This window comes from Calypte anna, chromosome Z (genome assembly GCF_003957555.1).
Source record: "Calypte anna isolate BGI_N300 chromosome Z, bCalAnn1_v1.p, whole genome shotgun sequence".
Lineage (NCBI taxonomy): Eukaryota > Metazoa > Chordata > Aves > Apodiformes > Trochilidae > Calypte > Calypte anna.
Genome location: NC_044274.1, coordinates 62243654 through 62315742, shown reverse-complemented (window position 1 = coordinate 62315742; position 72089 = coordinate 62243654). Strand labels below are relative to the sequence as shown.

Genomic DNA, 72089 nt, shown 5'->3' with positions numbered 1-72089 from the left:
GAGCAGGTCCAGGGAAGAGCAAGGAGGCTGTGAAGGGGCACAAGTCCTGTGAGGAAGGGCTGAGGGAGCTGGGGGTGTTCAGTCTGGAGAAGAGTAGGCTCAGGGGAGACCTCATCACTCTCTACAACTCCCTGAAAGGAGGTTGGAGCCAGGGGGGGGTCAGTCTCTTCTCCCAAGGAGCAACCAGGAAGACAAGAGGGCATGGACTTAAGCTCTGTCAGGGGAGGTTTAGGTTGGATATTAGGAAGAAATTCTTTACAGAGAGGGTGATCAGGCATTGGAATGGGCTGCCCAAGGTTGTGGTGGATTCTCTGTCCCCGCATGTTTTTAAGAAGAGACTGATGTGGCACTCAGTGCCATGGTCTGGGAACCACAGTGGTGGTGGATTAAGGGTTGGACTTGATGATCTCAGAGGTCCTTTCCAACCTGGATGAGTCTGTGATTGTCATTCTGTTATTCCTATTCAGTGTGTGTTACTAATGTTGGATTGATTAATTTCAAGAGTCATTGTGTTTCAGCTATTCCTTTTTAACTTGAGGAATAATGTGAAGCTGTTGTGAGGCTTTGATTGTATCTCCTGGTGCTCAGTTCTAACACAGTTAGTATTTGCCTCCAAACATTTCAGTTAAAATTTTAATTACACATCATTATTGTATCAGAGCATAAATTTTATTCTGTCCTGCCATGAAATTTCAAGTTACAGACTATCACAAGTATAGTTTTGTAAATATAATTTCACACATAGCAGCATCTGAGTTAGAGAACTTGTCATTGTCAATGAGAGTATTTAGCTGTGGTGTCCTTTAACTCTTCATATGAAGGAACACTGCTGGCACCTGATGAACTAGAGACTGATAAATCAGCTACAGATTTTATGACAGGTAAAGGTACTGGAGGTGTAGTTTCCCAAGTATTCCTCTGGCTGTTGTCTGGAGCTCTGGAAACTGGATCAGAGTACAATGGAAAAGCTTCTTTCTGTTGTGTATCCAGGTGCTCAAATGAAGAAAAATCCCTAAAACACAGAACAAAAAAGTCATTATGTTATTCTAACCAGAGGAATCCAGTAGAAACTTAAGAGATACTGATGAAGAGGGGTAAAAAGCTACTGAAGTTTCTTTTTTTTTTCCTAAGATTTGAAGAGGAGCATCTCAACTTATAAAGAAATGTTTAATACATAAAGTCTTGGTAATAATATATTTTTCTATTTTTTTAGTAATATCTGCTATCACTTTTTGTTTGCAGGGCCAAAAGAAGCAGATTAACTGTATGTGTGTACAACCTTTCAGAGCTTTAATTGCATTTTTGAATAGTCTTTAAGCCTGTGTTTGGAGTATCACCCTACTTTGCTGTCCAGATAATAAAGAAAAGCACAGCCCATGACTGGAAATCTTACCTGTTGTCCAGTCTGTACTTGATGAAAGATGCACAACAGCATACCATGAACAGTATGGAGCAGGAGAGAGTTACACATGATATAATAAGCATTACATTTACTTCAGCATTTTCTTGGCTCTCTTCTTCATCTGTGTTCCTTTGAAGCAAATCAGCTCTGCCTGACACTGTGACAAAAAAGCATACCACACCACTAGTGCATGCACAGGTGATGTCTTGGACAAATCAGTATAGATAAAAATTGGTTATATCTTTGTGATATGCAAATTAAGCTAAGCACTTAAAAAGACAAGTTTTGTGAAAGCCTACATCTATTTAGCTGTCAATAAGTTGGCCTAAAGCGTATCTTCCAGTCTCTCTAGGAGGCTTTATGTCAATCCTAAAAAGTAATTCAAACAGAGGTATAGGTGGTCATGGGGACTGCAGAGATGCTACTACTCTGAGTTTATTTGAACCTGTTTTTTTCACCTGTGATGAGATGAGATGGTCTAAAGCATCTGTTAAACCTTTGCAAAACCCATCAACACTGCTATCCTATATTTTTTGCATTTCTTAGAAAAGCACATGGCTTGGATGTTGTCTTATTTCATGGAGATCAGGAACTTGATCATGTGCTCTTGCTTAATGATAAAATCTTCTTTGGTGCAATTACAGAAATCTATCTCTTTTCTGTGTTTCCATCTGTTATTTAAATATATAGCTAATTATTTTGCTTCAAGAAAAACAAGTAGGATTATAATAATAATTTGCAAGCATTTGGCTGTTCTATAAGCATTTAAAATTATTTCTGTGTGACTACTAACACTTGGTTACTTCTCTTGCCTGTGAAGAGGGATGAAAGTTAGACACTATCTAGTAATATTTTACATTTATTAATTGCTTTTTATAGCTAGCTATATATCCTAGTCTTGCTGTGGTTTGTATAGATCTAAAACCTCAGTTTCTCCTGGTCTTGTTAAATTTCCTGAGGCAAATTGGTTGCAATAAAAAGTACCAGTCACATCTTTTGCATCATATAGTTCTTAAGTAGTGTCTAATTTAGTGTCAAAAAAGGGTTCCAAACCAGTCATAAACCTTCCATGATCTATCATGTTGAAATTCACTGTATATGCTCTTACTTTCACGGACATCCTAATAAATATTCATAAATTTGCCTCTTGGATCTGAAAAAATGTAAGGTATATAATACCCCATTATTACTCAGGAGAAACCTTACATTAGAATTGTAGAATGGTTTGGGTTGGAAGGGAGTTTAAAGCTCATCTAGTTCCAACTCCCCTTGCATGGGAAGGAATAGCTCCCACTAGATCAGGTTGCCCAAAGACCCATCAAGCCTGGCTTTGAACACCTCCAGGGATGGGGCATCCACAGCCTCCATGTGCCACCTCTGCCAGTGTCTCACCACTGTCACAGTAAGCAGCAATTTCTTCTAGTCTTGAACTTATATTTAACCTTTTACTGAGTTCTCTGTTATACCAGCCAAAGGTGGTTCTTCATCCTGGCTGTTTATGAGAGTGGTAAGGTAATGTGGTCCAAATTTGGAATCTGGAAATAAAAATACATAATAATAATAATAAAAAAGAACAGCTGAGTAGCTGTGAAGCTTATTCCTAAGTAAAGCAGAGGAAAGAAAAGTAAGAAAATTCAACGACTGACATCAAAGGGAAACGGAAGACTCATGCCTAGGAAATCTGCTGCATTATAAAAAAAGTTCTAAAAGCTAGAAAAATGGAAGGAACTTATTTCTTTAGGAAAAAAAAATAAAGGTATGTTTTAAGCTCTAATACTTTGCAATTCTGCAGTGATTAAAAATTGACAACTTAATAGCTGTATGTTATGACCTTATAAATAGGGGAAGAATACCTGGTCTTGAGCTCAGTGAAACTGGGAAAATTGTGTCAGATCAGCACATCAAAACAGTTTTAGTGTAATGGTACAACACTAGGAACTCCAATGAAAGTGCTAATTAGCTGTTACCTATGGTCTGCTCTTCCTCAAAACTCTCTTCTTTCACTCCTCTGGTGAAGGCAAAATTTGCTGCAAGCAGTAATAATAAAGAAGCTGAAGTCAGGATAAATTTCTTAGGAATAGAAACTAACTACTTTAAAAAAAATCCCAATCTATATAAAAATTTTAAGGCAGAGCTGTTCTTCCAGAAGCATTATCTAGATTCATATCTGATTTTTTGATGGCCAAGTATGGAAACCAATGTGTAATTTGCCTGTAATGTTCTGGATGGGTTAACAGTTTGTACATGAGAACACCTTATATGCTTCTTAGCAGATGTGGTGAGTATGACAGCCACCACCAGTATGGCACTTCTTCTATGTAGGTAATCACTCATTGAAAAAATATATTACTATTATAGATTAAAATGTTAAACCTAAATTATAACAGAAGTATCTTAAGGAATTCAGGCAGAACTGGAAAGGGATTGTTGACAGACAGTCAGGTTTTACCTATTCTCTGTGGTTAATTGATATGTGGTGGGCTCATATTAAACATGAATTATAAACCATGCAGCTTATCACAAAGGTCACCAGAAGGCAGTGGATAGCCTAAGTTTTCTGAAACATACTGAAATGAAGCCAAAATCGGTGGGATCTGGTTACTCAGAAGTCGAATTACATCTATGAACATACTTTGTTAAAAAGTGGGTGGGCAGCAGGATGTTAATTTTTCTTTCTCAAGTCATTCTTTAATTTTGTTTAGTGGTTTGGGACTGGTTGAGGATTTCTTTACTTAACCTCTCATTAAGTTGTCTTGTTCTCAGAACAGCTGTATTGGTAACAGAGGAAGGCAACACAAGATACCATGTGAGATGCATAGCTGCCTGATACATGTGCCAGGCTCTTCCTTCTGGACCTTACTATTGCTTAAGCAACTGGCATCTATTTATAGTTTGACAGAACTGAAGTGGTATATTCTGCTATTTAAGATTATCCTGCAAGTTCTGCGTACTCATCTTGAACAGATCCTCTTTGTCATCAAGTTGGAACACAGGTGTTCTTGTAAAAACCTATAAATAAATGCATGCTAAGTTAAACTCCTATCCTTGCCATTTAAGTCTGGTATTTTCCAAATATCACAACGGGAATATTCACAAAAACAGCCACAACCAAGTAAGATAGATGGTTTTCAGACTACCTAGTTTTGCTTCAACTGATTTGTTCCTCACTAAATAGTCATTTTTACAAAGAAAGCAACCATTCTCTTCTTTGAAAAACTGAAATGCACTATTCTGCACCTGTGTAAAGTGCAACTAAAAATTGAGAGCCTTCTGCCGGCTACATACAACGTGTTTTTTCATTTTTTTTCTTCCTTTTTTTCTTTTTCTTTTCTTTTTCCTCTTTTTTTTCTTTTTTATTGATCTTTGTCTTTTTTTCTCATTTTTTCTCCTTTTTTTCCTCCTTTTTTTTTTTCTCTTTTTCTTTCTCTTTTTTTTTCTCACTTTTTTCTCTTTTATCTTTTTTTTCTTTTTTTTTTTCCTTTTTTCTTGGTGTTTGCTTGTTTGGTTGGTTTGTGGGGTTTTTTGTGTGGGGTTTTTTTTTTTTGGTTGGTTTGGGTTTTTTCATCATTATTTTTGTTTACAATATGTGTATAAATGAATAGTACAAGTTTTGAATAAGTTTAGTTCAAGGAATGAATAGTACAGCACAGTTCCTCTCTCTCTTTCATCTTCTTCTTCCATTAGAAGAAGAAGAAACATTAAGCTAAAATCCTTTCCTTACAGTGGTATTCTATAATTCCATTCCTTAACATTCTAATACTTTGAAATTTATGCCTTTCAGAGCTACCAAGAAAAAAGAAAAGTTGACTTCATCCTTGGAGTGTTCTCTAGTCTGCTCTTTCCTCTGTCCCACTTCAGATGGGCCTTTCATTTATTTCCCATTTGTGAGCTCCAGGCATGCCACTCCATGACGAAAGAACAGGGTTATGTTTCAAGGACACAGCCAACAGGATCCTAGATACATTTAAATAGTGTTACTACAACCTCCTCACTGAATTTGTGTTAAGCTATAAACCATCCAGATGGTTTGTTCAATTGACAGCAACTCTGTGAAAAAATATGAGCAGGGACTGCAAACACTACGTTCACATCATAGAAAAGGGAGAATCCACATAAAATTTGGAGCACCTGATCCTGAAGTGACAGAATGTCTGCTCTGCAACTTAATTTCATTTCACTTGTTTCTGTAATAATCTTACCAGGAGTTCCTTCAACATCAGTGTCATTGTCAGCATCATCGTCACTGTCTTCTTTCTCTTCTGAATAGTCTCCAGGTAGTACAACTTTGTAGTAATCCAGAAAATCCAGAAAAGACTTAGTAAGTAACTGCTTAATCAAGTATGTGGAGATTTTTAAAGCTGTATTAGCCGATGATTTGACAGGCTGCAAAACACATTTGCTGCAACAAGTGACTAAAATCAGTTTAATAAATTATAAAACAATACGGTTCACCTTTTAAAAATGCCATTATTAAAGCAGGATCTCAATAGCCATCTGAACCTGTGTTTCTAACACTGCCTGTTTCCAACAGGTATGTATGTATGTATGTACATACACTGGCATGCAAGAACTGTCCCCTGTGTTAGGCTCCCTGATGGCTCTAATCTGCAGCCTACACAGTACAGCATGGCAACCAGAGTATTTCTCAGTTAGGACAAAAATAATACATGCTTAAGAAACAATATGCCAGTCTGGAGTACAAAGTAACAGCTGCAATGGTCAGGAAACCATCAATCCTTTTTTTCACCATATGAAACTTCCCCCTTCCCACCTCCCTTTGTGGAAGGGTGAACCTGAGCCAGATCCATCCCGAGAAGCAGCCAGGAGTGTTTTGGTGTCACTGCTTCTGGTGACTGAGCTGTCCTCTTTCTGCAGGACTGGCCAAAGGTTGGGCAGTGTCCAGTTCAGCTCGTTGCTTGGTTCACAGAATTGTGAGCAGATGTTCTTCTCTCTGGTGTTACCAGCTCTAATAGTTATGTTCTGAATGGATGCTGTGTGGTTCCTGGAGATGCTGGGCAAGCTCTCTGTGTGTTTGCACCCGCACACGAGCAGAACAAGTCAAACTGAACAATTGGTTTTCAAAGCAACAGTGATGCCACATTAGAGGGGAATGGCAGGCTCTCTGAGGAAAATACCTCGTTTATCTAAATAATAATGAGAGGAAGAAGTGCCGTCTCTCTTTTTTAGTATCTAGCAGACTGTAAGCTCTGTAGCCATTTTTACCAGAACAGTGTTGATCAGAACATACCCGGAGGTGAAATAAATTTCCTGGTAGCCTCTGCAGAAGTTATGAGGGATAGAAAGACAAGCAAAGCGACTTCCATAGCAGAAACGGAGCTTCTGCTCCAGAGATTCCCCGGGTGGCAGCGGCTGAGAGGTGGGATTCGCCTGCAGAGGTGGGGCGCTGATGACGTCATCACCGCGCTGGGAACGTCATAAGGCAGAGAGGGGGAGGTAACCCTGCCCGGCTGGGGAAACCGCGGGAGTTGCGCCGAGGGTACTTAAATGAAGATCACACGATTATTCTTTAGCCTTAAAAAGGGAGCTCCAGGGGGCCCCGTGGGCGCAGGAGTGAAGGGTTCCTCTCCCCTGCAACTCAGCACTGTTAAACTGTGCTGGGGGTGGGGAGGTGCTCAGGGGAGGGGCTCCGTTTGGCACCGTCACTTCTAACAGCTCCTATTTTTATTTTTTTTTTTTTTAAATACCTCTTCTGCTGACGTTTTGTTGGCAGCATACATCCTGCAACCCCAGACTACAAGCGTAAGATTCACACGTTCAGTTCTCGCCTGTTGTTTTTGTTTGGCTGTAAACTGCAGCTGTTTCAAGTGGATGCTTCAGGTTACAAATTCCATGTCTAAACGCCGAAGACTTCATCGCTTCGAAATACAATGTTTTTTGTTTGGGTTTTGTTTGGTTTTTATTTTTTTATTTTTTTTTTTTTAGATAAAGCATAAAATAGAATTTTGGTAATGTCTAGAATTGTTAATTTTAAGTGGAAAACGCAGATAAAAGAATCCTATTCCTGACCTGTAGCAGTTTGTCAAACTACCCATGTGACTGCCTCTGTACAAGAGCCTTTTAAAGAAATGTTGAAGCATGAGAATCATTCTGTCTCATGTAAATTAATAAAAGGGAAAAAAAAAAGATGAAAAGCACAAATCGCTGAAATCTCACATAAGTAAATGACATAGCACACCCTGCTGACTACAGGAAGAAAAGTCGGGTTTTTAAAAGGTAAATGAAAAATATGCTCTGAGGAAAGAGTGTTTCAGAACAAAAAAGAAAGCCTAAAGGCTGAGAACAAAATAATTATACTAGGAGAATAAAGGGCCATGGCTGGTAAATACTGATTTAATCAGCACTGATAAGCTGTTTTACTGTTGACCCTTGATACTCACATAACCAAGAATTTTAAATTGATATAGTAATTCAAAGATGAGAAGGAAGAGTATTGATGAGGTGGTGCACACAGATCCAGCCTGCAGGTTTTTGGCAGTTCAGTAAAATGGCTCTTGGCTCCATAAAAACAATTGCAGTCTTACAGCCATCACCTTTCCTAGAGGCATTCAGTTTTGGTTGTAACATTCATTATGTTTTCGAACTTCCATTCAGACATTATCACTCTGACCCTTTCTAATGTAAAACCTGACATGTCTTTTTGAACATTAGAGACAAGGGCAGCTTTCTCTGGAGATAAAAGTTCAACCTTTGTACTCAAGTGGTAAGAGCCTTACTAGCAGGTGAAAGGGACAATACAGAGGCAATCCCCAGATCTGTGAAACTGAATGGGAGGCCCATGATTAAGCAGAGCATGGTGGCATTAAGCAGTGGAGTTCATATTCAAAGCAGCCTACAAGTGCAAAACAAAACAAAACAACTAAACCAAACCAAGCCAAACAAAACAAAACAAAACAAAACAAAACAAAACAAAAAAACCCCCCAAAACAACACCCCCCACCCACCCACACACACACATTTAAACCAACATTTTGGAAGATATTGGAGGGAGGTGACTGAAGTAAAGATGTGACAAGGAACTCTGGATTGTCATCAATTGGCTTTTACCCCCGGGTCTAAGGATGTTTTAGCAACAAACTAAAGGAGTACTCCTTATCCTCTTTGTATTGCTGCTATGTGGAGGATTAAACATGAAGGAAAAAGAAAAAAAAAAAAAGGTGATGATGAACATAGTAGAAGAGAGAAGTAATAAGAAAAAAGAACCAGAATTCCCTATGTTTAAACCAAAGCCACTATTTTAAATTGTTCTTAACTTTCACAATGCAAGTTGCCTTTGGAATTTAAAATGAAAGAGGGTAGTTTTAGATTAGCTATAAGGAATAAATTCTTAGTGAGAGGGTGGTGAGACGGTGTCACTTCTCCAGAGGAGCTGTGCGTGGCCTCTCCTGAAGGTGTTCAAAGCCAGGTTGGATGGAACTCTGAGCATCCTGGCCTAGTGGGAGACGACTGCTACCATGCAGGGTGGGTGGAATTAGATGACAAGAGTCTCGACTCTTCTGCTCCTAGGTGCAGTCTACACAGAGCAGTAAGCCATTCTTAACTCCTGCTCCTGCTCTCCCCAAGCTGCCTGACTCGTATCCAGTATACAGTAGCTTTATCTATAAAACTGTACACATATATGTGGTTAACTATGTTTTAGGAACCAGCCCAAAGAACAAAGAGAAAAGCCCAATGAGCTGCTCCTGGAGACAGTTTCTTACCAAGGCACTTTAGGTTTTTTTTAGGAAATAAAATTTTGCCTTTAAGTGGCTTGGTGCTACTTACATGTTCCTCCTGTTTTGGAGCATTCTCATCAGGAACCAGCTGAAGAACATGATGAAACCCATGAGTTACCAAGGCTGAACAACTCACAAGCAAGAACTAGCAGGCCAGCTTGCCTAAAGAAAAGCTACTTGCATGGCTAGTCCCATCCCAGTGGTGTTGGTGAGGGACTGGACAATTTCCATTAGCATGAAAATTAGAATTTGGATTATTTTTTTCTGGTGTAACATCAGCAGGAAGGCTGTGAGGAAGCTGGTGCACTGGCATAAATGGCTTTCACCACCAAGTCCTGGGAACCTGCTAGGAAATTCTGTCCTGTGGTATGGAAACCACATAGATTTCCTTGCTGAAGAGTTAGAGTTAGAGCCCAGACACTTCACAACACTTACAGAAGGTTATGTTTCTTTTATTCATATTTATTTCATTATTTCATCCAGGAAGATCAGTTTGAAAACCAATCTTTTCTTTAATGACTACAATAGTCAAGTGTTGGTCTTTCTTCCCATACAAGTGAACCACCATTTAATAACTCACAAAATTAAAGAGCCTAAGACTCATCAGACATCACTAAAAAAAATTACCATGCCAAAGAGACATCACTAAAAAAAATGACCATACCAAACAGAGGAGAAAAAGCAATCAACCACTTATTTCTTAAAAAGATGTATCCCCCTTGAAAATTAAAAAAAAATTTATTCTGTGAGGAAGAGCAGCAAGTGTACGTATGCACACAGTGACACTTCCAGATCTGTATCCCCATCTAAATATACACACACCCAGACACACATAAGTGAACACACATACATGAACACACGTGTATTACACTGGACAACTAATTTATTTTTTCCCTGGGAGAATATTACTATAATCTTTATTATATAATATATTTCTTTAAAACAGGAAAACTTATTAAAGCAGAAGAGAAACAACTACTTAAATAGCTCAAACTTATTTGGCTAAATCTTGAAAAACACCGCCTATTTATTAAGCATGGAATATAGGATAAATCAAGTTTAATGATCTAAGATTTAAATGTATATTACTATCGAGTTCTAATTAATGATTTGGCTTGTTTGCTCTTGGAATAGTCTCAAAAATTATTAAAAATGTACTTATATTTATTCTAATATATATATATAAAAAGTCTGAACACTGACCACTTGTCTATCTTGGGTCCCCCAGAGTTATCCCCTTTCTTGAGCCCTTAAAGCATGTTATAAAATAGCAAGCTGATTTCTGTTTTATACATAGTGCATCCATTTCTGCAGCGCTTGCAGGTACCTCCTGCTCCCTCCTTTTGAAGGGATAACAGAAAACCAGCTCTTGGTGATCTCTCTTTGGAGGGTATAGGTGAGAGGTATCCTTTTTGGAGGCACAGGGTGAGTCGAGAAAGCCACTTTTTATAAAAACATTGTCCTTCGGGAAGCAAAGAACTGATTTAAGAGTCAGAAGGTCAGCTCTGAGACCTCCCCTGTGGAGAATATAAGAAACCTGAAGAATATGAAGAAAAGGGAAAAAGCAAAACGAAGGAACGGCTTTTTGTGAGAGGGCTTCACAATTTGTAGTTTATATAACCTGAAATACAAAAGTGTTTAATGACCCTTTTAGTCTACTGTTAATTATGACTTGGTCATAGTGGCTCCCCAGTTACAAAGGATGCCACCAGTCTCTGTGTCCTTTCCATAGAGCCCAGGAATTTTCTTTCCCATGACCACTGTCATGTTTACCCTTGAAGCCCCTTCCAACCTAACAGCCTATAATTCCGTGATTTTTGCATGTCTTGAGGAGCTGTTTGTAAGTCCACACACAGTTACAAACTAACAGTTTTTCTCCTCTTTCCCTGCCTTTTCTTAATGAATCCATTGGTTAAGAAAATTAAATGCCTTGTCTGGGAAAAGTTTTGCTGCTTAGAACTTGAGTTCTTGGGGAAAACTCAAATTTTCTTCAGTGCACAATTCTCTCAAATCTGGTGGGAATCAGCAGTCTCACTGTTGTGTATCAGTAAAACAAAAAACAAAAAACCCTAACAAACAATTTTGATAGACCCTGGGACTCCTTCCCTCAAAAATACAGGGGAGGTTACATTAATATTTGTTTCATACAACATGCATTTGTCACTACAATGGCACTGGTCTTCATTCACACAAACACAGAAGTTCACTAAAAAATCCCTTATTAGAGGGACACTGATGAAAGCTATTAAGTCTTTAATCACTGAAGATAATTTTGATAATAGAGAAACCCTTCACAATGAAGTAAACCTGACAGTGGTCTCAGTCAGCTGAAGTGATCCTTCTTATAGTGCCTTGACCCTTAACACTAACAGCATCTCCTACGTACCACATTATTAAAAGAAATAAAGAATAATGCTTTTTAGGCAAGGAAACCAAGCCTGACTGAAAGACTAGAAAGGTGTTTTTAAAAAACAAACAATAAACATAAAAAACCCTAACTTCCCCCCCACATCCCAGAATGATATGAAATGCTGGAATGACTAAGTAACATACAGAAATAAGACCTTGTAGAAAAGCTTTTTTCAGTGGCTGAAATGGGGGCCTCTGCATACAATCACTTTTATACTTACTTCTCACTACATACCCCAAGGAATCATGTAAATCAGGACCTGCAATTAACAGCCAAAACATAGTTCTGTCTAGATGTGGCACTGAGCAAATTACTGAACCTGGAATCCTTAAGCACAAGATCCAACAGAATGCTGCCCCTCTCTTCTCTACAGCAAGAGGTAATACGATAGCTTTATGTAGTGATGCCACATTCCAGACATTAATCTTATAATGATATCAAATACCAGGTACAGGAAAAGGAGAAATTCCACACATCTACGTCTTCACATTTGTCTTTAAAATGCAGTAGTGCAGTGCTTCTCAGCCATGAGAACACCAGATGGCAGCTGCCACAGCGAAATGCAAGAGTACTGTGTCAGCTGCAGCTCCACCTGCAGCACTGCAGAAGCTCAGGCACTTTGGCAGAGTACAAGAAACCCTTTAACATGCAGCTGATGTTGTAATTCCAGCCAGTTGTCATCCACACGGACCTTGTGTCTTTGAAAGACATAGCATTTTTTCATCTTCTTTAAAATGAGGCATCCGAGCTCAGCAGTAGCTGTGGCAATGAATTCCACCGGCCAGCTATGTTCTGCAAAAGTGCCAGCAGGCCAGAAATGACCTGTCTGCACATTCCAATCCCCAAAGAATTAACATGATTGCAAAGACCACTCAAAGAAGTAGGAACACTTCAGTCCATCCCCTTGAAAACAAAGGGTAATGCTGCTTGCATAATTCTGAAGACGCAGCAAAGCATCCACTGTGGCTACACTAAATGTTCACAGTCAAAAGCCCTTTGTCCCACCAAGGATGTGATTACTAACATTTCTAAGACCTATTTTAAACAAGCAGGCAAGCAAATCAGAATGTACTAAAATATGAGCTACAAAAGGTAGCTGTTATGCTACCCCTCTATTTTAAATCTTTCAGTCACTGCATACTCTGAGATTTTCTTCTGATACTGTCTTAGAAGATGCAAACATACCTAACTCCCTTGAGGACAAGACAGCAACAGGGTTCAGCACTTCCTCAGGAATTACTTACCTTTCCCAATAACAGAAGTGTGTAAAATCGATTAGAAGGCACAGAATTTATATGGATGTGTTCTATTTGATACCAATTTTCCAGCTGTGTCTCTCTTGGGATCTTTCTTAAGTATTGCTTTAATACTATTTTTTAAAGTATTTTTGTTGTTGTTAAAGAAGGCCCCTTATGAGGGTATATTTGGTATAGAAGACTCAATTTACTGCAATGCATCCTCCCAGGCTTTCCATATGTGTGTTAAGTTGGATTAAGTGCTGGAAAAAAAAATTGTGTTAGTCTAGTGTGGAAAACAAGCCACACTGCTGGGCACTGTTAATATGCAACAGAGACCTTCACTTAGTCCCTCCTGCTCTAACCATTTTTCCACCCATCTTTCCTGAGTCTTCCTTTCAGTTACTAAAATTAAATTTCTTTTCCCCTGAAAAGATGAAACAAAAGATGAATAAGAGAGATCCTTTTTCTAACAGGACAGGAGCATATCAAAGTACATGACAGGTTAGTGTACTTCATAGGGTACTACAGGAAAATGCTGACTATAGCTGTTTTTTAATTCAGTGTAGAGATCCTGAGCAGATTTGCTGTCAGTCACAAGATGAATTCAAAGAAAAGACTTCAACACTGCAGAGTTACATCTGGATTCCCACTTATGGAACTGAGATCAGAATCCCATTGTCACCCTACTGCAAGTCACAATGAAGCACAAAATGCCTGATCAGCTGGAGGGCACTGCTGTGTTCTTGGAAACACAAGGCTCACTGTCACTTGGGAACAGTGGCCAAGCCTTGAGTGGCTTGGTGTCATTAAAGGCTAAAGTCTTCTGCGACTGCAGGCTTAGTATTCTGTTGCACTTAGGAAACCAAGCACATAATAAGAAACAAAAGAAAAAGAAAACAACATTCCAGCTAACAATACAGATTCATTTCAATACAACTCATCTGGGCCCCAGGGACCTGAATTACAGTAAAGCTTTAGCAGCAGAGACACAGTCCGTCATTGTTTGTGGCTGAAGAGGCTCTTATCCCTAATGAAGGCGCTAGAATTAATATGAAGTTGGTTCTTCTTTTTCTTAATAATCCATGCCACTCAGATGAGATTCCCAGCAGCATATTAAGGCTTAAGAACACTGACAGTAGTGGAATCATTTGTGAAAAGTAAATGTGGTTCCCAGCTTTCCCACTTTCATGGATTAACAAGCAGGCTCAGTCCATGAGTGCTGTCATGTTCTTTAACTCTGCAGTGAGAAGGAAATTAGATTTCACTTTTCTTCAGTGGGTAGATTTTAGTGACACAACCTGGTTGTCATCTCTTTCTGTAAAACAAGAAGTGGAGATAAGAAGAAAATGGCATTTGTTTTAAAAAGTGCACACAGCTCTTCCTAGTTAACACTTCTGCATGTCTGCAAACTTACGAGGTTTTCATAGCACCATGGCTCTGCTCCTCTCTGTAACTTTCAAGGACAATGAATATAACATGCAGTTAGCATGCAGCATTTTGTAATTTTTGACAGCTTTAATATCCTACTAGTTCCCTAACCCTGTCAGGTAGATGGTAATGCAACCTACAAAAAAACAAAAAAACAAAACCAAAAACCAAACAAAAAGTCACCTACAAAAAAGCAAGAAACCTTATAACTTATTGTAAGAAAAAGGATTCCCATGCTGTAGGTAACAGGAAACACAGAGATATATTCTTTGCCTACTTTTGCTTTTCTACACATGGACACAAAGGGCATGTGGACACTAATCTCCTTTATGACTTGTCCAGAGCCGTGGTATTTGTCTCTAGGATGGGTCTTGGACCATTCACAGACTCCATTAGGAACAGGGGTTTGGGATCCATATAGAATTTTATTTTATCTGACTTACAGTCACTCTGATACAAACTCTCCGGTAAGTGGCTGCTCCATTCTATAAAACTCTTCATATATGTCAGCAGATTTTTTGTCTAACAGCCATCTGCATACATGGGATAAACATGTACAGCTTACTCTTGCAGCTGAAGAGCTGCTGCATCCAATTGTTGCCATAGCTGTGCAGGTTGTTTGTTTGGTTCCTCTTTCATAGCATCTCCAGATTACAGAGCATTTCTCTTGGAAAATCTATGTAGATTCACCAGGTTACAAGAAGTTTCCTAAAATCTCCTTATCTTGCTTTGAATAGTATGTTATACTTTGTAAGATCATTAATATCTAATGTAAAAGGCTTCCTGACAGTCTTGTAACTATTTACTCTGTTCTTAACAGATTGTTTCTCCACCTAGAATCCTACACAGAACTGTACAGCTTTTTTCCTCTTTCAGACTTTAGTTTTCATTTCTTGTAGATTCATAAACTGCATTGCACTTGTTATTTTACTATCATGCATGGAATAGAACAGAATATTGTCATCTACAGCTGTCATAAAGACAAGAGTAATTAGTACAGCAATTTATACAGAAATGTGTGATCTCCACAGTGAGTTGTACCGTAATTTGAACCAGTTGCTGCCTCTCCTCTAATTTGTTAAAGGCGGCAAAGGCAAATGTTAATGAAAAAAATTGTTCCTTTTTCTCTTTAAATATTCTTGTTCTGTTGTTGTTTTTTTTTAAAGTAATCTTTCATTTGTAAAGATTGACAACACTCAATCAATGGATTGTTTCAGTCTAGGAAGAGCAGCTGACCTACATTACTCAGAGAATCTCCAGATATATATAAACAAGAATGACAGTATTTTACCAGAGGATGAAAAGCAGCAGTTCTCTCTACAGCAATACGAAGTGTTGAGATGCTAATACAGATAGGACAAAAGCATTTTCAAGCCATTACAGGAACCACAGTGGAGGAATTCCCATTCCATTTCTTCACAGAGCTGGTGAAAAAGCTTTTTCCAGTCTCCACTTTCTGTTAACATGCCTTCCACAAAGAACACAATCAGCAATGACCCTTTTACTAAGTGGGATAAGAACTAGCGTAAATGGACTCATAAAAATTACAGATGGAAAAGCCTATTTGATTAAACTTCTAATGGTTTTGCCACTTTCTGGTTTCACCTACAGTGTATTCTCCAGGGATTTTCCTTGATGGCACATGAACTGCAAGTCTGGTTCACAGTGGTTACAAGTGACTAAAACAGTCAGAGTATGGTACCACATTGTGATTACCAAGGACTGATTTTGGCTCAGATTCCACTCAGCATTTAAAAACAGAGGGAAGCCCAAGTGCATGAAGCTCACATGCCAGTAGAGTAGAAGAAACACTTGTAATTATAATTATAAAGCAAAGAGTTTCAAATTTCTTTTTTACATCACATCTGACCTGGACTCTCTATGTCATTTTTTGTGGTTTTCCAACCACGATTGCCTTGTTTACTCTGTTTTTTCCCCTTGTTGTTGTATCCAAGCCAGCTACTTCCCACACATACTGAGCTAGCACAGAGCAATTTCCTATTGACTAGGCAAAATTCACATTAACTCATCAGAACCTCAAACTGAATAATATAATTATGGAAAAGATTTTTTTCTGTGTCATGTCTTTTGTATTAGCAATGTCACTGGTGTTCACTGTGAAAAAAAGGAAAAGAAGGTAAGTGTAAAATTATCAGATGCTATTTGCATTTTCTGCTCTTTTAATGTTTTGCAAAATTTAACACATTTGGGGAAATAAACTTTTTCAAAAGCTTCCTCTTCTTGCTCTGTTCTGGACTATTAAATTTAATTCTTTTATCATGTATCAGTAATATCTCTCAAGGACAACATGGTGCTTATCACAAATTGTGAAATGTGGATTCATTTGGAGAAGCTCAACTTTGAATTGAACAAGTTATACTTTACATTCATTAGCTAAACTTTGAAACTCCTCACCAGCAATAGACACCTGTACTTATGTGCTCACAAATGAGAGATAATTGTGTCAAAGCATGAAATGGCACAGTCTTTAATTCATGGCACCAAAAAGACCACTCAAGAACCTCTGATGAGTTGAAGACACACAGAAAATTATCAGTAGAAAAGCCCTTCTGTCCTCTTGTGTGCTTGGGTTCAGCACAAGTAAAGCAGCTGATTGTGATAAAAATAGTCATAAAGAACATGCAAACCAGAAATGATTTACTCAGAAATTCTGGTGCTGTAAGGGATCTTATGATTCTGCTTTTTTTGAGCATCAAAGTTGAGAATCCTGTTTTTCAGCAATGTTAAGTCCTGGATTTCTTATTTCTCTCCTAATTTCTTGCAGGAAATGGAGAAGATGGAAAAGATGGTATTTATTTAGCCATTGGGTTTCTTCTTCAGCTAAAGATCAGATCCATTTGTTCAAAAATTCTTTCAATTTGTACAATATAAAATAAGGCCTGTGGGATATAATCACCATATCTCATTGAAGAGAAAAAACTGGACTGAAAGACCAGGGAACGTTTGGCTTTTTCAAACTTTTTTTCCCCGTATTTATTTATTTATTTATTTTAAGGAAAAAAAATGCTGCTGACTAGTTGGCAGCAGTGACAAGACTTGTCTGAACAGGAACTCTTTCACTAAAGCAAACAACCAAGAGTGAAGAAACATAATTATAACTACTTTAATGTCACCTCAGTAAGTATCTAATTTTAGATAACTTCCTAGCAAGTACTAATTCACTCTACCACTTTGTGATGAGTAATCAAATTTATAGCAACTATAAGCAACAAACTTGTGGAGAAGCTACATTATTAGACATATTCATTAGATAGATGCAAAAGTGACTTTTTCATTAAGAAAGGCTGACAGTCAGTTCCATCTAGTAGAGGGTACATTGTGCAATTTTGTAGGAGGACAAAAGCACCTCAGAGAAGGGATGGGAATGGTAGGTGCTATCTTCTCCAGACTAAGATGGAATGGAAGATGAAGACGATGAAGAAAATGGAATGGAAAAGCAGAAATTCTAATTTTCACCATAAGCATAAAAAAAACAGCTAAGCAGGCAAAACACTAATTCGGAAAGAAACAAAGTGAATTAAGAAAGTTACACTTATATTTTAAAATGCTTAAAAAAACCTGTCTACATAAGAAATCTCAGCCATCCTGATAATTCAGCTGTATTTCATGTCAGTCTACCCTCCTCAAAATGCCAATACTTTGCCATGTTTTGTTGAGCCTGCTACTGGTGATTATTCCATTTTGAGTGCTAAGTGGGGCAACTGCCAGGCAGGCTATGTTTATGGTATTGACAAGCCTGAGGGATATAGTATGTCACCAAGAGGGACCTGGACAAGATAAAGAACTGGGTCCATGTGAACCTCATGAGGTTCAACAAGACCAAATGCAACATCCTGCACATAGGTCAGGGCAACCCCCAGCAACAAAACAGCCTGAGGGATAAAGGGATTGAGAGCATCCCTGTTGAGAAGGACTTGCAGTTAGTGGTGGATGAAATGCTGGACATAAGACGACACTGTAAGCTTGCAGCCAAGAAATCCAACCCTATAATGGGCTGCATCAAAAGAAGTATGAGCAGCAAGCTGAGGGAGATGATTCTGCCCCTCTACTCTGCTCTCATGAGACCCCACCTGGAGTACTGCCCCCAGTCCTGGAGTCCTCAGCACAGGAAAGATGTGGAGCTAATGAAGCAGGTCCAGAGAAGTATAAAAGAGATGATCAGAGAGATGAAACACCTCTTCTGTGAGGAAGGGCTAAGAAACTTGGGGTTGTTTAGCCTGGATAAGAGATGGTTCCATGGAGATCTTACTGCAATCTTTCAGTATCTAAAGGAGGCTTATACGAAAGATGGGGACAGACACTTTAGTATGGCCTGTTGCAGTCAGGCAAGGGGTAATGGTTTTGAAGTAAAAGAGGGTAGACTTCCACTAGATATAAAGAGTAATTTTTTTTCAACAAGGGTGTTAAGACACCAGACCAGGTTTCACAGAGAGTTGGTAAATGCCCCGATCATGAGAGAGGTTATCAGGTTGGATGGGGCTCTGAGCAGTGTGATGTAGTTGAAGATGTTGCTGATAATTGCTGGGGAGTTGCTGGGGAATTGCTTGATGACCTTTTAAAGATCCCTTCCAACCCAGACCATTATGTTATTCTGTGAAAACTACAATGCTGAGCTGATCCATCTCTGGATCTGACTCTGGTAACACAAAGGCTAGCTCTGACACAATAAGAGAGTGAGTGATGATAAGAAGGGCAGGATCACAATTTCCAGTTCCAGACTGCATTAATCTTGCCATAAAATGGTGTGGAACTATACCTTACATGAATTTGTTGGTGTGTTTGGTGTTTTTTTAAAATTTTTTTATTTCTTGTTTTTTTAGTAGATTATGTAAGATACTGGCTGAAAAGGCCAACACTACACATTTGGCAGCACTTCTGACATCCTGGATTTCAGCACAAAAATAACTCTTCTTTTTCCCCTTGTAATTTTTGGATTTTCAGCTAGATGTGCTTATAAATCTGTCAATTACTAAGCCCATGTGGTGCAGAGTACCCTACAATAGCACAGAAAGCAGCATATTGTATAATACTAGTGCTGGTGAAAAAACAGAACATGAAAATAACCACCTGGGTCTGCGGAGCTAGATTTTTCTCTGAATTTTATGGAAAGATCTTGAGTAATTCTACTGACTGAAAATAAAGTGCCTCAGATTCATGTCAGCATCATCAGGGCACCAGCAGAGCTCTGACTCATAAAATATAGGAAGGTACAGTTATGGTTGTTACACAAATCTCAAGGTGTAATTTCCTGAACACGTTTAACTTTGAAATTTTGTCACTCATACTGTAATAGGTTTTTGCAAATGATATATATAAAACTGCTTCCTAGAGGAAAAACACAAGAGGAAAAAAACCAACCAACCAAACAACAAAAAACACTAACTCACCATCAACCAGAGCTTAATGATTAGGTAAATGTACTAATCTTTTTACTTAGTATTCTGCTGGGCCAAGCACTATAAATGCCATTCAGAAATACAGTTTTCTGTAGAGACAATGGGGGGAAATGATTTAGATGTTTACTTGTAAGCACCCTCAAATACTGGATGAAAATGCCAGATGCTACTCATGCTATAAAGTCAATAAAAGCTTTTACACTGAGAATAAAGGAGAGTGAGGCAAGCAAACCTTACTGGTTTTGCATATCCTGCAGATGAACTCCACTGCCATGGAGGCAACTACCAATTCCACCAGCATTATACACTCAGCTCCACTGACTGCCACTACTTCCCTTCCCAGTACGACCCACTTGCTACCATGGCTGGTTGTCTCCTTCATCTTAATAAAATCAGCATTTTAACAGTTACAAGAACAGCACATGTAAATAATACCCTTCTCTATTCTTCTTCATTTATCTGTAGTTATTACTTGCTGTTCTCATAAACAAAATGTTTATAGAAAACAACTTCTGAGGAAAAGGTCAGAGTGTTCATATGATGGAACTTATTAACAAACAAGCAAGCAAAAAAACCAGTTTTAGAGAATGAGCAAAGCAGATGGCCATATTCTGCTGTCTTTTACCCCTGTCCTCCAGTGCCATCAGGAGTTCCCAAAGTTACATGGGAATCTGCTGTGAGTCTGACTGGTTTGCAGTATATTCTCTGTTATTTCTAAAAGTGTATAAATTATATTCTTCTGTCTGTGAGAGGATGATACATTCGTTAGACAGAAAAATGTAGAAAACCAGAATATACTGGTATCTCTGGCAAACAGATCTGCGCTGAAGAGCTGTGAGAGAAGGACATGTACTCAATCATGTGAATCATTACTTCCTATCTGCTCATTGGCATGATATGAATGCCAATGAATGATATGAATACAGAACCACAGTTCTGTAACTGGGTGGCCACGAAGAAATGAAATATACTTGGGTTTGCCACCTAGATTTTTTATTAGAACATGGGTTTCAGCAAACATATTGAACATAAAAACACTGCACACATTTTCGGGCCCCCTATGACTTTGCAAGATTTGCATAGCAAAAAGACTAAACATATTTTCTTCATCCTCCCCACCCCACCTCTCCTCTTTGAGATACAATTTAAGGTTATGTTTGTGTAATGTGCTGATAGTGAGAAAAAGAGCCAGGTCCACACCTACCACAAGTTTAAAAAATTAAATGCATCTTGAGAACTTTGCTTCTTCAGAAGAATTACAGCATGCTCACAGCTCCAAAATTGACACTGGAATCTCAACATATATTAAGGTGTTGTTTGAGTTTTTTTAAACGTAATTCTGACAAACACAAAGCACAGTGAAATATCAGGCAAATAAAAATTCACAGATTTAGAAATCAAAACAAGATACTGCCATACACACAGATGTCTGCTGAGAAGTATGAAGCAGACTTTGTGCATCACCAATTAACTTATCTGACTAAATGCTTTGCACTGAGATTCAGTCACAAATCTCTAAGGCCTCTGAATCAGAAGACCCTTACATGACTGAAGAAGTACAGCTGCTGAATTCTTTGCCTCTGTCTCTCTGTCTGACAAGCATCCTCCTGCCGGGGAGGGAAAAATACACACTTTGTGGTTCAGCTCCTCTCTGGTATTAGTTTTACTGGTTTTCAGAAGTTTTAGGTTTTTCTTCATCTTGCCTTTTCTAGAGGGTTATGTACTGGGTGTAACTGAAAGAGTTTTGGTAGCAGGGGGCTACAGGAATGACCCATGACTGGCCAGTCACAGATACTCCCAGTAGCCCTGAAACTACAGCAAATAACCCATCATCTGTCAAAGCTTCAACCACTCAGACAAGCTCATGGTGCCTCTGCTCACAGATATTTTAAAAAGCAGCAGCTGCTAAGAGGAGAGGACATATGGCTGGTAGCTCTGTTGGGGATATGTTTGGAGACACACTGCTGGAAGGGAGTGCCCTGTGCCAAAGGGGCTGAACTAGAGGAACACAAGTAAGAGGCAGTACACACATGCCCAATCTCCGGCACTGCCCCTCACCTCACCAGAGCTATTAGGAGTAGCTGAGTGTAAAACAAAGTAAGGGGAAGAGTTTTGCTTTACTGAATTAAGAGTCTGGGGAGGAAAGGGTGTGTACATCAATTACTTTCTTAATTCTCTTTTTTTTGCAACAATACCCAGGCCTGTAATAAAAAGGTTTTTTATCTGTCAGTAAACTAATCAAATTCCCTGGACCAGATATGTTTCACTCATGATGTGCTTACAACGTAGTCTTGCATATTACTTAAATCCTGCATGCTTTCAAATCAACTTTTAGAGAAAAGGGATCACAAGAAAGAAGCAGGAGGCCATTACATCCCATGGCCAGGCTGCCATGTGAACAGTAGGACACATTTAAATGAAGAGTCTAAAGAATTTAAATGAAGAGTTTAAAGCACCCTATACAAGCTGTCACCTACACGAGGTGAGGGTGGAATACAGGTAATAGGGACTACTCTGCTAAACAGTTTTGACCATGGGAAGAGGGTAAGAAATGAGTTCAGGTGCACTACTGCTGGTGGAAAATAAATCCAGGTACACAGGGAGCCAGCACAAACCAGATGCTATGGTTTAAAATTCAAATCTTACATTTATTTACTGATAGGCTCCTTAGGGAGGCATGCCTTAAAGGTCTTCTGATAGCTCTCACCATGCAGACTGCCTTGTTTGCCTGTTAGCTACAGCAAAGGGCAGATGCGCTTTCAGACTTCTCTTCCCCCATTGGATGTGTGTTTTTTTTTTACTCAGGACCACCTGTGGGGTCAGTGACTAAACTTTCTAATACTGCACTACTCCTTTTGTTTCTCCACATAAGAGAGCTCTACAAAATCTTGTGAATCTGTCAAGTTAGTATAGTGATGGGGATGGGAAAAAGACACACAGCATTTTAAGCTATAGACGCTATAGCCGCTCTTTGATTGCAGAAAGAACAAGTTAGGCAGCTCCCAAATGGTAAATTTGCTTCAACTGACTTTATAACTGCTGCACTGAGTTGCAAAACGCTGATAAAATCTATTTTAAACAAAGAATGTTAAGACCTGCATGCTAATACTACTATTCATCTATTGCCTGCTTCCCTAATAATTTTTCCTTCTAGAAGTTATGTTGATAAATCAGTTGTCTTCTTGTTTATTAAAGCATCAGTCAATTTATTTAATCAGCTCTTGGCCCATTTTCTAATTAAGGGAGACAATGTGGGCTCACTTCCTGCCATGGTGAACACAGGACAGAGGTAGTCCTCAACTACTGCATTCAAGATTATTTGTAATGCCTGCTTTTGTTTGGCAATTCCTTCCCTTCTCTCTTATCAGCTGAAAACAAAAATATAGATGTGTTTCTTCAGCATTTTCAGACTGCTGACAGCCACCCAAGTCAAGGACAGGAAGATGGAAGCAGGTGGAGCTTTGCCATTTTGCTGACAAGGTGCCTCCCTGTTGCACATGAAACATTTTTCTGGGACACCCTTCGTCCCATCCAAGTTCACCATCATATGGTGAACCCAAGGATAATTTTGAGAAGGAAGGGACTGCTGGAATGCAAGAAGAAAGGACATACCAGCTGGAGCATATTTCACCTTGCTCTGCAGGTGGATTTACACCACCTCATGCATCACTTTGGCCCCAATCCTTTGTTAAGTCTGCTAGTGCACGAATACTGCTAAGCAACAACCACAACCTTAAATAATTTTGTGCACTCTGAATTCCAAAACAAGAATCTTGTAAGGGCCTTAAGATTGCCTCTCTTCCTGCCTCTGAGATACACTGCCTTGTATCTTGCTTGTAGCACTTCCTAAGCAGTTAACAGCCAGAGCTAACCTAAGATCACTAGTCTGGCAGGGAAGTTCTCTTCTGCAGGCCCTCCTTCTATCCTGTGGGACACATTTAGAGGGCATATTAAATTATCTTATCTAGAAAGACACCACAGATACACTACAAGTTATCAATACCTGCCATACGCAGTGTTTTTCAGCAGGCCCTGTGAACTGCTGAAAATATGACAATCCATTTTGTCCCACTTTATAGGCTCTCCTTCAGTCAACTTAAGCATATACATACACTGCACTTGAAAAGCTCCAAACCTGCGGAAAGGCAGGCAAATATCACTCTCACACTTTGAGAAATGTTTCATATTAATTATGCTATACACGTCCTTGAAATGTGCCTTTATGTGGAACAACTGAAAACTTGATAGTCCTTAGCAGCTCTCTCTAGGTCACAGTGCTTTTGCACTAGGATTTGGACTACATTATATCCAGAGATGTCAGCCAACCTTAGCTGTTCTGTGACTCTGTGGAGAGAAATAAAACAAACCCCAGTGGTTCTAGCACTTCATCAGACTCTGACCCATGAAGAAATGTTGCCCTGATCCCTTTGTAATCTTGCTAAATGCTTACAGTGAGAGTTTGTATATGAACTGCTTTCTGAATTGAGCCTTACTCTTCCTTGTCTGCCAACACTTTTATTTTGATTCCATATGCAAACAGGAAGCCAATGAACCCCTACTGTCATATGGAAATATTTTCCACCTTATATCTTTCTATACAAAATACATTGCAGTTTTCTCTTTCAGTTGAGTTTACTGAGCATCTCACAAATTTTGTCTAGAGACAGAGGCAGGAGTTTATCCCTTTAAACTGCCTGTGTTCAACTGTGGGCCTTAATGCCAGGGGAAATCCACTGCAACAAGTGTGAGAAAGTCTTGGTGAAGGGAGGGGGAAAATTTCCTGGAGCTTGCCCCCAGGCCCCACACTTACCAAAGGCTCTAGCTCTCTGCGGTCTATGAGGTTGAGCTCTGTCACAAAATAATAAAAATGCTTGTAACAGGTATTAACATGGGCCTCAGCCCCCATAAGGAGGATACGGTCGAAGTGATGGATGTAGACGTGAACAAACACCCGAAAAAGCCGGCAGAGTATCTTCTTGCAGATTTGAAGGAAGTTCTTTGGAAAGGGAACACCTGTGAACAGAGAAAGCAGGGTTGCCATAACCATCCTGTCATCCTACCAAGACAACATTTTTAGAGCAAACTGTAAGTTTATAATTGCAAACTAAGCCTCCTTTCCAATCCAGAAGATCACTTAATACATACATTTGTCTGAACACAAGCACCAAAGATAGCCAATTACTCAAGCAACTTTAATGGATCAAGACCAACAGGTACTGGTCCTTTCTTTTACCCTGAATTATTTAATGAAGGTAAATTGATTACTGTAAGAATCACATCTATGATTTTCTCTGCAGTGCACGTTCCCATTAGGCTTTCCATTCTGGTATGGTGGGTCTTCATACTGATACATGCAGAGCTTGTCCTAGAAGCAATGGACCGATAGACACTCTGCTGCTCCTCTTACACAGCAGTGACATTTTACCATATTAAATTTAAAAATGAGTTTGAAATACCTGACTGAAGGACAGACCTCTTTGCTTTTACTTTCCTCCCAGTTATGTGCACCAATCTGATTACTCTTGGGGAGGACACAGGAACAGCTCTTCCAAAGCACTTTGGAAGTTACACCACTTTGCAGCTGAAAACTCCAAAGCAGAAGCAAAACCAACACTTGCAGACAGACATCCACGATGTGGTACCAGTAACTCCTTCAGAATCACCCTTTGTTACAGACTGATCTTTATTGATCTAATTGTTTACCACTGACCTGCTCCAAAAAGCTGAAGGGTTCATCTCCTTTTGTGATTGTACCTCAGACATGTCCAACTACAGTGCCATGCTCAAAACTCTACTGCTACTTTGTTTTGATGCTTTTGCTTTCATTTTTTAGGTATAGTTTATATTTTAGTCAGTTTTGAACTACAAATTTAAACTGCTTCTTGTAGCTGCTGCTTCTCTTGAAAAAACAAGACCCAAAAGAACCCCTGATAGCTAACTAGTCCCCTGCTCTCAACAAGAAAATCTTGTATTACTTGCAGAAATTTTCCCCTGCACTCCAGTGTCCTCAAACTCCCTTGCATTTAAGATTTTTGCTTCTGTTTGCTTTCTGCTAGAAAAAGCTACTCCTCACATGGGCAGACTCTCTACCACTTCCAAAATTCAAGTTGTGTGATTAATTTATCAAGTTCTTATCCATCAGAAAATTGAGGGCTTTCTCCCTTCTGTTTGAAAACAGACTTATACCTACAGCTCTGTGTAGGTAATCAGCTTCATTCCCTACATTTTGTTAATTTGCTGTCAGGTGTCAGAGTGAGCATCCAGATGTAACCTGTCCATCACCAGCCACATAGCATGGTGCTAAGGCAAGTCAGGCAACAGACTTGTTTCTTTGAGTTGACCTTATTTCTTTGAGTTGAGTATCTCACATATATCACAAGTGCAGACAGTGTCATGGCCCTTCTCTCATGAAACTCTCTGAAAGCAGTATTAGGACTGCTATCTGCTCATGAGGCTGGTTACAGTAGCACGGAAAAGTATGCTTTCACAAGAAGCAGACAGATGCAAAATTTTAGAGATAAAATACACTACCATATACCTACATGCTCATGATACTGCCCTCCTTTCTGCTGCCACATCAGAGAGAGAAGAAAGACAAACACTCTTGAGATCATATGGCTTCCTAAGCAAAATGATTTCCTTTTTTAAAGATAGACTGCTGCCAACAGTATTGCTCTTGAGAGAATGAATCAGCAGGCGGGCCCACTATCAAATTTTCAGGAAAGGTACTTGTGTGCTACTCTGGAGAAAACTCTAAATGGAACAGATTGGAAAATAGAGGATTTGCACTATATTTACTATTAAAGGAGAAGTCACTGATGCTTGGATTTACAAGGCACTCAAAACCTACTGTTGCCCAAGCAAAGAAGCTACTATAATTTAAACCCAATTATACACGATATATCATGAATAGATATTTTCTGTCTCTTTGGATGCTTAGGGCTCCATCTGGTACATGGAAGTCAAGAGAAGCATTACCACTACTTTAATGAAAATTAGTCTGGAAAATCAATGAGCAAGATGATATCCTATTTCTTTTAAAGCATCTTGATGCTTGATCACAAAGCACTTTAATTTAAGATCCTCAGGGCATCTAGGAAGATGTATCCCAAGCTTACAACCCTGGACTTCAGGTGTGCAGACTTTGATTGCTTTAGGGATCTGCTGACCAAAGTACTGTGGGATAAAGCCCTAGAGGGAAGGGGAGCCCAGGACGGCTGGTTAGTATTCAAGGGTCACCTTCTCTGTGTCCAGGAGCAAAGTGTTGTTAAAGAGGAAGGCAGGAAAGAATGCTAAGAGACTTGCCTGGATGAACAAGGAGGTCCTGGACACACAATCACACAAAAAGAAACTTTACAAGGAATGGAAGGGAGGACATCTAGAATGGGGGGCATATAAGGAAGCTGTCCGAGCAGCAGGAGACCTGGATAGAAAAGCCAAAGCTCAAACAGAACTAAATCTAGCCAGGGAGATGAAGGGGAATAGCAAAAATTTCTATAGGTTTATTAATAGCAAAAGGAAGACTAGGGAAGGTGTGGGCCCCCTCAGAAATGAAACAAGTAAACTAGTGACAAGTGATACGGAGAAGGCTGAGGTATTCAATGGCTTCTTAACCTCAGCCTCCACTAGCAAGGGCTCCAGCCACATTCCTGAAGTCACAAAAGACAATGGCAAGGGCTGGAAGGAAGAACTGCCAATTTTAAGTGAAGATCAGGTTCCTGACTATCTGATGATCCTGAAAGTGTACAAGTCCATGGGACCCAATGGGATACACCTACAAGTACTGAGGGAACTGACAGATGTGGTTGCTAAATTATTGTCTATTATATTCCAAGAGTCATGTCAGTTTGAGAAAGTCCTCACTGACTGGAAAAGGTGAAACATAACCCCCATTTTCAAAAACAGAAAGAAGGAAGACCCAAGGAACTGTAGGCTTGTCAGTATCACCTCTGTGCCTGGTAAGATCATGGAGCAGATCTTCCTGGAGGCACTGCTGGAGCAGAAGAATAATGAAGAGGTGAGTGGGTATAATCCACATGGCTTCACCAAATCATGCCTGACAAACCTCGTGGCCTTCTATGAAAAGGTGACAACATCAATAGACAAGGGAAAAGCAACCAACATCATCTACCTGGACCTGAGCAAAGCCTTTGACATTGTCCCACATGACATCCCGGTCTCCAAGCTGGTAAAACATGGGTTTGACAGATGGACCACTCTGTGGATTAAGAACTGGCTTGATGTCCACATCCAAAGAGTGGCTGTCAATGAGTCCATGTCCAAGTGGGGGCCAGTGCCAAGTGGAGTCCCTCAAGGGTAAGTGCTGGCACCAGTCCTGTTTAACATCTCTGTTGGTGACATGGATGGTGGCACTGAGTGCACCCTCAGCAAGTTCTCTGATGACACCAAACTGTGTGGTGTGGCTGACTCACTGGAGGGAAGGGATGCCATCCAGAAGGACCTTGACAGGCTGGAGAGATGGGCCCATGCCAACCTCCTGAAGTTCAACAAGACCAAGTGCAAGGTCCTGCACCTGGGTCAAGGCAATCCCAAGCACTGATACAGGCTGGTCAGGGACTGGCTTGAGAGCACCATGAGGAGAAAGACTTGGGGGTGATGGTGGATGAGAAGTTCAACAGGAGCCATCAGTGCACACTTGCAGCCCAGAAAGCCAACCAAATCCTTGGCTGCATCAAGACAACTGTGGCCAGCAGGTCAAGGGAGGTGATTCTCCCCCTCTGCTCTGCTCTCCTGAGACCCCACCTGGAGTCCTGTGTCCAGTTCTGGAGCCTCTGTTACAAGAAAGACATGGATGTGCTGGAGTGTGTCCAGAGAAGGGCCGTGAGGATGATCAGAGGGCTGGAGCTCCTCTCCTGTGAAGACAGACTGGGAGAGTTGGGGTTGTTCTGTCTGGAGAGGAGAAGGCTCCAAGGAGACCTTATTGTATCAGTATCTGAAGGGGCTACAAGAAAGCTGGGGAGGGACTTGTTAGGATGTCAGGTAGTGATAGGACAAAGGGGAATGGATCCAAACTAGAGGAGGGAAGATTTAGATTGGAAGTTAGGAAGAAGTTCTTCACCATGAGTGTAGTGAGAGACTGGAACAGGTTGCCCAGAGAGGTGGTGGAAGCCCCATCCCTCAACGTTTTTAAGGCCAGGTTGGACAGGGCTCTGAGCAACCTGATGTAGTGGGAGGCGTCCCTACCCATGGCATGGGGGTTGGCACAAGGTGATCTTAAAGGTCTCTTCCTACCCTAAAAATACGATGATTCCATGATCTTTAAGCTGAACAGCATGCTATTATTTTAATGTCGCTGGCAAAGGAGAGCTACAGAAACATTTCAGAAGGTGTATTAACTTGACCTCAACCAACTAATTTTGTAAAATTCATGTGCTAATTAAAGGTTTGAATGAAAATAAATAACTGAAAATCAAATGCACTACAGGACAAAAGCCTCTCGGATTTCATTTCCTTTACTCCAAATTTGTACACAAAGCTAAGCGCTCAGGTAAAGATTGAAAGCAGTTTTGGAATCATTGACACTACCTTCTTCTGGATCCAGCAATGAACTGTTGTGTAATAGAAGAAAAATCACTTATCAGAATTTCCTACCTGAATTCAAACATTATGTAGGCTACCTTGAATATCTGAGCTCTGGTCTCCTATTTGACTCATCAAATAGTAACATCTACCTTGATTTATAGGGCTATTCAACAATCAGATTTTTAAAGAAAACATTAAAAAAAGCCCTAAAGCCCCAAGAAAAAGGCAGCCATGGTATATGACTAATTTTAAAGTAAATAAATTCTATCATTTCAATGTATCATTTCAATGCCCAAATATTAATTGGGACTTTTCTAAAAGCTCTGATATCATCCAGGTTATGCTTTAGAAGTGTTTCTGTTGCTGAGTACTAGGCCTTGAAGCTTTAGGGATTTGCTTATTAGAGAGCTGAATTCTTTCTATCAAGCCTGATTAGAGCTGATGCTGTAAAAACAATTACCATTATTTCACCATGCTAATGTTGACTGTATACACTTATTATTAAACTATAAATTTTCTCAGTTCAACTGATTTCTACTTCTTAAAAGAAAAAGTACTTCTTTCTATATGCTGATGGGTGTTTTGCGTTTCAAAGTGAAGCTGTTCATTGTCCTTCCTTTCCTTTCCAACTATTAAAAGGCTTTGATTATTTCCTTCTTGATTGTCTCTGATTCCAGATGTCTTGGCAGCCTTCATTTCGTTTCTCATGAGTCAAAGTGCCACTGATTCACAATATGAGAAGTCTCCACTGTATATTTTCCAGAATATGAAAGGGCACAGCAGTCTTGGTGTTCCTCAGACATGTGACTCACTGTGAGACAGAAAGAAAGAAAGGAATCTTCTGCAGCAGCACTGTCAGTAAAGTGCTGTGTTAATCCATACTGTGTTGCTGAGATACTCTGATCTTTTGTCACATCTTTCCTAAGCTCTGATTTCGCCGTTTTTCTGCTCAGTCATACAAAACAGTCACCCACCAGGTACCATATTCCAAAGATTCTAAGCATTGCTCAGAGGATTTTCCAAGTAAAGCAAAACTTCTGAAAAGGGAGACTACAGCCATTTGTGTTTTAGGAAGTTTCTGTATCACTTTGCATGCAGAGGCACTAGCTACTGTGGTGCCTCATCTACTAGAGAGCATCTTCTGTCAGTCTTCAGGGAAAATGGAACAAATTAGGCCTTGTCTTTGTGGTTTTCTGTACTTCAGAACAACTCTTTGAGGATAAATGTATAACCCCAATACTTCAGGTCTTATGTGAACAGTGTCAAACACTGAAAATTATTTTGTATTTATATTAGTATGCCATAGACTTAACACACTACTGACATCAGTTATGCTGTGAAGGTATCTAAAAAGAAGTCACATGTTCAATCACAGTAGAAGCTGTGGTTGTGGAGTTGCAGGTCTTCCAAGAGACCAATTCAAGTACTGTCTCACAGAGTATTCAAGCAGAATGAGACGGAGAGCTAAATTTCTAAAGGACAAGGGACCTGGCAGCTACAGCACAGACCACTACAGTTCCCATGTATTTCCTATTATTATCTAGACTGGAATGAAGAATGGGTTGATTTACATGTTTGAGCTGGATGTAAACATACGTGTTTCTCAACTGGCAAATCTAGCATCAGATGGAGGGGGCACCCTGGAGATGACAGCTGGGGAGGATAGCTTTGAGAGCAGTCATCTGTCAGTCAATAATGAATGTGCTTGAGGATTGTCTACACTGCTCCTAAACTTCAGTTCCTATGCTTGTATATTTTAATCAATCTTCTTTGATGGTCCTCTTGAAGTGTACTAGCTTTGCAGGTTTATTGATCTGTCACCTTGGGTTATGTATAAGCATCTGCTAAAACCTATCCCACAGACCAGGAAAAAGGGGAGAGAAGGAGGAAGCTCTGACATATAATCTGCTTGTAAGATATCAACCTGATATTTTCCAGGCACATTTATTTTAAGACACAAAACTCTCAGAGAGAATAGCTGTACTGGTACTGCTATAACACAAATATATGCAAGAATTCACCAGGCTTAATGGTTAGAGGAAAGCTACAGCCATCCAACAGTATGTGTCTTACAGAATTTTCATGATTTGATTTGCACAAGAGATTACCTCAGAGCTTAGCAAGAACATCCATGTTCTGACAGAGGAACAAAGTAATGGAAGCAACAGTGAAAATAAGGTAAGCTTTACAAAACAAAATTCTTTAGCCCAAAACCAGTACTGGTTTCAAGGAGAAAGGATTGCTTAGAATTTACAACAGTCTTCAGTTGGTAGCCCACAGCTATATGCACCCACTACTGGGTGATTGAAGAACCTGTTAATAGCCAGCAATCTGAACCCTCCAATCACCCCCAGGCAAAGGTTTGCTTTAAAATAAATTAAACAAACCAGATGTAGAGATTTTTGTAAGGGTAGTATTCATGAAACAGTGGCAGTTCCTGCTGCAGTTGTAATGGCTGCAAAGAATGTAGGAAAAGTATATGCAGCAAACCACTTTCCTCACACTCTAGGTATCTCCTCATACTTTGGAAGAGCAGTAAGACAGGGAAAATTGCATGGCAAAGTCCATGATGTCAAACTCTCCCCACATTTGTACCACCTGTTTTGTGAAGATGCCTTCTGATCTTTGCCAGCTACCAAAAGTAGTTAAAAAAAGAGTTAAGAATGGATCAGGCAGTGTATTTGCAAAGACATGTAAATTTTAAGTCCTAGGCTTCAAACACTTTACAAGTAGGTTTTCATTTTGATGAGCCATAACTAGGCTATTCAATTACAGTAAGTTAATAGTCTTTGAAATCCTTCTTTACAAAAATTCTCATAGCTTAGAAGTGATTTTGTACTTCCTTTAAATGCCAAATTGCAGCTTCTTAAACTGATTAGTCAGGTTCAGGCCAGTTTAGCTCTTGTTCCTGAAGCAGGCTGTCAGTATTGATATTAGAATTAAGAACCACGGGACAGTTCAGGCTAGCACAAATTCAGGGAGATCTGCATCCCAGCTTTCTGCTCTATACAGCCATCAGATCAGATTAGGTTGCTTAGGGCTTTACCCAGCATGGTCTTGAAAACTCCCAAGGGCAGAGACAACCCCCTGGGCCCCCTCTCAATTGGCCTTCATTGGCCTTATGGGGAAAAGTTTTTCATTAAGTCAGAAAAGAAGTTCATGTTCTTGTTTATTTCAGCAGAACTCTGTCTTGTAACTGTTTTCTCATTTCAAACTGTGGACCTGATGAACAAATGAAGTGGTGAAGTTCCCTGACCTGTGTTATGTTGTAAGTCAGGTTAGAATAAATGAAATAATCCCCTGTGGCCTTAAGTATTTGGATCTGTTTCTAAGTGACTCTTCGAACAGAAAAAACCCCCACAAACAACCAACATTCCATTCAATGAAAATCCAAATAAAACAATTACTCCACACTTGAGGCTACAATAAGGAGGAGAAAATATCTAAGCAGCTGAATTTGTCTTGTTTGGGAATCATGTTCCAAAGAGAGCACAGCAGCGAGGAGCTGTTTGCTTTCTATACGATACTGGGGGTCTGCTACAGGCGACACGACAAGGAAGACCAAATGGCATCAGTGACCCTGAGATAGTGAAGTGGAAGATCCTTTGAGAAGCAAGGAGGTGCACAGCAAGCTCTCCAGCCTGGACTTCAAAAGAGCAGACTTCAGCCTCTTCAGGGATCTGACTTGTAGGCTACCATGGGATAAAGTTCTAGAGAGAAAAGGAGCTCAAGAAAGCTGGCTGATATTCAAGTATCAGTTTCTCCAAGCTCAGGAGTGATGCATCCCAACAAAGAGGAAGTCAGACAAAAATGCCAGGGCACTTACCTGGATGAACAAGGAGCTCCTGGACAAACTCAGACATAAAAGGGAAGCCTACACAGGGTAGAAACCAGAGCACTTAGCCTGGAAGTTATATGGAGAAACTGAGCAGCCAGAGATCAGGTTAAGAAAGCTAATACCCTGATAAAATTAAATCTGGACAAGGTCAAAGGTAAGAAGAAAAGTTTCTGCAAGTATGCTGATGATAAGAAAGGACAAGAACTAAGGAAAATGTGGGTACTCTGGATTAAACAGGAGACCTGGTTACCTGGGATATAGAAGAAGCTGAGGTATTCCATGACATTTTTGCCTCAGTCTTCACTGTTGAGTGCTCAAGCCACACCACCAAAGTTGCTGAAGAAGGCAAAGGCAGAGACCAGGAGAAGGAAGATCTGCCAGCTATAGAGGTTTGATCTGCCCACACTGCATTCAAGACCATCTAAGGAACCTGAAGGTGCTTAAGTCCACTGGATCTCATGAAATGTATCCATGGGTCCTGAGTGAACTGGTGAATGAAACTGCTATGTTTTCCATCACACTTGAGAAAATTTGGCAGTCTGGTGAAGTTCTCACCAACTGGAAATGGGAAAATATAAAATACATTAAAAAAAAAAAAAAAAAAAAAGAAAACGTGGGGAACCATAAGGCAGTCACTCTCACCTCTGTGCCTGGCAAGATCATGGAGTACATACTCCTAGAAACTATGCTAATGTACATGGAAAATAAGGAGGTCACTGGTGACAGCCAATGTGGCTTCACCAAGAACAAATCATGCCTGACAAATTTGGTGGCCACCTATGACAGAGCTACAGTGCTGGTGGATATGGGAACAGCAACTGATGCCATCTACCTGGAATTCTGCAAAGCATTCAACACTGTCGTACACAACATACTGGCCTCTAAATTGGAGAGACATGGATTTGATGGATGAACCACGTGCTGGCTGGTTGCACTCAAAGAGTTGCAGTCAGCAGCTGGATGTCCAAGTGGAGACCAGTAATGAGTGGTGTCCATCAAGGGTTAGTATTGGGACTAGTGCAGTTTAACATCTTTGCCAGAGACATGGACAGTGAAATTCACTGCACCCTCATCAAGTCTGCTGATGACTGTGTAGTGTGGTCAACATGCTGGAGGGAAGGGATGCCATCCAGAGGGACCTTTTCAGGCTTGATATTTGGGCTCATAAAAAACACATGAAGTTCAACGAGGCCAAGTGCAAGGTCCTGCACATGGGTCAGGGCAATCCCAAGCACAAATACAGGCTGTGCTGAGAATGGATGGGAGAGCAGCCCTGAGAAGAACTTGGGTGCTGGTTGATGAGAGGAAGAAAATGAGCTGACAATGTGGTCTTGCAGACCAGAATGCCAACCATATCCTGGGCTGCATCAAAAGAAGTATGTCCAGCAGGTCAAGGGACATGATTCTACCCCACTACTCAACTCTCATGAGACTCCACCTGGAGTACTGTGTCCAGTTCTGGAGTTCCCAGCAAAAGAAAGACACAAAGATGTTGAAGCAAGTAAAGGGCCAAAAAGGGCCAAAAAGATGATCAGAGGGCCGAAGGACTTCAATGAAAACAAGCTGAGAGAACTGAGGTTGTTCATCCTGGGGAAGAGAAGGCTCTGGGGACTACTTACAACTTTCCAGTACCTGGAGAGGGTCTACAAGAAAGCTGGAGAGGGATTTTTACAAGGAGATGGAGTGAAAGGACAGAGGGAAGTAAGTTTAAAATGAAAGGTAGAAGGTAGACTAATCTTAGATATTAGGAATAAATTCTTCACTATGAGATGCTGGAAGAGGCTTCCCAGGGAGGTTTTGGATGCCCTCATCCTGGAAGTGTTCATGACCAGGCTGGATGGGGCTTTGAGCAACCTGGTCTTTTGGGAAGTGTCCCAGTATATGGCAGGAGAGTTGGAACTAGATGATCTTTAAGGTCCCTTCCAACCCAAACCATTCTATGATTCTTAGCTCATGTTTTGTGAAAGTTTTCAGTGAAAGCTGACAATTGCAGTTCACCAAAACCTGCATTTGTTCCAAGGATCTCCTGCTTCCTGCTCCAAATATTTCATTCAGCCTGTTTACCAACAAGCACAGACCTAAAAAAAAAAAAGTAGGGGCGGTGTCTTTGAGGCTGTGGAGTATTTAAATTATTCATAGAAGTCCAGGAAATACATCTCTTGAATAGTGTTTAACATAGTGAGACTTCTAGATGCCTGGAAAAGCACATAGTATTTATTGAAGCAAACAAGTTTACCCCAAAGCTCTATAAAACTCCAGCACACCAGAAAAAAATATACTGAGCACTAGTACAGAAAGCTTCAAGCTCTGTCCTTTTCCTGAATTCCCACTTTGTGAGGGCTGAGACATACCTGGGTATATGTGTGGATACATACAGAACTTTTTTTCAGAGCCATCAGCCTCTTACATGCTTTAAGTCCACTTAAAGTCAATAAAGGAAATTAAGAACAACTGAAATAAGAACAAGGACATAATCACATCTAAAATCTTCTAGAGGCTGTGAGGACATTTTTCAAAGAAAGCCCTTATAGTTTTTCTATTCAACAAAGTGGTCATAATATACAACACTCATTTTTGTTGCCTGCAGACAGTTCCATTCCCATATAAGCTCACTTTTCTTCTGCCAACTAGGAGTTTATTAGTAGGAGATTGGTTGGAGGAAGAGGGTTTTTACCAGCAAATGGACAGATGAGAATGACTGGAGAAAGCAGAGTGGAAATAGCACTGGACCACAGGAAGTACAGAGACTGGTAAGTGGAATGCTAAGAGGTCATAATGCCAGTGTAAACATTTAGAGGGCTAAATATAGCAGTCACAACAATTTATAACTTAATGGCCTTTGTGGTTTTTTTAAGCCACGAAGGAACAACAACACATATAAAAAACCACAAAAAAACAACAACAAAAACCCCAAACAAAAAAAAAAAAACAAAAACAAACAAAAAAACCCCCAAAACAAAAAACAAACAAAAAACCCCACAAACAAAACAGAAAAAAACACTCCAAAACAAAAACAAAACTAAAAACCAAAAATAAAAACCAAACCTTCCAAGCCTGGCTATCCTTATACTGAAATTATTTTCCATGAAAGAAGCACACTGGTGCAAGCTATGCCTAATCATTGTTCTTTAAATCATTTTTTGATGGTTTGCATGAGTTTGTAGAGTTTCTTCAAATATGTCAGTAGTAAAAGGAAGAGTAGGTTAAATATGGGCCCACTGCTGAATGGGGTGGGAGCCCTGATAACAGAGGATGGAGAGAAGGCAGAGGTGCTGAACACCTTCTTTGCTTCAGTCTTTACTCAAAGACCAACCCATGTGAACTCCAGACCCTGGACAAAAGAGAGAAAGCCTGGAGGAGGGAACACTCCCCACTGGTGAATGAAGTCTGGATTAGAGATGAGTTATGCAAATTGAATATACACAGTTCCATGGGCCCTCATGGGATGCACCCAAGGGTGTTGAGACAACTGGCTGATGTTATCACCCTACCACTCTTCATTTTGAGAGATCACAGCAAACAGGGGAGATGCAAGAGGACTGGATGAAAGCCAATGTCACTGAAGTCTTCAAAAAGGGCAAGAAGGAAGATCCAGGCACCTACAGACCAGTCAGCCTCACCTCAATCCCCAAAAAAATGATGGAGCAGCTCATTCTGGAGGCCATCTCTATGCACATGGAAGAGAAGAAGGTTACCGGAAGTAGTCAGCATGGATTTACCAAGGGGAAACCATGCTTGAATAATGTGATGGCCTTCCATGGTGCTGTGACTGAATGGGTAGATGCAGGGACACCAGTGGATGTGGTCTACCTTGACCTTAGCAAGGCTTTTGACACAGTCTCCCATAACATCCTTGTGAGCAAGCTCAGGAAATGTGGGATAGAAGAATGGACAGTGAGATGGATTAAGAACTGGCTACACCATAGAGCCCAGAGAGTGGTGACCAATGGTGCAGAGTCCACCTGGAGACCTGTGACTGGTGGAGTCCCCCAACAATCAGTGCTGGGTCCAGTCCTGTTCAACACCTTTATCAATGACCTTGGTGATGGCACAGAGTGTCTTCTCAGCAAGTTTGCTGATGACACAAAGCTGGGAGGAGTGGCTGACACCCCAGAAGGCTGTGCTGCCATTCAGAGACCTGGATAGGCTGGGGAGTTGGGCAGGGAAAAATTTAATGAATTACAACAAGGGCAACTGTAAATAAAGTCTTGCATGTGGAAAAGAACAACCCCAGGTACCAGTAGAGGCTGGGGACTGAGCTGTTGGAGAGCAGCATAGGAGAAGGGGTCCTGGGGGTGCTTGTGGATGGAAGGATGACCATGAGCCAACAATGTGTCCTTGTGGCCAAGAAGGCCAATGGCATCCTGGGGTGCATTAGAAGGGGGGAGGTTAGTAGGTCAAGAGAGGTTCTTGTCCCCCTCTACTCTGCCTTGCTGAGGCCACATCTGGAATACTGTGTCCAGCTCTGGGCCCCTCAGTTCAAGGACAGGGAACTGCTTGAAAGAGTCCAGTGCAGAGTAAGCAAGATGGTTAAGGGAGTGGAACATCTCCCTTATGAGGAAAGACTGAGGGAGCTGGGGCTCTTCAGCTTGGAGAAGACTGTGGAGTGACCTCATTAGTATTTCGAAATATGTAAAAGGAGAGAGCCAGAATGGTGAGAGCTCTTCTCAATTATGCCCAATGACAAGAGGCAACAGATACGAACTTGAGCATAGGAGATTCCATATAAACATGAGGAGAAATGTTTCACTGTTGAGGGTGACAGAGCACTGGAACAGGCTGCCCAGGGAGGCTGTGGAGTCTCCTTTCCTGGAGACATTCAAAATCCACCTGGACATGTTGCTATGTTACCTGCTGTAGGTGACCCTACTCAGGCAGGGGAGTGTGGGCTTAATGATTTTTTGAAGTCCATTCCAAGCCCTAACTTTCTGTGATTCTGTGAGTTATGCCAAATGAGAGATGAGCAGTTTAATAGGATTAAGCTAAGAAAAACATGTGCAAGTTTCTTCTGACAGCTCTTATGTATCCCACTCTGGATCTCGTCACCAAACTCATTTGCTAACGGAAAGGTAAGTTCAAATCCCATCCACTGAACATACACTTTATCCAAAACAATTCTCTGTAGACCATATGCTACAGAAATTCAAAGCAATACATGAATTCGAAAGTTACAGACACTCAATTCTTTACAACTGTTGTACTATTAGGAAGGACATGCCTAAGTCTGTTTTGTTTTCACATTTGAGTATACAATCTTCTAAGATCTATTTCAGATGCTTTGAAGAATGAAAAATTATGATTTTTATCATCATTAGTTTCTCTTAATGACAACAGAGGTTCGCATTAATATTAAGCCTACCATGTGTCCAACTAAAGGCTGCTACAGAACAGGTGCAAGCAAACAGTATCTAATACAGTAACAAAGCTTCTGTCTCTGATCAGTTGTGAAATGCAAAATATGTAGTAGTATATATGTTGAGTGACTGTATTTTACTCAACAGCTTTATAAAGAGCACTCAGACAGAGTGGAAGATAGTATCATCACTATTTTACAGATAAGGAACTTTAGTACAAAGAAATCATAAAAACTCCCTTGGAAAAAAAGGTAACTTACTCTAATTTCCTTTTGACAGTTTTGAGTGTCTAAGTAGAGACTTGCTGAGAGGAGAGGTACCCAGAACACCAAATTCACACCAAATGTTCCATACCACAACTTGGTGAATCAGGAAGATAATGAGAATTGTGCATCTGGCCACCATCAGAAATAAAATCTCAGGAGAACTGGAAAGCAGAATACAGACAGAAGTGCTGCTCTAAGGAATAATGCTCCAGAGGTTGTCTATAAAATCTCTTTATGGGACTGTCCAGTCATCTGAGTTTGTAATACAACAACAGCCACTCCACCAACCCATGAAAGCTCAAGCAGACTTCTCCCCCTTCTTTGGGTCAGCTCTGTGAGACATATTTCTTCCACAGACATCAAGCATCCCTGTTCTGTCTTGCACAAGTGTTCAGATCCACTATAGAGACTACAGCTCTTCCCTCTTCCTCAATTTCTTCATATTTGATCAAATCTACAGCAGCAGAAAATGCTTGGAGGAGAAAAAGAGTACACTGAGGGTATTTACTTATTTCTATTTTTAGGCTTACAACAGGTCAGTCTTTAGGATTAAAGTTCCTCCAGCTGTATCTTACTATACACATAAGGAGGAAGTATCTAGAATGGAAGTGTTACTTTTATAAACAATTTGTTGGTTCAGTAAAGCACATCAGCACGCCACTGTATTACCTTCTCCCCGTGCTTGCACACAGACCTCATTTTATGAATATGCAAACTGTCTGTTTTACACAACACAAAAAATATGGCACTGCTTCCTTTGAAATCCTTTCTTCTTGCTATGCTGCCAAGTCTAGTAACTGCCTTCTTTATACCTATTACTGTAAAGAAGTGACAGGAATCGGAAAACAAACCACAAGTTTGTCCAGTCAATTAGCTGTGAAGGCCAAGAATAAGGTATTTCAAAGGTCAAAAAGTACTGATAAATACAGTCTCTTGACATATCACCTGCCAATCAGTTGTGGGTCCTTGCTGCATATGAACTGCTATTTATTTTAACATCTGAGCATTCTTCTTGTTTGTTACTCATCTGGACCAAGTATTTATATACATAACATCTCACAGTTCTTACAGAAAGCTCACGGCTTTCCTGCTTGCAATAAATTATTCACAACTCCTTAACTAAAACTTCTAAAAATTATGTAAGTACAGTGACATCTATAAGGTATAATATTTTGTCTTTTTTTATCAACTGCAGCCCAGCTAAAAATTTAGGCTCCCTCCACTATACAACATACTTTTCTGTGAACTTCTCCTCATCCACAGCAATTGCTTTTCCAGCTAAGGTACTACCACCTATGTGCCCCACTCTTCAAAAGAATGAAATATAGCATTATAAAAGGCAAACTGTGCTGTCAACATCTCTCTCACCTGGCCTGATTAAACCATAGCAAAGCTTGTTTGTTATATACAATCTTGGAAATGGTAATCTGGAGAGTAATTCACTTCCCAATTCCTTAGTTTTAGATGGGAATTTAAGGAAGAGTGGAAGGGTGGAATTCATTGCATTCCATACTCTCCACTTCTTGTACTGCACTTAGTAGTCCACACTTACAAAGGAAAAAGGATTTACTTTTTACTTTTTACTTTTAGGCATATACCTGCCTAAAGGAACAGGCAAAGTGCAAAGCAATGCAAAATTGATTAGCTTTCAACAAGCTAATAATGTAGTGATGATCATCCCTAGTGATTAACCCAAGAGTATTACCAAATAGCTAGAATGAAAACTTATAAGCAATTTTAAGCAAACAAACCCCATCATATTTCACAGCCACAGGTTTCATACATTTCACACTACTCCTGCAAGACATCCTCCTCCTCCCCGCGTCCTCTTTAAAGGCCTGAATTTCATAACCCCTAAAAATAAGGGTGAGAAGACAACATGCTTATAGTATACAGAATGAAAGATAGCTTATGCTTCCCTGCACTTACCAACGTTTGTAGGAAATATATCTTCGTTGTTGATTTGCATCTCGATCCAGTCCATGAGCAGATTCATATACTGGGGTGCTGGCAATGCTGTGGGCTTCTTGTATTTCATGTCATCCTGCCACCGATACTCATACTTAGGGCCTCCAGACATCACTGGACAGGTCCTCTCTGTGCAGAACTCACAGATAGTCCCATAAATAAGGTTGATTCTATTGAAGAAGTCAACGACATGGACAGCTACCCAGTCATTTTGCTCTTCACCACTGGGCAACTGTACAGCTGCTTTCAAGTCCACACCTGAGTTCAGAGAGGCCTGTGCTCGTTTGTGAAGTTCAAATCTCTGGGTCCCAGGTTCAAATTTGCGTTTTGGGCGGAACGTTTTATCTTTATTGAAGACTTGCTTTAGTGCTATGGACATGTCTGCTAGTCTTCTCTGCAGCAGCTTGCAGAAAAACAGTTGCTCCCTATCACAGATCCTCCTGGCCCTGTTTTTTTTTTTTCAAAGAAGCTCCTATCAACTTGAGAGCAGTCCACTAGTTGTTCCTCTTGAAAGCCTTTCCAAAAGGCTTCGTGTCCCTAAGGATTGAGAAAAAATATGTATTAGTGTTAAGCTTAAGTCTGGCTCTGTCAGTTTGTTCCTGTTTTTGCACCATTTCCTAGTAATTTTGAGCTGAAAAGCAAGTATATAACAAACTAGCATTAAAAAATTGCCAACCTGATAAACTGTAAAAAGAAAAAAAAAACGTGCCTTGTTTCTTTAAGTATAAGGACTTAGCATATCCATCCTTTTTCAGTGTCCAACCAAAATGAGGCCTTTAAGTTATCAGAAAAATGGGAATTCAGTAAGCCTTTTATAATATTTAGATAATTTTTAAACCGATCTCACAATTTTGCCGCATTTTAACAGTGACTTCATACCATACATTATGAATGTATAAACTCTGTAGGCAATAGAGTATGTTATAATTTCTAAATTTAACTGTTCCTAAAGTGAACAGTGGTGCCCTTAAGCTTTCATCATAGCTTCAGAGCCCTTCTCTGTTATAAAAAAAAAAAAAAAATCCCAAGCAAGATTTTCCGTATCTGTTCTCTAATTTTATTTTTGCAAATCTCATAAAATCTCATTAGAGTGAAACCTACAGCATTGCACAGAAATAATTCCTGTACAGAGCTACATTTTTCTTTACCCAATTTCAGGAATTCAGTAGTGGTCTTGCCTTCTTTTGTATTGGATTATGTAGAATGATGAGGAGGAAATGGTGAAGCTGCCACTTTCTTTACAATTCTATGTAATCTGCTCTACAAAGGACTACCTGACATTGCTATTTTTAGGGAAAAAGCATAGGAGAGAAAGGGAGAGCACAGATTTTGTGTTGCTCCATCTAATCTACTCTGGCAACAAAGAATGGTTTTAGCAGCCAGTCTGACCAAAAAAAAATAAATATTGCATTACAGCCTTCCTTGTTCTTATATATACAGAAGAGCTTTATCATCAGTAAATGCAGGCAATTAGCCGGTGATAGGGTAGATAGATAAATCTCAAATAGACTTCTTTTCAGTGAAGTTTTTATGATTAAAGTATCATTTCATGCTGTGCATTATTTAAGTTAAATAACACGATATATTTTAAAACCCCACAGCACTACAAAAATCCTACACTACCAGTGGCTGATGAATTCTCAGCATGAGATTAAGTATGTTACACTGTTTTCCTGAAAAGAAATTATTTCCATTAAAATTTTACTACGCTATGTGTGGAAAACACTAACTTCTGAAGACAGTTGTATGATCCTTTGCTGAGGGACACAAAGGAAGCTAAAAAGTACTTCATTTTTCTTTAACACAAGAAAGCAACATACACCTAAACAAAGAGAAATCTGGTGTGCTAGACCCTCTCTCCACATGATAAAATATAAGTGCCATTAAAAATCATCTCACAAATAGCTGGAAGATGAGCATCCAGTCAAATTGCCAGCAAGCAGCAGAGAAGTGGTTGGTTTACCTTTTGCTTACAGCATGATGGAGGGATACTCCAACCACGAGTCTGTGAACAGTCACACTTTCTGTGTCAGCAAAATATGAGAAGTTCAGTGATGAACTCCAGCTCGACTATTGCCATGCCTAACATGCCCCTTGTAGTTTTGCTCAGAAACAGAGATCCTGAGTGTTCAAATTCATAGATCCTGGCATATGACAAAGGTCAGGGAAGGAAGACTTTTAAGAAAATATATTCTTGGAACAACCTAGTTAACATTATTAGCAGGAGTTGAAGGCACTTTGAAGAGAGAACTTTGCCCTGCAGTTTGTTGTTTGTTACTAAGACACGTAACCTCCAGCTCTCAAATATTCTGTGGCAGTCAGCTCTTTATTTGAAAGCCCTTCAAAGAACAGGTGAGTACTGCTTCACAGACTGAACTTGTGACTGACACACTTGAAGCTGGCATGGAGCCCATGTCCCAGTTTGCAATAATAAGCTGTCAGTTCCAGACTTTTACAGCTTAGGTAATTGCATCCCCACCTTAATATACCTACTGCTCTTATGTGGCTACTTGGACTCCTTTAATCACCTCTAAATATTTACCAGAACATGCAAGGAGTTTTTATTTAAAGTAACAAGCTGAGCACCAAATACAACTCCTCTTTTGTCAAAAGACAAAAAACTCCTCTTCTGAAGCACAATACTCACTGTTGTTATACCTTTTCCCAAGAAAAATAGATGATGCTGTATTTTATGTTATCTTCTGGATATGAAAGCATAAGTAATCATAGTAAATACATACTCTTACCCTCTCTTCTCCATAACTTCAAGTCAGAATTCATAAAAGCAATTAATGTAGACTTCATAATCAAAATTCTCGGCAAGTAACTCAATACCTCAAGTCTTCTATATACCAGGGATCACATGTTGAAATTGTCCATGGAAGTACATATACATTAAGGTCAAATTCAACCCAAAGACAAATCCAAAAGATAGCTATGCAATCAAAAGAAAGTTCTTTAACCTATCAAGACAGAATCAGTACAAACAAGAATTTCCTATTCATTTCCTGCCTGAAGAGTCTTCTGTTCTGTCATGCAATAAGGCTCTTTCTCCTTCACTGTTTTATCACTTTACACAATTCAAAACTATATCCTATCACTGCAAAGCTGGACTGTAGAAGTGAAACTCACTGACTTCTCTTAGAGGCTGCTATGGCTGATTTTTTTACTTTCTCTTAAAATATGACTGGAGGCTGTACAAAGTAAGGGGATAGACAGATTTCATTCTTCTTGTGGTTTCACATGTTGGGATAACAAAATAGAAAAGTGTATGGTCTAAATTTCACATAAATACTGTGGTAAATAAACCCTCTGATACATTTTTTTTTGCTTCCTGCTCCCAGAGGTTATTTGCTATCTAATTAACCCTTGTCACTCAAAAGTTAACAGAAATGAAAAAGAAATAAACAAGAATTTTGAGCCTCATGCCCTCACTGCTTTCCTGCATGTTACACAACTGGCCTTACTTCCCCCACTCAAGCAACCGGCTCAGTTTGGCTTTCATAAAGAGTTACAAAAAGCATCACCACTACTTCTCTGGAACAAAACTTTTAAGTAGTAAAACAACAGGCTTACCTGATTTTCAGCAGAGATTAAATACAGACACTTTGTAGTTAGATCCTTCAGAGGCTGAAGCTAATGGGAATGCTGTGGGCTCTAAAAGCATCTCTACTGGTTAGGCAATTAAGTGGTAGTAGTTTACAGGGTGGCCACTCCTCTGTTTTGGACTGAATCACAAAGCCATTGAAGAACTCATTCACCACTAGATTTCCAGCATGTTGCTTCATTGTGAATCAACAGTCAGTGACAAGAGGTCTGCCATTATATCTTGGATCACATACTTTCAGTTAAAACTTGGTAGTGTTGGACTTAAAAAACAAGCTATCACTTCAAAATAATACAGCATTAGCAAAAGGTTAAAAATATCTGACAACCTCAGCAACTGGTGAGGAAAATCTGACTTTTAAAGCACTGAGAATGTAACCTGGGTTGCTGGCATGACTGCCACTTCCACAACAATTTTCATCTCCTGAGAATGAGAAAACTCTCCCAGTTTCATTACCTGACTGTCTTGGGAGAGTTAGGTCCAGAGATGAAACCCTGTGACCAATGTTATGGTATTCATATATTGCATTTTAACTCCTTGAAACAGCAGCAGCACCATCCACCTTCCTTCCATGTAAAGTAAAATTTGACTATTGCTAACAGTTATTTTGCACTCTTCATGTAACAGTAACACTAGCAGAACTGCTCCTCTCTCAGACCTGGGTCAAACACAATAGAAACTGGCTTCCAATCTTTTATTACATGTTCTAGATATACAATGAGGCACAAGGAATGGCACTGTGGCTCAGGAGTTCAGTTTGATGGTACACAGAGCCAGCATTCTGTATGACACTGAATTATTAGCTTAATATATGTCTGTCCTGGTATGAGAAGCTCAGTTACTTCTTTCCAACACTTCTTTCTTTTTAGAGCAATCTATTTCTGAGGCTGCATGACAGTCACCAACAGGAACACACAACTTTAAAAGTCTGTCTCTTAGCATTCTTATTACCCATGATTTAATAGAAAGCACCTGATGAAATTAAAAACAGCAGGAACCATGCTAAACTACTCTTCCCTGGAACGTTTCCCATAATCTTTTGCTTCTCTTTTATTTGTCTAAGCATGGAAACTCCTGAAGGCAGAGAAATTCTGCACAACCACATAGAAGTACTAATATACTACTGATGTTGGTTATTAGTTCAAAATAAGTAAAATTTTAGGGGAAAATAACATAAGATAACAAAGAGATAGCAGATTAAAAGCAGAGGTTAAATTAACACTGATAAAGCAAGAACTAGACAAAACCATGTCTCAAGTAGTCAACAGTCTGGCCTTGAGAAATAAGCCTGCAAGACAGATGAAAGGGATGGAAACAAGTACTCCCCACAACTTATCTTAGTCATAGCTTCGAGCACTATGTAGACAACACTAATTGGACACACTGTATTAACATAGCATCAGCATATACATAGCATACTAAAATACCCACCTACAGGCTAGAGGGCCACCAAGTAACAAAAAGCCCCCTATTCTCTAAGCATATGTAATGAAACCTTTAAGCACTCTCACTTTAAATGGAAGCAAGGAACTAATTAACCCCTCATGTCTAGAAGTGTTTGAATATAGTTAAAGTACTTTTATATTTTTCTGTGTGTAAAAGTAGCCCTTGTGCTTCAGGAAGCTGAGCTAACTTTGTGGAATACCAGCTTGCTTCCTCTTCTGTGAAGAACTGGAAATTAAAGCAAGTATCTTGATCCTGGGTTTGGATCGGCTTCTTGCACTCCAGGCAATGGACCCTTGCTTTCAGAACAACACTGCTACAGTTGTTTTTAATGGTAAGCACACAAAGACATAATCTCACTTAAAAATAATACTGATAAGAAAGTTTGATGGCTTTATCTGCATCATTATCAGGACGAACACTGCTTACAAATATTTCAGATTATCTAAATATGTCATTATTGCTTTTTTGTTTAAATAATTATGAATCATAGAATCCTTTAGCTTGGAAAATACTCTAGCACTGCTAAACAATGTCCCTAAACACCACACCTCTTGTCTTCTAAACACCTTTAGGGATGGTGACTCAATCACTTCCCCGTTTATGCGCACACCTTTCATCACAGCACTATAGTGAGCATCATGCAAAACTTTAGAGGGTTGCTGGGGAGGTAGTTGTTATAATTCCCATTTTATGAATCAAGGAAGTGTGGAGACTTGATTTCTTCAGCATCAAACACACAGTAAGCTGTCTATCCAGCAAAACAACTGTCTGAAAAACAACTCGGCATCAGCTCATTTGTATGCTTTTATTTCTAAAATATAAGTCTCCTTTTTGAGCATTTACATGGTCAGATTCAAAGCCAGCTGAAGCCTGCAGGAAAGCACACATTTGATCCAAACCCCATTAAGGTCCAACATTTTGTAGACTTTTTATGGTTGGCTTCATATTTAACTATTTATACAATGTTCTATTTTACTACAGCTGTATCAGACAGCTATATTATCTACAGGCACATGTATCTACCATGCTCCTTTCATATTCAGCAAATCTACATTTTTTTACTTCCAGGCTCTTGTTTGAAAGCCAGTATCGTACTACATAATGAATAGGTTCTCTGTTTAACACACTGAAGTATGAAGAATTACTCAGTGAAGAAAAATGTTGTGCAATTTGTATTGTATTCACAGGGGAAAACTTCCTGATGTAAGATATTCTTAACGGGCAAAAAAATCTCACCTCACTAACCTATAATATACACAAGTAGATTAAGATTTGCCTTATGGCTGTGCCAGAGCTAAAGGAGAGTTATGGTTATATGCTGGGCTGGCAATTAACCAAATAGAGATGCTCTCTATTAATTCCCCTCCCCTCCAAAAAGAGACAATAAGGGAGAGCAACTTACAGGCCTCAAAGACAACTTTAATGAAACAGTAATGATAAAAGAGGAAAAATTATTAAATATATACAAATATACAGAAAAACGATACTATGTTCCTTTCCCCCTTGCCCAAGAACACTCACGTCACTCCCAAGACTGCAGGGCAGCCGTGAGAAAGTCCAGGTTGGACTCCTGGGGTCAGCAGCAGTCGGGAGCTGGAGGCAGGAACACACAGATTCAGGCTGGCACGGATCAGGACCACAGGCAGATGAACGGATGGAATCCTCCCAGGATGCTGAAATGAACAGGAACAGGTGAAGAAAGGCCAGAGGGAAGGTTGAAGGAGGGAACTGGCCCTTGTGATCCCTCAGATTTATGCCCAGTATAACGTGTGTGGGATGGAATACTCTGCTTGGTCAATTTTGTCTTGTCTGCTCTTCCCTAAAGGAGGGTTGAAGGTTACTCCCTTTCTCTTTCAGAGCACAAGATGTTCCTCAGAACTGACTGAGCAGTGGCCTTGGTTCTGCAGACCAGTCCCTAGTTGTAACTATAAACATTGAGCATTATCAGTCCTAGAAGCACTGACTGAGAAACTTGCTGTTAATGTCAGCAAGTACAGCTGCTTAGCTGCTAGATACTTTGAAGAGACTTAGCTGGAAGCAAAATTACAAGACAGAAAATTAGCTCTATCCTGGCCCAAACCAGGACAAAGAGAAAGGAAAAAGGATCAAAGCAAATTTAGATTACTCAAAAAGTCTCTTAAAACCAGCATACACAAACACAGGAAAAAGATACGGAGTGTATATTTTCCTGCATTCCATCCTATCCTCAACAATCTGCAAGTTCCATAAAGTCTAAGCCGTCAGAATTAAGACTACCTGATTATTAATGTAAGATGGATTCTACAGTGAATGTTTTCAGGTAGAACCATCAGTATTAAGGACAATATCCTACAGCAGCCCCTATATACAGTTTGTGTTATTTAAATGAAGACTAGAGCATGCTAACGCACAAAATAACAATAGTAAATTGTAGTATCCACTGAAAGGAAATATACTGCTTCAGGACAATTATTTGCTTTTGTTTATTTTGGTAGGAGTGTTAGAAACTTTGGGGTTGGATATTTAAAAAGACACTGGAATTTGGCTTGAAGTCCTCCCAAAGGAAGGATTCCTGGGGTTTCTCCAAGTTCTTTTCTTTCCTCTGAAAAGTACTAGGATTACCTTACACTAATCCTTGTGTGATAACCACATCAACAGCACTGCAATCTCAAGGTATTCAGCACTGAGAAAATCTCAGGAAAGCGGTGACTGGAAATTCCTCCTTCTCTGGTCAGAAAGCTTTCCACACAGCAACATCCATTCATCTGATACACAGTAACTAGTCTTTGTTTTGTATGCGTATGGGAAAAAAAGAAGCAAGCAATTTCATTAGACTAATAAAAATCACAATTGCAAAGGATTACAGAAAACAGCATAAACAGTATTTTTGGTAATCAAGGTGTCAAGGCTCAATGGAGTAAATATGACTCAAATTTTTTCTTGTTTAGACCAATAACCATGCTGTTTCTAAGGTAAGAGATTGGAAAGGAACAGTAAAATACAATTGGATAACTGTCAAGAAAACTGTGTCCTTGTCCTTTAAAAATATATTTAGTTATATAAAAAAGCAAATAACTAAACTGGATCAGCTTCTGCCAGAAAACTTCTAAGTTAGGCTAATATTATAGTGACATTTGGCAAAGGGAATAAAATGATGCTTCATGATTCTGCCAAAATGTAGGAATTTTCATAGAGATAAAATTGAAAAATAATAAGATACTAAAGAGCAGGATTGGCCTCTCTGTAACTGAGTAACAATGGCTTAGGCAGGCATCAAGGGATAAAACATAATGCTTTTACTCCTTTCTTGACAAATGCCAGTAATCATGTTGTCATAATTGTCAGGAGTATATTTTAGAGGCGATGTTAGGTAGAACTATTTCATTTTAGTATCCCAATGCTTCATTTACAGCCATTTAATTTTACCTCTTTCACCAAAATTCCCTTTTATAAGGAGTACAAAAAGATGGAAAGCCTCTGTTTCCTTTTAGGAAAAATGTTTGTACAAAACTATTAGAAGTTGACTTAAACAGCAGCCATTTTTACAATGAAGTACATCAGCTGTTTTGCAGCAGCAGAATCAGATACATAACTGCTTAAATTTTTGGTGATAGATGATGTTAATTTATTGAACTGAAGCATGCTTTTCACCATAGGGATAAATTTATATTTTAACAGAAGACTAACTTCTCAGCCAATAGAATTTTAGTGCCTTTTATAATATTAAATGTAATTACACCTTCTGAAGTTCTTGAAGGGTACACTGATCACCATGAAGATACTGAGCATACCTCAACATTTACTCCTTCACTGTAAGTTTATATTTTAAGAGCATACACATGAAGACAGTTAGGAACATGGTTTTACTGGAGCATATAGTTAAAGGTGGACCGAAATAGGTACTATAGTAAAGAAACTGCAAAAATTACACGGTTTAGATTACACTGAGGGTCAGCCTCTGTTCCTCTGTCATCCAGGAATTTAAGGTCTTGACCTTCTACAGACTGATAGTCACACAGGGGTATGTCTGGTAGTAACTTTTTTCTGAAAAATCAGTTCTGCCTTCCCTCCTTCCCTTTCATGTTCCTGTCCTTTTGCCATTTCCCCTATGATAGCTGGCCCAGGTGTTTATATATGTGCTTGCAGGGAGCAGTCTGAGACTAAGATGTAAACTGCAATAATTAAACAAACCACCCATTTTCCATCTCAATCAATTTCTTTGATCCTCTACTTGCCCACACAGCACAGAGAAGAGAAAAGCATGAGGAAAGGTCTGTGTGGAAGCCAGAGGATGAGAAAGATTAAACAGGAAGTCCCTGGGAGTGCTTTTTCAGTCATGGCCACTTTAGTGAATCACAGGGTTTGCCACGATCATTTCAGACCTTCCAAACCTTTAATGCAGGTGGGGAATTCCCTTGAGCTCAGACAGCTACTGAGGCTGAAGTCTGACAGAGTGAAAAATCACAATGAAGCATGGAGTTCTGACAGTCCCTTTGAATGCTTTGAATGTTGTTTGTTTTTTTTTAAATATACACCCAGGCCTTTCCAGTTCTCTTCCTGGTCCTCAGGCTTTTAGCAGTCTGAGCTGTGTCTTGCCCATATAGCACAGTCACTAACCTACATTCTCTCACAGCCTCTGCTTTCACTTGTCAAGCCCTTGTGACTGCCACTACTAAAACAATGCATTTAGGAGTGAAGGTGCCTGGTATTGTCAGCTGGTATTACAATTACCACTTTTGTAAATATTTACCATACTGATGGATTGGGTGGTTCAGCTTAATAAAAGCAGTAGGAGTAGCAAACAGCTCCCAGACAGGGTTGTCTCTGTGCATAGAGTTCTTAAAAGAACGTATCCTTGTTACATTTTTGTAGCATGCTTACTGCAGCACTTGCTGCAACACAAAACTTTTACCGTATATTCTTTAAAAATCAACATATAGAGGAGAGGTGAAAGGAGTAAGAAAATTTTAACAGCCTTGGACAAGGAGATAAAAAATAAATTACACAATGATTCCTTATTGTAATACACATTTGTTTCCTCACTCCAGGCTTCTGAAGATGAAATTTTGATGATGCTGGAGTCAGTGGGAGGTCTGATACAGACTTCAACAGAACTAAGATTTTACTTTTGCACTCTGAACACAAGACAACAAGAAATTCTTATTAAACTACATTGAACTTCATGTACATCTTTGTTCTATTCATGTTAACTCTACTCCTGAATCTACATTTTAGCTTTTATAAGCACTAGCACAATTGAGTAGACAGCGAGACAGTTGAAATACACTTCTTGCTCATTCCTACAATCTCAGAACATCGACACAATTCCCATTCCAAAGCCTAAACTAAGTTCAATGAAGTCTGTTTAAAAAATGCCAATCAGCTTACATGAGCAATAGGAAACAGCATAACATGCACACACAAATACATGGTCTGAGACTTCACGTCAGGGCCTTGCTTTTCCACCTTGTAAGCTTTGTCCAGAGATCCAGCAGAAGTAGGACCCAAGCCATGACTTTAAACCACAGCCTTGCATGCTTAGAAAAAAAGGTAAGTGTATGAAACAGAAGTAATTTTTGTTTCCCATGGTTTGGATCAAAGTGATCAATATGCCAGATAGGGAAAGTGGCAGCAACTACAGATGATTATAGACATTTTCAAACTCATACCAGGGAGACATAAAGACAATGTATTTGCATGTGTGTTTTTTTGGAAATACAAAAGTTTTCCCAGATCTGAGAGAGATCTAGCAGGTCTAGGGTATGGTATACCCTTGCAGGCTAGCCTGCAACTTTGTAAGCCATAGTGTGCTGCAAGCAGCATGCAGTCATAAGGCATGGCTTCTGCAGTTGGTGGAGGGCTTTTAAGTTGTGTGATCTGCACTCTCAAAATTCAGAGAAATAAATCTCTCCTTATGTTGGTCTTAACTTGAAGAACAAAGCTGACTTAATAGTTGAAGTGATGTTTCTGCAGAGAACCCTTCTGATCAATACCCTGCAACTTTACCATGTTCAACCTTATCATCTGGTCAAAATGACCTACTATTATGCACTGGGTGAAAAACAGATTCTGCTAAATACATGCAGCCCCTCATAGACCACTCTAGAAACAGAATATCTGGGCTGAGGTAATAGTCCAGACTTCAGTGCTCTAAATCAGCAGTTTTGCAGGACTTTGTTGGGAGGAAAAAAAAAAAAAAAAAAAAAAAAAAAAGAAAAGTGTTTTTTCTTGCCATCTGTGATACGTAAAACATAATGACAGTAAGTAAATGAAGTCATGAACATAATAAATCAAACATTTAATATTGGAAAGAACACTGAGGATAATAACTACCTCATCTGAGGACTGCCATCCTCCTCTCCGGTTCATGGTATAATTGCTGCTGTAACAGGGATTGTTCACCTGGGGAGAGTAGAGGACAGAAATACAGTGTAGCAGAAAATAAGGAGCCTGAACCATATTGACTTGGTAGCTCTGAGCGGACAGACCGTAATTCACATGCACTAGAGAAGTATTCACTAAAACCAGGCTGATAGTGAACAACTGTAGAACTGCCTTTGTTCCTCTACATACCAATAAATAACCTTCTGGTGTACCATTCTACTTTACTTTTCTTGTAAACTGAACTCCTTCAAAGCCTTTCCTACATACTGTTTAATCCATACTGTGCTTCTTACTGTGCTTCAGAAGGCATTTAGTGCAGCAAACAAATCTATTCAAAAGCTGATCTGGAAGCATGGTTTGGGTGTTTTTAATCATTAGTCCCTGCAGTAAACACTTTATAGTACAGAATTTGATTACTCGTCACAGTTTGTGGTCAAAGCAACTCCTACCCAGCCCTAGCTCTGAGATAAGGTTTTTGCATTCCTCTAAACCATCTTGCACTATGCAATACTCTGTTTCTAACAATGCATAAAAAAATGTACTGTTCCAGAGTTATAAGACTAAGCTCTTAACAGGTGTTAAAAAAAGAAAATCTTCACTTCAAGCTAGGGTTCTGGCTTTTCAAAGCAAGGTGTCCACAGCTGTGGCCAGTAAATATCCAATACCACTACAAGAAGAGAATAAAAATTATTATTTATAGGACCTGCAAAAATAGAAAGCATGGACTGTTAAGATGGTCTCTTTCCTGACCACTATAGCAAACAGTTTATTCTAAAGCAAAATAATTAAGTATTCCTTGTTCTCTGTGCAGCCACAGCTGCCAGAAAACAGAGAGAGCACTGCTGACAATCTCTAAAGGTGCCATTTGAAGGACTTTGCTTTGAACTCGAGTGGCTGATCACAGCCTGGCACGGCTGGATTTGGCTCTAACTAAAAGCTAACTGCTGTTATTAGTCTATAAAATATTGATTGTAAAGCTGGCACAGTTTGAAGGTAGGAGTTGCCAACATGCTAAGCTTCTTCCTGCAGAACTGGTTTATGCAGCATGCTTCCCACACCATAACTTCAGCAACTCCCCAGCCATTTCTGACCAAGAAAAAAAAAAGCCTGACAGCTTTCTCTTTCTGCTGGTGAACTTGTGCATAGCCCATGCCGTGACTAAAAAGGAAGGTCTCTGTCTGTCTTAGGCTCTGGCCAGAGCAACATCCTTACGAACTTTTCTTTGCTGGTGTAACTAAGATGTCAGTAGGGAGATTCTATGGTGATGCTTCTTATATAACCCTAGGAACCTCAAGGCCACTTTCCATCATACCTCATCCCATGGCTTCACAGATCCTAAAAGAGAGCTGGATAAAAAGAGGGATCTTCTAAAAGGCACCTAAGTCCTGGCACTTTTCACTAAGAGAGCAAAGGTGTTGGGGAACATATGATGCAGGAGAGGATGTTTTACCAAAGACACATCCAAACCAACACTACTTACAGTGGTTATAGCAGTGGAGGAATTCACAGCACCTCCGGTATTATCACTAACACACGCATATAACCCATACACCAGTAAGATTCCTATTTCCTCAAAGTAAGATTTCATAAGACTCACACACTCACATAACCCCTAACACATCAGAAGCAGAGGTTGTTGGTTCAGACAAATTATACAAAAAACAAAACAATACCAGAAAACAAGCCAGAAGATCATTGAAAAGAGAAACAGGCTTTGTGAGATCAGAAGAAAGCAAAATGTGTGAAGTCACAGTGGTAACCAGCCCTGCACTATGTGCACTCAGACTGTGAGACTATCTTTTTTAACAGCTTACTCCCAATTTGAGAATCTGAGCATACAGTATTTCATTATCCACTAATACTCTGCTGCTGCTAGAAAACTCCTGGGAGTGGTGCAAGATACAATTTTGCAGACAATTTTGAGAACCTTACATAAATCTTAATTTGTACATTCAAGTTACTTTTATTTAACTGAAGAAAAACAATACCACAGAGTATTTACCCAAAACATCACTTACTGCTTAGTCTTAGAAGGGGATTAGGACCTGATGTTCCAACCCTATCGCAACCCATCACTTTTGTACAGTGTGACAAAGGGGAAGGACTCGCCTCACCATACAAGTTTTCATCCAGCCAGCCACAGCATGGACTAGATACCATACCTTGTCTCACACTGTAATACAAACAAGAGTTTCTGTTAACTATTGAATGTCTCCATGCTCAGGTACTATATCTTTCCCTCTTCCACTTTGTACCAGAAACACACATCCTGCACATCCAGCTGACTTCTTTTCACTATGTATTGAGCATTTCTACTATATGGTTTAATTATTTTTAATTTATCCATTAGTTTTGCAGAGTCTCTAGCAGTATTGGGAATTATTATGATGTTCACACAAATTTTAGCATTTGTAACTGGTATTAAGCCAGAACAGCTTTAGACATGTTTGGGGTTTTTTCATCAATCATTTTGCTACATAAATAAATGGCTAGGAAATTGCATGTCTATCTTGCTATTCTTTATGACATTTCAATCACATATTTTGCCACCCATATATTCCATACATTCTGGTTTTCATCCAGTCCCAAATTATTTGAGTAAGTTCAGCCATATCACACACAGTATCTGCTATCAGAGAGGCAGATGCCATCATGATTTTTGAGCCAGCAATCACCATAGATCCCAAAGTACTCAAGAATAATAATATATCTCCTGCCTGAAAAGCATGCCACCTAGGTGACTAAGAAGAATAAATCCCTATCATATCTCAGCAGGGATAGAAGTTCAAGTTTCCTTTAGAAAAATGAGTTAGAATTCAACAAATCAATGGTAATGAGAGACAGTTTTTCCCATACTGCTTTCACACACTGAAAAGACTCATCTCAGCAATGCTGTAAGATCAGACAGACTTGGAAGTCCTTTCCCTATTGTTTTTTTATCTGTAAGGATAGTTTGTATTCTACATTTTTCTTGCCAAAACCACCACAGCTTTTGACTCTAGGCTTAACTGTGGAAAACCATCAGGCAAGTATACAAAAAAAAAGCATAAACCACCTACATTTGCTGTTTTCATCATCATCATATGTAGAAAGGTTCAATTATTAAATTATTACATGTCTCAGGGAGTACATGCAACTAAAGAAGTACTGTGCGTTTCCTGTTTTTAGAATAGAACAACATACTGAGAGTTACACAACTTGTGAGACCTGGCCTATCACCCAGTTCTTTTAGAGCTTTAGAGCTGCTTGCTCTAAAACAGAAATAGATTAACTCCATTTAGGTCCAAGTCAAATTGATGTTGCACACCTGAGGATTCAAGATAAAGTCCATTACTCTCTGATTCATTCTTTAGTACCCCAGCTCAAGTTGTCATGAAAAATGTGGTATAAGTAACAGATAAATTTAGAGAGCATGACCACTATAAATCAACATGATATAGGAGAAAACTTCAAATACTAACTATGCCAATTATAATTACAATGGAATAATCTATTATTGCCAGGAAATCAGGATTTTCCAAATTCTGCTAACTGTAATGACTTGTCTTTCTTTCAGCTCCAGTTTCTTATAATAAAACAAATACAAATGATGCCTTTATATTTTCCACTACTTACTGAAACAAAACAACAGGCAAAATGGAAATGTTCTGATTCTGGAAAAATAAACAGCTAACTTGCAATGCAAGCATACATTCAGATACATTTCTATTCACTGGATTGAACAGAAGGAGTTAAATTAAGTTCACAACAGTAAAATGGTCATTGCTGATATTTTTCAACACAAGATAACAGATAACTTTCAGAAGTTTATCCAGACTTCTATTAACAGCATGAGATTTACTTTATTATAAACATATTGATAAGTCTTCAGAACATAATAAAATGTAAGGGTGCTTCTGGAATTCTGCAGGCTTCATGCAAACTGGAGCATTCAAAGTTGAATGTAATTTAGTGAAGCAGATTACATTTACAGAGGGCTACACAGACATAAAACAAAGCTGTTCTGGCCAGAGATAAAACAGGTTCCCTTCACCTTCTATAAACCTTCTTCAAAGCTTGTAAATTTGATGTAACCTCCAGTTTTTCAAGACACACACCAGCGGTGGCATAATATAAGCCTTAATTTCTAATACACAGGTACCTATCCAACACCTCTTAAACCAAGTGACACGATACCCTGCAAAACTCCACAAAACAGTTTTTGTCTGGACATGTAAAACTTTTACTTGTTCACAGTGGTCTTTGGTTATACTGACTCATATTTCATCTGTGTGGCAAAGATACTGTATCCAGACCGTGAAACTGCATACTTAGTACCTCAACTGCTCCTTGCACAAAAGAGATTTCAACATGCAGCTGCTAAAAGGTAAGGTGTAACCTTATATGTTCACTTCTGATCTGTCACATCCCTTTGTCATTAGGACTGTTAGATTAATTGCATGATTTATTCCAGTATCAGGTAGATGTTACAGAACAGCTTCACTGGAAAAATGTATGAAACATTATGACAAGCATTATGCTTCTTGTCTGCTTAAGACTTTTTACTTTGGTTTCTAAGACATTATCAGATGAATACAATTAGTCTGCTGCACTACTGTTGACATGAGCATTAAAAGATGAGGTTTTCCTTGAACAGTTTCCAAGATTGCAGGCGGGAGTCCAAACAAGTGAATTGGTTCAGCTGCAGTTTTTGTGTGTAAAGGTATAAAGAAATGGACTAAGGAAACCAGACATGTAGGGAGAACAGAAGGAGTCAACTCATCATTTCAGGCCTCAGCACCCCTGAAAACTAAAATAATCTCTCCTGTTATCCTCCAGTCTGCACTAAGTTGACACACTAGCATGAACACAGAACAATCACCAGGAATAAGCTTCCGGTAAATGAGAACAAACTTCTCATTTAAGCTATACTTGCTCTAAGCAGAGAAGAACTGAGGCATGCTTTTCCAAGACAGAGGTAAAAATGAGCACAGAATAGCATAAACCTATCCTTTAAAGATTAAATTTACCTTACAATCAAATTAGCACCTTTTTAAAATAAAGCAGCAATGTTTTTATGGGCAAATATATCCCTACTTGAGTCACAATTTCAAATCCCGTTTCCCTATCAGTTCTTGCAGACAGAAACAAGTACCTGTTGGTAGTGCACTACATTAGTAGTAGTTCCAGTAGTTCCAGAGGAAACCATGACAATGACCCTGTGGAAGACAAGTAGTAATAGTCTTTTTAAACTATTTTTGTATAAGAAAGATTTGACCTCTCAACATGAATCCAACTAGGAATCCAATTACATGCAGTCTACAGCCAGATCACCTAAGCCAACTGACCCAGCCAGCACTGATGCTTCACCATGCACACCCAGGACACAGAAATACACTGGCTTTGTGGTTACAAGCCCAGCCCAGTCATCAAAGTGTCAATACACCATACTCTTCACAGCCCAACAACTTGAGGACATCTGGCTCTTTGAAGCACACTCACCCAGCAGTACACGGCTAATCAATGCTCCCCTAGGGTAAAACACTGGTGGCCACAGCACAGATAAATACAGTAGTCGAGCAGGAGCAAGCACAGTCACTACTGTCAAGATTGAGAACATGGCAAAATGAAAGCTTTCAGGTGAGCTACCTGGATTATTGTCATAGCAAACTACAATCAGGGTATTTATTTCTTTTGGGATGTGGTGTAGGGTAACGGTGGGAAGATGTTTCAAATGTAGGCATTTCTGTTGACAATTTTGATGTAATTGGTTCTTGTCTAAACTCTCATTATAGTTAATGAAGAGAAACCCAGTTCTGCAGCATCAATCATCTCATCCTAGGCTTCTAAAATACATCAGATACATCGAACTTGAAAGTGCTCATCTGTCTCCTCTGACAATACAGGTAGCCTAAGGTAATGAGCCCAGACGTGCAAGTCTTAGCATGTAAACTGGAAGCTGCACATCCCATCATTAACATCCCTTCATGCCCTCATTACTAGGATACCATTAAATACCATTAAATACCATTAAATTACGGGCATACTCCTTTGAACATTTTTCTTCAACTGTCTTAACAGAAGCACAATAATGTTTATATGCAAACTGAAGTTTTATTAATTCATCCAAGAAAAAAACTGTGTGATTCTCTGATGCATGGCTTTTTCAGAAATTAATATTTTTTTCTGTAAATACTGTATTAATTTTTCATGAAAGAGTTAATACTTATCTGCTGAATTTTAATACAGCAATGCAGAAGTGCCTCCCACAATATTCTCACACACACAACTTAAAAGTCTACAGGTCAAACAACAACAACAAAACCAACCAAAACCAAACCAACAAACAATCCCTGACATTTTCTATCTAATCTCACAGGTAGCCTTATGGTTTAAATATAGCTACTGGTATCCTCCACATATACCACACTGAAACTTAAAAGTTACTCTTTAAAGAATTCCTCCCCTTAAACACAATCCAATTCCATTGACTCACTGCACACAGATATAAAATATAACAAAGGGTTCAGAAATGTAGGCAGGTTAGCCCCTACTGTGAAAAGAGAACACCACTGAAATACCTTTACTTGTAGATGTGAGTAACCCCTCACACTCCTTTGATTGCAAACATGCTGGTGAGAAGTCAGTAACAATTTTTAAGCAACACTATTAGAAATCTATTGAACAATTTGGCTGTGCTGAAAATCAAGAGATACTAACATACCTTTCTTTTTCTTCCTTTAACTGCTAAATTCAAATGGCCTTACATGGCCTCCACCCATATGCTTATAAAAAATGTCTCTAAAAATGTCTCCTACCAGTTACCTTATCTTATTTTCATTGTATTAAAGAGGTTGCCATGAGACACCAGGCATTACATACTTTAAAAGACTGTAACCAGTGAAATTCAGGCTCTCAGGCTAACTCCTTTATGTAAGAATCCACAGGCACTCCCTGCTATTGTGTGAAACCTTGTACTAGGGAAGAAATTAACCCCTTATACCTACCTTACTTTCTCTTAGAAGACTTCAAGCTATGACCATCTTTTAAACCTAACTAGGTCCTGGACGAGAACAGTGTTTTGCCATGCTTTAGAAATTCGAAGCTGGTGTTTTCTGTTGGTGATGACTGGCACAGCTTTCTCTCCAGGCCTTTATTACAGAATCACAGAATTATCGAGGCTTGAAAAGACCTCTGAGACCATCAAGCCCAGCCTATGACCTAATACCACCACATCTGCTAGACCATGGCACTAAGTGCCACATCCAGCCTTTTGTTTAACACCTCCAGGGATGGTGACTCCACCACTTCCCTGGGCAGTCCATTCCACGTGCTTCCTGATATCCAACCTAAACCCTTTCATCCTGTCACTAGTTACCCAGGAGAAGAGCCTGACCCCCACCTGACTAAACCCCCTTCAGGTAGCTGTAGAGAGTGATAAGGTCCCTCTTGAGTCTCCTCCAGGCTAAACAACCCCATCTCCCTCGGCCTCTCCTCATAAGACTCTCCCCCTGGTCCCTTCACAGCCTCCTTGCTCTCCTCTGGACCTTCTCTAGAACCTCAATGCCCTTGAAGTGAGGGACCCAGAAATGGACACAGTATTCAAGGTGTGGCCTCACCAGGGCTGAGTACAGAGGGCGAATTACACTCCTAGTCCTGCTGGCCACACTATTCCTGATCCAGGCCAGGATGCCATTGGGCACACTGCTGGCCACCTGGGCACACTGCTGGCTCGTGTTCAACCAGCTGTCAACCAGTATTCCCAGGTCCCTCTCTGCTGGGCTGCTCTCCAGCCACTCTTCCCTCAGGTGGTAGCGATGCATGGGGTTATTGTGGCCACAGTGTAGGTCCCTGCACTTGGTCCTGTTGAACTTTATACCACTGGCCTTGGCCCACTGACCCAGACTGCCCAGCTCCCTCCAGCATCTTCCTACCCTCCAGCAGATCAACACTACCCCCAGTTTGGTGTCATCTGTGAATTAATTAAGGGTGGACTCAATGCCCTCATCCAGGTCATCAATGAAGATGTTGAATAGGACTGGGCCCAGTATTGATCCCTGGGGGACACCACTGGTCACTGGATTCCAACTGGATGCAGCACCATTCACCATCACTATCTGTGTCTGGTTTTTAACCAGTTTTTAACCCAGTGAAGGGTGCACCTCTCCGAGCCATGGGCTGCCACCTTTTCCAGGAGGGTGCTGTGGGAGACTGTGTCAGAAACTTTGCTGAAGTCGAGGTTAGACCACATCCACAGCCTTGCCCTCATCCACTAGGTGGGTCACCCAGTCACAGAAGGAGATGAGACTGGTCAGACAAGACCTTCCTTTCCTAAACCCATCTTGCCTGGGCCTGATGCCCTGGTTGTCCTCAACATGACACTTGATGGCACTCAAGATGATCTGCTCCATAACCTTGGCAGGCACTGAGGTCAGGCTGACAGGTCTATAGTTCCCTGAATCCTCCTTCTGGCCCTTCCTGGGGATCAGGGTCACACTGGCCAACGTCCATTCATCATGGAACCTCCCAATTGGCTAGGACCTGTCATACATGATGGAAAGCAGCTTAACCAGTTCTTCCGCCAGCTCCCTCAGCACCCTAGGATGAATCCCATCCAGAACCATGGACTTGCTGGGACCTAAGTAGCACAGCAGGACACTTAACCATCTCATCCCAGATTATAGGAGGGGTATTCTGCTCCCCATCCATGTTCATATAGTCAATTCTGTCTTTTTACCGTGTTGTTTTACAGCATGATGTAGAAGATAGTACTGGCAAAAGATGGCATCATTTAATGAGGCCATCATAGCAGACTCCCATCCATCACCTCATGTGGCTTCTGCAGCCAGTACTGATGAAAAGCTGCAAGCCACGAGAATTTGGGAGGCTAGCTGTGCAGCAAATGTATATATTTGAGTCGGAAGGCTGGGTTCTCTCAGCTGACGCTCTATTTTTACTGGTAAGAGATGGATCACTAACAACATTGATTGAAAGTCTGCCTAAAAAAGTGACCTGGCAACTGAATTAGAGTGACTGCATTTTGTAAAGCAGCACATAGCTGGGCTCAAAATGGTTTAAAGCAAAATGCAGAAACAAAGTTCCATTTCCTACAAATCACTCATGTGAGAGAAAGAAAAGCTGCCATGATGTGGAATGAGGAAGAAATGCAAAATGCCCTAGTATAATTGGAAATTTCATTTTCCTAATTCATCTGCTCTCAGGACACTAAGAGACTTAAATTCTGTGCTGTGCAGTTGAGAGATCAGCCATATTTTTTAGCATTTAATTCTATTCTTTGCCTTCGTCACTGCCATAGCTTGAGGAGGCACAGATGTGCCTAGTGAGACAGTGTTGTGATCCCAAGGGATTCAGGAAACAGAGAGTGGTGTCTATTCCCTCCCATTTACTGCCATACTCTGTAATAGCCAAGAGCACAAGGAAGCCTGGCCCTTCCTGCTCCCTTACTCCTTCCTTCAGCTCGGGCATCTTGGAGAGAGACACCTGCTCACCACGTGCTCTGCAGGATCTAACCCATCGGTTCCTTGGAAGAGCCCTGGATCCATTTTCCAAATTGGTTCTGCCATGAGGGACCTTTGGACACATATGTTAACAACCACTGACAATCAATTTTGTATATATTCATGTATTTTCCATTATTACCCATGTGTCAGTATCTTTTCCCCATTCTGTTAAACTTTTTCTAATTTTAACCAAACCATTAATAACGTTTCTCTTTCTTATTTCCCTTTTATCTTCCCCTGGGATGTTGGGGGGAGGAACAGAGAGCAATTCTGTTCTTGGGGGGGTTGATTCACCCCAACCACTGAACTGAAACAATCCCTTGGGCCAAGATGCTTCAGAAGATGGCTTTTCAACCCAGGTATTTTTGTTGCAAGACAAGTTCTCCTAAAGACAAGTTCAGGGATTACAATGGAATGCCAGCAGTATTCTACATGCTTTATGTTACATTTTCAGACTCATTCTTCCCTTATATACCAAATGAAAGTGCACTGCCCCTGCAATCAGCCACATTTGGTGACACTGCAGAAATCATAAATTGCTACCATAAAGCACAAAGCTAAGAGGTAAGAAGCCAACATCTGCAAGCAGAATAAGCTGTGAGATTGAAGAGGAATCTTCCTTCTTTATAATTCCTTATGGAAAATTAATGTAATCAAGTTGTGTTTGCTATGCTTTGTCAGTAAAATAAACAAAAAAGAAATCAGATCATAGAAGCTTGGGCTGTTTATCTTAGAAAAAAGAAGGTTGAGGGGGATCTCATCCGTATTTATAAATTTATAAAGGGTAGGTGTCAGAAGGATGTGGCCAGAGTCTTCTTTGTGTTATCCAGTGACAGAATAAGGGATAACGGTCACAAACTGACACATAGGAGATTTACCTCAATATTAGAAAATATTTCTTTACTCTGAGTGTAACTGAGCACTGGGACAAATTGTCCAGGGAGGTTGTGGAGTCTCCATCTCTGGAGACATTCAAAAGCCTCCGGGATATGTTCCTGTATCACCTGCTCCAGAGGATGCTGCTCTTGCAGGGCAGCTGGACTAGATGACCTCCAGACACCAGTTCCAACTCCTAACATTCTGCAATTCTGTGAAGCTACCTTACTGTAACAATGAAAGAACTGGTTTTTAAGTGGCCCCTCTTTCTGCTTTAAGATTTACCCACAAAATTCTTATCAAAAACAATCCCACTGTCTCTTGTGTAAAATACTTGCAAATCATTTGTCCAAGGTCACATAGGATGCCAGCAGCAGATCAAGGAAGAAAACCATAGTTGTCTCTTTTGATGTTGCCATCTGTTCCTACAGACACACTACATTAAACTCAGCTTGAAGCTGCTCAATGAAAATCTCTGTGCCAATTTCCACTGGATAATGGAGTCCTCTGGATCTAATAGATTCACACTGAAAATTTAAAAGTCTGAACTTTAAGATGTGAGAAAACTGAGTAGGACAAACTTGTCATCATATCCCTCAAGAAGTTTTTTCTTTTAGGAAAACTGTTAGGAAACTGCACTGCTCCTGAAGTTTCAATGTTTTTATGGAATAGGTGTGTTCATATTTATTTAAGCAGCAAGTTCCATTTGCTAGCAGAGCAGAAAATCGCAGAAGTGGGAGGTGCCAGCTCATGTTAATGAAAAAGGTATGGACATTGAGTATTCTTGGGACAAATGGAAGAGCAGAGGATGAATCTGGTTTATTTAATGAGTTCACCTTTGTCTCCTTCACATATTGTAGTCCTTTATTTAACTGCTTGATAAATACCTCTTCTTCACTGCCTTGTTTATGTGCTCTGGAAACTGTACTACATTCCAAAGAAATAGCAATATTTTAGACTGAAGAGATTTCTAAGACATTTCCTAGCTTACTGCAAATGTTAAGTTCCAAGCAAGAAAAATAAAAATGTTATCAAAGGGACACCTTAGTTGGTGAGAGAAAATGTAAAAGCTCTTGAGGTTCCAAGGCCCAGCATCTTCTCTCCTGTTGCTGTGCCTCATACCTGCATAAAACATCTGTCCATTAACTTGTGATTTATGGAGAAGAGTTACTCATTCACCTTGGGGCACCTAGAGTTAAAGCCTCTGTATGTTTGAACTTATTCAAGAGATTTCCACACATCTCCAACTCTTGTGTGGTTTGGTCTCTACCACAGCTAATGGCACCAAGGACATCAGGGGAACAAAAGGCATCTCCTCCAATATGGATCATCACTATCCTGGATCATCAATGTCCCACTCAAGGAAGAAATAAGGTGACTCCAGTGGCCAGCAACACTCGTGGTGCCAACAACCAAATAAAAACTAAAGAAAAAATATTTGAATTAAGGAAATAATGTTGTTCAAGACCCTATTAGAAACACTATTCATTATATTTATAAAAAGATTACTAAAAAGTTATATACTACTTATAAGGGCAATCCTTATAAGAAATTAAACTCTTTAGAAAAAGCTTACCACTGATGTCTGCTCAGGATCCAAAGGTCTATGTGAAAATCTTATCCCAACTCTCTTTACAGAGCTACAAAGACTTAATCCCTCATCCTAAATTCTGTCCAGAAAAAAGAATGTCAGTGTGAAGGACTTGGTGCTGGGAGTTCCCTTTCTGTCTTACTCCACGCTAGGAGAGAACAGGTGCATCATGCAATTATTAGTTGCTTGGTCAACACCCTTCCTATTTAGCATTTTAAAAGCTACTGCATAAGCTACAGTGAAGAAGAAGAAAGGAAAAAAAAAAAAAGGAACATGCCACAGTCACCAAGTTAACAAATGGAATCTCTTTGGAATCTCTTTGTGGATCAACTAAAGCCTCTCTGCAAAGTAAAGGTGGCCCACCAAGGAGACATGATGGGTAGAAAAAGGCCATAAAGCCCGAACAGCGTTTTCCCTCCACTTATCAAAATATTGAAATATTGAAGAAAATTGGAAATAAAGCAGGGAAAACGTTACCCTTTTAGCACAAGAAAATTTTATGCAGGATACCCCAGAGTTACTTCCCTTCATCACCTTGACAAGACACAACAGATTGTTGTTAGAAAATGTGTTGTTACTAACCAGTATTGTGCAAGTATTTGTTTTTGTTTTGGTTTACTGGCTCTAGCTGACAAGTCATGGCCTTTTTAACAGCAGTTCCCAAACTCATCAGTCCCATATACAGATGTCCTGGCTGCCTGGGTTCTAAATACTGGTATAAAACAAAGCCAACTTTATAGCAGCCACAGCACAGGAAGAAACTAAATAAAGGAGAGAAGATGTAACTATCAATATTGCTCCATCCCTTAATCTCTCTCTGTCAACATACTTAGTGTAAAATCTTGCCACCTGCCTATCATCACTGACAGCACAGCAATAAGTGCAAACCATCTGTCAAAAATTGGTCTTACCCAGTTATGCTCCTAAGAGTTACCAAGGAAGATTTTGGACTGTCAAGGAATTCCAGACCCACTCAAATGCTCTCCTACCAAATGTCCTGTCTGCAGTGCAAACCAGAAGCTGGCTCTAGTTTACACCAGGGTCAGTCCGTCAGAAACAAAAATCATACCCCATTCTTGTTATAAAAATATGTCAGCAGTCTTAAAACAGTATGAAATACAGGATTAGGTTAAATTGAAACCTCTTCTGATCTCAGACAGGTATTAAAATTTCTATTTCATAAAATGAATTATATCCTGTTATTTTCTTTTCTGTTACTTTCCCAACTGTATCTACTAAATGACAGTAATTTTCTGCTCCATCATGGTGTCTATGGTGACACTGCTGATGGGGAGTTTTTATTACAGAATGTTTCTAGTTTATTATTTTAACTTCCTGTAGCAGACACAGGAAATCAAAACTGACACATCTACCAAAACAGTGGTGCATCTCCATGGCTCACCTTCTAATACCTTGGTTTTTTGGGACCTGAAAAAGAAATTTCAGCTGCTTTACCCTTGCAATATAGATGTGCCACTATGATGGGTTTGGCTGGATTCCAGTTAATTTTCTCCATAGCAGCTTCTATGGGGCTGTGTTTTGGATTTGTGCTGCAAACAGCATTGCTAACACAGGGATGTTCTCTTATTGCTGAGCAGTCAAAGCCTTTTTGCTTCTCAACCTCCCACCCTGTAGTGAGCAGGCTGGGGTTGCACAAGAAGTTGGGAGGGGACACGGCCAGCATACCTGACCCAAACTGGCTGAAGGGGTATTTCATGTCATAGGATGTTGTGCTCAGTATATAAAGCCTGGGGAAGAAAAAGGAAGGAGGGGACATTCACAGTTACAGTGTTTGTCTTCACAAGTCATGATTTTGTATGGTGGAGCCACGAGCTATCCTGGAGATGGCTGAACAACTGCCTGCTGGCGGGAAGTAGTGAATGAGTCTCTTGTTTTGCTTTGCTTGCATGCACAGCTTTTGCTTTACCTATTAACTCACCCTAGAAGTTTTGTAACTTTTATTCTTCTGATTTTTTCCCCATCCCATTGCAGGTAGTGAACAGCTGTGTGGTGCCTCACTGCCCGCTGGGGCTAAACCGTGGCAGTTGCGTAGCAGATAAATCCTGCTGCATGAACAGCAGCTCAAGGGCATCCTCATAATAACTAAAAAAAACTTTTAGCCCCTTCAGTATATTGTTGTATGGTAGGTGTGCAATTTACATCTGAAAATAAAATACTGTTACTAGGTTTAGTTCCTCTTTCTCCTCATTAGTGCTAAGACCGGTATAAATCTATCAAAGCAACAGTGGTATTTAGTGAAGAAGCTTTAGGAAATTTTCAGCTCTCAGGGTCTTCAAGTCAGGTTATTTTTCAGCCAACAGAAGCTGAACTAACAGAGGACTCATTCACTGAGTCTACTCTTAATTTCCAGGAAATCATCAATCTCTCCAGATGCTTGTTAGCCTCACTCTTAGAAACAGATGAGGGTTTGGAGCCCATAGCTGCTTTCTGCTTGCAGCATTCAAGATTCACTCCCTCTTCAGTGTGCTGATACACATCCATATACAGGAGGTTCACAGGAGGTGACTGCTGGGCCTATGGAGAGAGAGTGTTGCTGTTTGGTCAGTGTCAATCACTGCAGGATCGGGATGAGTAAATTTATAGCATTGCATCCTGTTGTAGCAGTTTGCCATGGTACCTTTCTGCCCAACATGGAAGTGTCCAGAGAGAAACCTGGAAACCTATACTCCTTACTCTATGAAGGGTTTTAAAGCTTTTGTTTTGAAATCGCTTTGTGAACTGGTTCAGTTCCAGCACATCAAAAATTCCTGAGTTCAGATGCTGTTCAAAACACCAATCTGTAATACACTAGCGGGCTCATGTGTGCTGAGCAATTTCAAAAGAAGCACTGTCACCAAAAGCCTGGACCACTTCATAACTGCACTGCATTAAAATTCACACACACCAATTTGCTGATCCTAGAAGTGATCTCCTCCTACACAGTCTAAACAATCTTTTATTTAGAAAGATAAAAGAGCCTTAGGAAACACAACTAGATCTTCTGCAGACTGACCTCTGTGAAAGCCTAAGTAGGAAAGCCCACAGTACAAAAAGTTCTTCACTCTGGGGTCACAGTCTACATGTAAATGAATCGAGTGTCACTGAATTCATTCTTCAAGCAGGGACTCTCAACTATTTCTGATGTAGTGTAGTGTGAAAATGGATGGCACCCCAAACACTCCTATGCACATGACAGGCCGGGAACAGATAGTCATATTTGCATGGAGTAACAACAGCTGTTGCCAACTTGGAATCTACCTCACTACAGGAACCTCTGTGATCACACATTTCTGTCAAGGGCTATGAGCTGTTCAGCAACAACTGTTACTTGATAATCCATCAGTCACAGGGAGAAGTATCTCTGTGACCACTTAACATTTAAACTTTTAGACAAGATCATGACCAAAGCAGGCTGTTAGAATTGCTAAGGACCATTTTCATGATGTGACATCTCCCCAGGGGAAATAAAGCTCCTCTGAAACACCAGCCTTTACCTGACAGGAAAAAACAAACAGAGGCTGGCATGCTTATTACTACTGTTGTCAAACCAAGTCAATGCCTATATTCTCAGTCCTCACCTCATTTCATACGTGTTCACAAGCCATGCACTGCAAGTACACTTGACAATAATGCTTAATTCCAAAGATACAATGTGTGCAAGTAACTTTAAACAACTTTTTAAAGGAAATAAGTAATCATGTCTCTACAAAATTGTACTGCAAGCTTATACTGCAAAATTGTACTGTACAATTTCCTTGGAACCACCACCAGCTTCAGTGATTCAATGATGTTTGAGAGAGCAGTTCAAACCTCAGAATAAATACTGTCCTCCAGAACTCACAAAATTAGCAGTCAGACATGGATGAAAACTTTCCTGAAAACATGAAGCACATATTGACTTCACTGAGGAAAAACCTAATGACTCAGTACATGAGGAGTCGAAAATTAGTTACATGTCCTCTGCCTTACATTCTGAAAGTTTTGGCAGAACAAAAGGACAAGCTGGAGAATTGAGTAAAAGGAGGTCAGCTCTTAGTTTTTCAGTAGTATGGTTTTAAATGGTTTCACTCTGTTCTACATTCTGCAGCCAGTCTTGTGTCCAAGTACTAAAAGTGAAAAGCTGAGACACTTAGCAGCATAGCTAAGTGTCCCTCTCCTGCAAAATGGGATATGAGGATGTCAGGATGAAACAAAATCACACAACCACTGCCTAAACTCAGAACACCAGGTTTTCAGCTCTTACTGGCACATGTCCTTTTAAACAGGTCTGAAGGCAAAGATACCTGATGTATATATCTCCACTCTGGAAATATTCAACACCCACCTAGATGCAGTCCTGTGTCATGTGCTCTAAGTGATCCTGTTTTAGTGGTAGAGTTGGACTACACAATCTCTAGAGGTACCCTCAAACTCTGATAATTCTGTGATTCTGTGGAACTGTCACCATCACTCTAAAAACTATGAAAGATATTTTTTTTTCCTCAAGAAGTCTTACAATGGGAAATCAGCAAGATCATATAATCCAAGATGAGATATATCTGCTCAGGTGATCTGAAGGCTGCCTGACAATGTAATCACATCCTGAACATGCTAATAGCCATGGTCTTCTTGTCATCTCCATGTACCAGCACCAGTTCTACTCTGCTTATCTAATGGAAGATAGAAAAGTAGGCAAAATCTTTTCCTTCCCTCTCTGCCCCCAAACAGCTCTCTCAGACAAGGAGACCAGGATTGGTTTCTCAGTCACAGTTAGCTTCCAAACTGAAAGAGTTCCAAGGCTGTGCAGGAGAGAAACATGACCAGCTCTTTTGATATGACTAACTATTAGATCAGTTTGGCTGTGTGTGGTAGAACTTCACCCTAAACTCAGTATCATCTGAGCCCTATTACAGGCTTGGTTTTGTGACTGACAAAGATCTTTAAAAAGACATGCCACATGAAACACTTCCTCTGCAGTTGGGGTATGTTGGCCAGATGGGACTTTCCCTATCATGTTACTGGACTCTGCCACTCAGGCCTAAGGGTTTTTCACATCTGGTCAAAGAAGAAAGTGATGTTTGTGCTCTGCCCAGAAAAGAAACAAATACTGCTTAGCAGGAGAATCAAGTAAGTCTCTCCCCTGGAATTCAGTCTGGCTTTTAAATTTTTTTTATTTTACCACACAAGCACACCGTTTTTTAAAAGATCTGCACTGAGTAACAGAAGTGGGAAAGCATTAGGAACCTTGTATCTCCTATCAGTGTGGAGATGTTTTCATGATTGCTATTTTCTCAGCTGCCAAGATGGTCCTTTTACAGATAGATGAACAATAGTATTAGTCTAGCTGTTTATTACAACTGATTGCAAGCAGATGACAACACTACAGTCACGAAAACCTAACACAAAGAGTCTGAGAGTGCAAACAGATGGAAACTCCTTTGAAAAGCCAAACAGCCTTTCCAAGCTATTCCATCTCAGATTTTCTGGTAGGCTATATGACCTTTAAATTTTTCCCATGGCAGATACTCCAATAAGATTATTTTTTTTTCTCATCCCTTCAACTGTTTTTGACCTGTACAGCCAATAAAATAGATAAGGTGAGATAGGTACTTTCTAAGGACTTAGACGAGACTCTGAATTTCCTACTGGAATTGCTGGTGTCTGGCTGACAGAAAGTGACTATAATTTGATAGTATGGGCGATTCTGGCAGCCTAACAGAGGTGAGGCTGCTGCAGCTCCATGCCCCCAGGTCCAACCAGTAGTGAGGCTGAGCATGCACACCCAGCAGTCACACACAGAAACATGAACAGCACATATATATGCATGACCAGATCAGCACAAAGAAGTGTATATAATCTATATGCACATATCCCTACAAAGTTCATCTATCCAACAGCTGGGATTAGATACATCATCTGCCCAGTAGCTCTCTCTGGATCCTGGCACCTGGACATACTGATGTAGATTAGTCATTGAAAAAGTAAAATTTAGTGGGAAAACCACATAAAAGAGCACAAGAATACACAAAGAATAAAACCAGAACTTACATAACTCTGATACAGTAAGAATTAGAGAAGAACACAATCAAACCAGTCAATGCCCATCCTTGAGACAAGCCTGAAAGATGAAAGGGATGGAAACAAGTACTCCCCACAACTTACCTTGTTTATAGTCTTGAGCACTGAGTAGGAAACACTGACTAATTCAACTCACTGTATTAACATCTCATCACCTTTTAATATCCTGTTAGCATACTAAAATACTCACTCTTAGGCTACAGAGACCCTTACTAACCCTATTGTTTGAGCATAAGTGAAACTTTTAAGCACTCACTGTCACTGCAATGCAAGTGAAGAACAGTTAACCAACTACATACACGACACAGAGAACATAATCAGAGAGAAAGTAATTTTACATGTTTCCGTCTATAAAAGCAGCCCGTGTTTAGGGAAGCTGAACCACCTAGCTTCATTTTCTGTGCAGAACTGTAAATTAAAACAAATATCTTGACCCTGTGTGTGGATCTGCTTCTTGCACACTGTGTGATGGACCCCACTTTTCAGGACAACAATATGGGCCACCGGGGCTTCAGCACACACAGATACAAAGCTCCACAGCAGATGACCAGGTCTCCCTTGGTCCCCTCAACAGCCACCCCTTTGTGTGGTGTCACCCTCAGAGACAGACATGCACATGGCTCTCAAACCTCAGTGGCCACTGATACACTGATAGTTAGGTTCAGTGCACAGGGAAACGTATTGACCAGCTGCTGTTTACAAATGATCAGTCCTTTTTATCCCTTCACTCATCTGTTTTCACATGCTTGTTCCTTCCCAAAACACCCACACTCATCCCTTTCCCTACCTTTGGTTCCCCCTCTAAACATCCCGTAATCGGTCCTGTGTAATCCTGAAATGCGATTCCTTAGTTTTCCATAATATGTCTCCTACCTCTGGGCAGCAACCAGCAAGAAGTTTGTAAAGTAGTTCAGCACTGACACATCTGGATTGTTTTCTCTACCAGGCCATAGGGGTTAGGCTCTCTCCAGGGTAATCCCAGAAGGTCCTAATTTGAGTTCCCCTGTGCTCCTCTGGATTTGTAGATATTGCTTTGGTTTGGCTGATGAGTCCTGTGATGGGGAGGGAGGCAGCTGGGGCAAGTGGTATTCAGGCTCCCCTTCCTGCCAATGTTTCTCTGTGCTACACTGTGGGGTACAGCAGTTTTTATCATCTTTAGCAGAGATTATCACCTTTACTTCTCACACAACCAAACAGGCCAATAGTGGGTGAAACAAAGGCAATCCAGAAATTAAAGAAGCCTCCTTCTCAGAAAAAAGGGTCATTTGAATTTAAATCTGATTTGCACTTATGAGGCCTCAGGCATTTTTTACTTTCCTTTACTTCAGCATTTCTTATAACCTTGACACAGACCCTAGGTAAAGCTATATAACACTGCCAAGGCACGTAATAACTAGGTATATCTACCTTGTAAAGATGCAGTTAAAACACAGGAAAACTGAAAGCAACTTGAAACCCAGGCATCACCTATTTGAATTCAGATTTGAGATCTCAGTCCCATTTAGTTGACTTCCTGTCCTTTGAACTAGACCTGTTGCTTCTGAATTAACCTGTGATTTTTGTTTTCATCTCCGAGCTGAGCCAGTAGATTTTCTTTCTTCATCTGCTTTGACACAAAATGGAATCTGCAGTCCAAGAAAAGGTCTTCACTAAAGCATGACAGCCTATGTGAGTACCACAGCGAGATGTTTTGATGCTAACACAGATGCTCATATTACAGATTTTGTAATGGAGTGATAACACTACTACAACTACTACTACTATTATTCTTAAAAACAAACGACAAGCCAACAAGCATATTCTGTCTCACTATGAAAAAAAAAGTTTCTCCCAGTGATTCAAATACCAGAGAGCCGTTTAAGAGGAAAGAAAGTACTGCAAAGCTTAGAAAAACCTAACACACTGAAACAAAGCATAGATTCAGAGCTTCTGATTTGTTTGATCAAGTCATTCTTCTCATTCCCACAGGGAAAATACTTCCCTGTTTGCAGGAACAAGCCAGCAATGGATTAAGAAAGGGTCAGTGTTGAGGAGATTTGTCTTACAGTAGAT

The 72089-nt window shown here is 39.9% G+C and overlaps 1 protein-coding gene across 2 annotated transcripts; it reads right to left on the bottom strand.

Annotated features, from left to right (window-relative positions):
- Positions 1-12755: 12755 nt before the first annotated feature.
- Positions 12756-47247, bottom strand: MOB3B (MOB kinase activator 3B). 2 transcript variants are annotated; one of them, XM_030468010.1, is made up of 4 exons: positions 47172-47247; positions 40559-41134; positions 24439-24641; positions 12756-14098 (listed from the first exon to the last, which is right to left on the bottom strand). In XM_030468010.1, exons 2-4 carry the CDS (start codon positions 40974-40976, stop codon positions 14069-14071), a joined length of 651 nt encoding a protein of 216 aa, XP_030323870.1. In that variant the 5' UTR covers positions 40977-41134; positions 47172-47247; the 3' UTR covers positions 12756-14068. The 2 variants fall into 2 exon arrangements, with proteins under 2 accessions (XP_030323870.1, XP_030323871.1); XM_030468011.1 differs by lacking the exons at positions 12756-14098; positions 24439-24641 and adding an exon at positions 29754-29982.
- Positions 47248-72089: the final 24842 nt, after the last annotated feature.

Bases quoted from the DNA above. Each gene is read 5' to 3' on its own strand.
- MOB3B (XM_030468010.1), bottom strand. From the start codon at position 40,976: ATGTCCATAGCACTAAAGCAAGTCTTCAATAAAGATAAAACGTTCCGC. The intron at 24,642-40,558 runs GTAAGTGCAGGG...CTCTGTTCACAG, and splicing joins TATATTTCCTACAAACGTTG to GTGTTCCCTTTCCAAAGAAC. The intron at 14,099-24,438 runs GTAAGTGTGGGG...CTTGTTTTACAG, and splicing joins GCAGAGAGCTAGAGCCTTTG to AAAGAGATGACAACCAGGTT.